We start from the raw sequence: 72,089 nt of genomic DNA, 5'->3' as shown, positions 1-72,089 counted from the left end.
CAATGATGTTAGACTCTATTACTCTATTTCATTAGACAGTGAATCTGACAAAAACAATCAGATATAACATAATCCACCCTCTGTTATATTGAATTTATGATTTTGCGATCAGTATTTTGTTTTTAAAATTCACATCAAACACTTTTCAATCTCAGCTCGTCACACACAGACTGTTTAGAAACCGACGGATGTTTATGATCTGTTTCAGGGCACCCTTAATGACTGTTTTAAGGTCTGTTTCAGGGCACCCTTAGTGACTGTTTTAAGGTCCATCTTTTCTCTGTTATTAAACTCAGCTGATGTTAAGTTTCGGTTAAGTCCGAGCCGCTGCAGCGTCCAATCGGTGAGTGATATCCGATAAGGGGGCGTGTCTGTCAGAGAAAAGACTTCCGCAAAGTCTGCTCTCGTGTTTCCTCGATTATCCCTCCTCGGATCAGTCTCCTCGCTCCTCGCTCCTCTCTCCTGCAGCAGCGTTTAGAGCTTTGGGACGCAAGTTAAAATGGCGCGTCAGTAAGTACTTCCGGTTCGACCGAGGAGCGAGGAGCGAGGAGACTGCAGTTTGGAGCTTTGAGATGCACCCAAGGTGTCGTGAGCCAGACGAAACATCAGTGAAAGGAGGTGCCATCTTGATAAGAGTGATGATGTTTTGCCTGCCCATCTATCACTGTCTATCTTCATGTTTGGGTTGTGGGGGCACTTGGGGCTATGTGGTAGGCTAGCTTAATTATGAACAGAACATAGATATCAAGATAAGGATATAAGGATGAGTTTCTTCACTGAGTGCCTGTCTTTTTTCCTTAAAGCACAAGTACCCTGTGTTTATTTCAAATAACAGACTGCTGCTGTGAATAAAATAACACTGCTACAGAGATAGTTTTGATCCAACCTGACGTCAGCACTGCTTCAAAGAATATCATTCTTCTGAAGAAAAGTTTGAAGAAAATGTTGCCCATTCTAAATATTTTTGCCTTTGTGTTCAAAATAAAATAAATTGGGGTGCCAGTTGGCTTAGCATTTCAGTCGTATGCGAATGTACAGAGGCTAAAGTCCTCAAAGCGAGTGGTCTGGGTTCAATTCCAACTTAGGACCCTTTGCTGCATGCCATTCCCCACTCTCTTTTCACAGTTTCCTCCTCTGTCCACTGTCCTATATCTGAAAGAAGGGGTAAAAAAGCCCAAATAGACTTAAAAATATATGAAATGAAAGGGGAAAAAAGGCCAGTCAACATTAAACAGACCACAAAATGGACTCACAAATGTCACTGACCCCTGACAGTTACAGGGCAGACAAACTTAACTGTTGTTGGGATTATTGCAGCCCAGTTCTTCTGGTTTCATCTCATCACCAATGGGAACGTTCCATTTCAGTCTACTTAAAAGTTGCTTTGATTTCTTTAGTGAAGAGCATCTCTATAAGCAGAATAGTGTTCAGAGAGTGGGTTGTTATCAGGCAGGAACACCAATAAGATGATGCATAGGGGTCTTGTCCTGTCCTGACAGTATCTGTTACAATGTGGAGTGTAATCCAGCAGTAAACAGCCAGATCCCAGAACTGAGGAGAGAAAGGATTAGTGTATGTACCTTTTTAAAGAAACATTGACGGGAAGTTAGTGATCCTTGTCAAGTTGTTTGTTTGTGGTAATTATCAGGAAAGGATTGAGGCTTTAATTCCTAATTAAGTCAGTAAATATGATAAATGATTGTGCTGAACCACATATTAGGAAAGAAATACGGACGTTATGTAAACAAAGGGGATAATTGCAAGAGCAGCCTTTTGATTATGACTTTAAATGAGCTACTCCATCGTTGAAAAAAGCACTAATTACTGGTTGCACTGTACGTCCAGCTGGCTTCCTGCTTTTATAGAGCTATTGCAGAGGAAGTGAGACAGCTAACTACATTTCTTTGTTAGTTTTTTTTTTTAAGTACATGCTTATCTTTGTTCTCTTTTAACTAAACAGAATCAAATTTGATGTTACTGCAAGAGAAAAAAAAAGTAGGACAAAAAAAAAAAGACTGCATTTGTTCATTACTGGCAGTTTTATGTCTCCTTCTTTGTTCTGTTAGCCTCTTATTTGAATAAAGGAATTCAACCGTGGGCTGTACATGCAGGAGTGCCATACGGGGGAGAAAAGTTACGACTATTCTAAGGGCCTATGACTGACACGCCCCCCCAGTTAATGTTTTAAATTTGCGGTAGTGGAAGTGTCAGGGCCCGGTGTGATTTTTCTTCATGGGGCCCAAAGTCTCTGGTGCACTTGTGAATGCAATTAGCTGAAAAATGTAACCCTGACTTCAACTGAAATTGAAAATACAAGCAAAGAAAGGATGAGCACTCAGTGAAGAAACCCACCCCACTAAGCCCTTTACTGATAAGTTTAGTAGCCTACCCCGTGGCTCCTTATGTCCCCCAGAGCCTGAGATAGAAAGCACAGATGGGCAGCGAGAGCCAGCACATCACTGGGGTTATCAAGTGGGCACCTCCCTTCACTGATGTTTCATTTAGTTAGGCCCACGACACCTCAGAGAGGTTAAAGACTTAGCTGGCGTCCCAGAGCAACCCCCATCCATACCAGCTCCCACTGTCCATCATATCCACTAGCAGAACACCCAAATTTAATAACCCAGCCCATACAGTACTGCCCCATTCAACAGACCCAGGCTCCGGACATGCAAGCTCTGGGTAGTGACAACACTGATACTACCTACTCTAGTACCTGGACCCAAGCAGCCCCCACTACCCAACCCACAACAAGAAGAGTCTGTAGCTAGACATTAGTAGACAGGGGAGGCAGAGCCAAGATGAGATGCCAGTCTAGGCTATAGCTCATCCCTGCCAGTCTAAGCTGCCACCACTTCCTTTGTTCAGCAGGGAAAACTTCATGCTATGATGGACGTGTGAACAAGCAACTTTGGAATTAACAGGGGCAGAGCTCTTGAAGTTGTCTAGATATTTTGGGAGCTCTGCCCCCAAAATGTGTGCGTATGTGTGAAAGAGGCTTTATAAACATTAAGAAAGTAATAAAAGAGAAACAGAGCAGACTGAAATAGTATGGAAGACAGTAGAGAATTTGTGATAATAGAATAACACGGTATAAAAAGGAAATTTAGTAAGTCAATAAAAAAGTAAAACTCATTTATGCAGTGTAATAAATCACAGAACACAAATAGGGTATGAAGGAGGGAAGTACAGAGGAGTAGAATTCATGATACCTAAACATGCGTAATATAACTTATCTGTGTGTCCATATCTCAGAGCAGGTGCAGCTCCGGTATATGGGATTGGCCCCTGAATGTGGTCAGGGAAGGATTTCTTATACAGCAACAGCGAGCTGAGATAAAGCAGAGCCCCAACCTCTGTGAAAACCTCTGCACACACACACAGTCCCCATCAGCACTGCTGACAAGTCACACAAAGCTGGTGGATCTGCTGGCATACGGTTTATATTGGTGCACACGCAAGCCCATGCACATGACCAATCATGCACATACTGCATGGTATTGTAATGTAAGAATACACATGTTCATATGGGAACACACACACACACACACACACACACACACACACACACACACACACACACACACACACACACACACACACACACACATACTGGGCTGCACAGGCTAAGCAGCTGATGACCCTCGGCTAGCTCCTCTTATCAGTCTAAGCCGCTCCTGGCTTAAGGATAAGCAAAAAGAAAATCACTGGACCTGACACTTTGGATAGATTTAGCAAAACATTGTAATGTAGAATTTCTGCAGCATAAATGATTAAGTCTGCTATTTCCCAATGTATTGTAGAGCTGCCTCATAAACACATTGTGTTAAAGATTCGTGATATGAGGATGTGGAGTGTGCATGCATGGTTTATGATACACAAATATATTGTAAATTGCACCCGAAGGCCAATAGAGAGTATTTCCCCCCATCACAATAACACCTTTTATTGCAACTTGCTTGAAAGGAAGCAGTCAAGAGCTCCTCTCGCCCCTGAGGTTTAAAATCTTACTTTCGTGTATTAAATTTACCAAAGACAGATCAGTCAGTGGATTGGATCAGAGGAGTAAAAACTGTCCTCGAATTTCTCAGCCACTTAAATCCCACATAAGCACAAGTCGCCAAAGCATCGCAGTCATTTCCCGCCGCCAGCGGTGAACTCCCAAATCCCTTTTCTTCTGCCTTTCGTGGCTTAGGGCTGCAGAGCGAGCTGGAGCGGGAGCGGCAGCAGGCTACATGCCGTACATGGGAGCCTTTGAGGTATTCAAACACACATGTACATGACTGGACTGATGAAACATCCTCTGGGGGGGTCCTCTGGCAGGTAGGGTTGTGTGTGTTCGTGTGTTTCCATACAGGATTATGTGCATGTGTGTGGACGTACATGCACTGTCGGTTTGCATGTGCGATTTTTCTCATGTGTAAATACGACCAGGGGAGGGTGCTTTTCTGCGAGACTCCAGCGCCGTATCCTGCTGCCTGGCTTGGTGCTGATAAGGACGTGATCCTCTCAAGACTTCAACACACTGCGAATTGAAGAGACAATTAGTGCTTTGTTGTTACACAATCAATAAAGTTGCTGCTGCACAGTTGAAAAAAACAAGAACGCAATCGAATTAGTGTGATGATAGGTCGCTTGTTGTCACTGTGGCCATTTATGGGAGTGCCTCTGTAACAGGTGTGCCAAATAATAATTGAGCTGTGTTTGAGTGAATAGTTTGTTCTGCTGCCATTCGGTAATTTATTCGTTTCACTCCGACAGTTGGAAGCTTGATTTATCCACTGCCAGCTTGAATATCCAACATTTATCTCCTGCGTTGGACAGTTCACAGTCTCTTTAATTGCCAAAGCAGGCCACCTCTCTACACTTGTACAAAAGAAGAGTACCAAGGAGTGGTCCAGAAAAACAACACAGCCCATTTGTCATCATGGTGCCTGTGTATCACATCCCAATCCATCTCCCCTTCCTAAAAAACAAATAGTGCTCTCAATTTCTCCAGCTCCTGCGAGAGCCCCTTCCTCCCTCTCTTCCTCCCTCTCTTCCTCCCTCTCTTCCTCCTTCTCTTCCTCCTTCTCTTCCTCCCTCTCTTCCTCCCTCTCTTCCTCCCTCTCCTCTTTCTTCTCCTTCACTTACCTGCTTTCCCTCCCCTCCACCTTCCCTCCATTTGTCTCCCCAGGCCAAGATCAAACTGTGAATTGCAGAAGTCCTTGAGAAACCCTGATTCAGATGAACCGGTGTCAGCTCCGCGGCCCTCCCATGTCCCCCGATGATCCCTGCCCGTCCATCCATCCAGCACTCCCCCTTTTAGACAACTCCCCCTCCGCTCCTTTTCTTCCTCCTCACCTGCTCCTCTGATGCTAAATCAACTCCAACAGTTGTCTAAGCCCGCAGGAGGGAGGAAAGGAGGAGTAAAAAAAGAGAAAGAAAATGTAGTTTAGTTTTGGGCGGAATAAAATGAGATTTGTCAGTTGCACACCAGGGACAGTATTGCTTATTTTATTACAGCTTTCCACACTTTTCCCTGCACCGTTTGTTTTTCTTTTCTTTCTTTCTTCCTTTTTTTCTTTACAAGATACGTTTTTTTTGTTAAGACAATGACAGAGCATTTATTGCAGCATTACTATTATCACTCAGAGATGACTTTTATCACACGGATATCTCACCACGCAGAGAGAGTGAGAGAGAGTAAACTTGAATCCATAGACATTTCTATAAATCGCTACCCAACAGTGTTGTAGCTAACATTAAAAGATAAAACAGTAATGTAAAGCTGCTGTGAAGAGTAGCTGGTTATGAAACAAAGTGTAATTAATGCTGACATCTCTATATGACCTGCAAAAGCTAGCAATACCAGCAGCATGAATACTAACTATTTCTATATGTTATTTTTAATGCCTGCTGTCAGGTTAATTTGTGATCCGTGTGCACTGTGCACTCCATAGCTGTAGTTATATTATAGTTATAGATTTAGCCGATAACCTATTGTGCATATGATGCATCTCTACTTTAATTACGTCATGTATGCACCCATAGAAGCACAAAAATTACAGAATAATATCCAAATGAACTTTACATCAACCTCAGAAAGGCAAGTAACCTGATGTTCTTTTGTTCTTTGTTTGCATTGTTGATATCACGTGAACTTATGGAGTTCTTTCATGACTTCATGATCTCACAAGTGCAGCTGCTTTGTGCTTCAAAAATGGTTGGCGAACATGTCACCCGAGGAGTCCACAGGATGCATGTGTGCCGCGTTACGGCTGCGCAGAGGGTTTTCTCTGTCCGAGAGCTCGCGCCCTGGTCTACAGGACGCGTGTTGGGAGTGGAACGCAGCTCAGAGCAGTCAGGATCTGCTGTGTCCAGCATAGAGAGAACCACATACAAACAACAGGTCACACAGCCTTTCTGTGGTTGAATTTCTGCTCATTTGGATAGTATTCCATTACTTTTATGCTTCTATCATCACTGAGTATGCTGAAGAACTGTTAAGTTTCGTTTTTGTAAGTTCTAAACCTGCAAAAACGAAACTTAACAGTTTAACAGTGAGTTTAATAATAATTATTAGGCTCTATTTTGTTGTCCTGTTACCTTCTGACACAGTTATAATCTTAAAGTCCTGCTGTAGTCGACCTGGATCACATATTTGTGGCTGTTTGTAGCTTACATCCACAATTTATGAGTATTTCTGATCTATATGATCTCTAAACGGTCGGAAGTCCGTATATGGTGTTTTATTTTGAGATTGGAGGATGTTGCATACAATCCTCATGTCTGACTTCCTGTCCAGGTCGTTCTTTTCTGTGCATATTGACGCGTGCTGGGCGCAGGCTCTGTTGAAAATAGACTTGAAGCGTATCCCTGAGACCCGCCGCGGCGCGCCCTGTGGACCCTAGAGCATTGACTAGAATGGGAACGTATTGGCTGCGCAGTGCGCGGTGCAGCCGTAACATAGCGCCACGCATCCTGTGGACCTGGGGCTTCAGGCCGAGCAAAATTGTGCCGCAGATGGAGTGCAGTGCACACGCTTGTAGTAGAATCAAGAGTAATGGCTGATAAAAGAAAGCAGGAAAACATTACTTGTCAACAGGGGGCACCAAAAGCAACATAAACAGAAAATTCCTCACAGGACCTTTAAGGTTCTTTTAGTACCAGGATTTTTTGTTTTATGATGTATTTATTTTTCATGTACAAGGACCATGCATATTAATCAACATTTCTGCATATACCAGAGTTAGGTAAAAGGCTAGTTTCTATCTGCAGTCCCTTGCCATATTTTAAAATAGTCTCCCTAAAAAGCACAAGATTTAATAAAAAGTGGGAAAACACAATAATTAGAGTACAAATAACTCCTTGTGATTAAATTAACTGAAAACGACATAAAGAGATAACAACAAGCTCAGAGAAAGCGGCTAAGTGGCCATAGACATAAAATAAATGAAGCATGCAAGACAAGTAGAAAGCAGCAAAAATGAAATGTTAAGAAATACATGAAGCATGCAGTACATACATGAAACCAAAAAACAAAGCATTCAATGCAAACAGGAAGTAGAATCAGGCTAATATTAATAAAGGCATCCATATACAGAATATACAGAAGCATGTAATATATATATAGGAACATATGAGCAGCATTTAAACAGGCCTCAGTGAAAACATGCAAAAAGCATGCAGGCAGTAGTACATATGTACACAACAGGACAACATTTCCAGGAACTTTTAGTTCCAGGAACTTCTCTTTAAGGAACTAAATGGTTCCTGTGGCCCATTGTTATCTACGTTTTCACTGCATTCATAGGAAAAGTTCCTTCAGTTGAAAAGCACCTTTAATGAGACGTGTAACTGCAGTTTGGTAAACGTGTAAAAGTGCACTGGTGTGCTGAATGAATGCATGACGTGTACAACAGGAGCTAGAAATCCAGAAGTTTCCAGCACAGATCTATGGTTTGTGACGAGCCTGTTAATTGATAAAGACATTACTTGTTTGTGAACTAATTTCTTTTACAACAGTTCATTTAGCAAGAGGAGAAAAAACACAAACACAAACTCTGATGTCTTCTTCAAGACACAACATTCAGCCTCCATGTTAAATAACCCCTGAGCCAGCAGAGGTCTGGTAATGTTGGAGCTAATAGACGGATTAAAGTAAAGAGAGAAAGCAAGGTGGCAGTTCAGTAAAGTAAGTAAAGAGGAAAGAGAAAATGAAAAATCCGACGCAATACTCTTTTCATTCCCGCCTTGACCCGCCGGCTTTTCATTAATGCCCTTCATCTGCAGTCCTTTGACAAACAAGCCTTCTGTTATTGTAGAAAAGTGTAGTGAAATGTGTCATCTGTCTTTCGTGGTGGGCTGATGTCAACCCCACTCTCATATGAGCTGCCGTTTGCGTGACAAACAGCCGAGGAGGGGGGCGTGCCGGCCACAGCAGATGAGGGGCAGAGGGAGGGATGCGGGCCATTTTAATATTAGGATGATGGAGACGCTGCTCCGGTTTTCTTTTACTTTGAAGGGCCCGGAGCCAGATTACATCTTTAGAGGAATAAATTAAGTTCAATGTCCCCCCCTCCCTTTTCCACAGGAGACAGGAAGTTTACAGAAGTGAACAGAAAGAGAACAAAACACACGCAGGTGCCGGCGCGCTCAGAAATGATTGATGAGATGCGAGATCAGGGTTTCCTTCAGCTGAATTACTCAGGCCTGTCCTGAAATTACAGTAGAGCAGCTCCTTGCTGTATTGTGTATTCGCCTTGAGCCTGGTCTATTTCACGAAAGACCTAGCCGACGATGTGTGTGTGAAATGTGTGTGCGTGTTTCTAATCTCTATTTATCCTGGGAAGGTTTGCTCAGCACTTATAGGCTCTCTTTTTTTTTTTTTGCAGTCACATTCTGCCTCCCATTTACACAGCTAGTTAAAAACATTGACTTGTAGGCATTTTCAAGAACAATTAGGGTTATAAACTGTCAGCTCAACACTTTTAATGAAACAAATCGGGAATTATCAACTGATAGATGCCTCAGGACAGTTTGATAGCATTTGTTCTGAGTAAGGAGAGAATTTACTTTTCATTTTTTTGCCGCGGGGATATCTTCTCATGCCATCTCAAGCGACGGCTTTTCAAATTCAGATTCATTCAAAATATGACATTATGCAATCACTGCAGTCTCTCTGAGATAGGCCTGGAGGGAGCATGTTTTATTGGCTGGATCTTGATGACAAAGCCAGTCTGATCTTAAAGTGTGTGTTGGAAAAAGTCATTAGGATTAAAGGCCCAATCAGATGTTAATCAGTGCGTCATGGGGGACAGAGAGGGGGTCTTGTTTGCTTGTTACAGTTGATGCTACACAAATAACACAGAAAGGAGAAGGAGGAGGGAAGCATCCACACACACATGCAGGTACTGTAAGCGCACACACACACAAACAGCAAAAGAGGGCAGGTGTACTAGATGCCCCGCCATGGCTGACTGACTGGCTGACTGGCAAGGTCACACAGATTTTGGATGAGTATGCGGGGCATCACTGAACCCAGCACTGACAGAGGGGAGAGGGGGATGCACGTTCACACTTTGTAACCACACACACACGCAAAGACTGTGGGGATCTCTCTTTTTCCTCCTCTATCTATCGCACACACAGTCACTTGTAGTCACAAACAAGCAAACACACACGCAGAAATGCACAAGGGCAGGCTGAGAAGCCGCCATGATTAAATTGGTTTATTTAAGAGGGGGGAAGCGGGGTTGGCAGTCGCAGAGCAAAGGCAGATAGGGGGTAAATACATTTAAATGCATTAGTATGGTTAAGCAAACATATGGAATGGGATGGGGGTGCAAGTTAGAGAGAACGAAATTAATGCAAGTTTTGAAGCATGGAAAAATACCATGAAAAGGCTTTGATAAGAAGGGAGCATATTTGAATTTCACATGCTGCATGTATAGGAATGTATATAAGTCAATGCTGTATGTTCTTGCACATCACATTCACATGAGTGCACAAGCAGACAAACACGCACACACATCCATCCGCAGAATGCAACAGTGACAGACAAGCTGGTGGTGAAGACTGGAGCGGCTCCCGACTGCCTCTTTGACAGGCAGCTAAACCGCATTAGCAGAAACAATGGAGCACTCAATCTCTTCCGCGTTCCCCGGAGAGTCCCGAAGAAGGGTAGCGGGCGAGAGGATGGAGATTTAGTCTAATATACGTTGGGAGACTGGGGCTTTGGCGTGACCCTCTCCCAGCGTACCTGTCTGTCAGCTGGTAATTGAGGAATAGCAAGGTACAGGCCGGTTTCCTGAGTCAGTGGATAAGTAATGATCTTCTTGGGTCATTGACCCCCGTCCATTATAGTTAATCTAATCTGAAAAATAAATAATGAAATTCACCTATGAGGCGATCCTGGAGTGGATCAGCACTCATGCCAAAGTGTCAGCACTCATACAAAGAAGTGTCGATTGCTGCCTCCTTAAAAGGCAGCAAATGCCAGTTGATTCCCATGGAGCAGACACAGCTGTTTTAAGTGCCTGAGTGACTGAGGAATCGTCTGTCAGACTTTCTGTCTGTCTTTAAAGCAGCGATGATTGATTTCTTTTTACACTGAGGGACCATGGAGCAAACTCTGAGCAAAACATTGCCTTATAATGATCTCAGAGATTTGTTGTGTTGAGCTTGTAAGCACTAGCTGTCTTTTGATGTATCATAAAAAGAAGCAGAGCTCGGCTAATGCGTGTTTGACTGATACAAGTCATATATTGGGCAGTAACGGCGCTATGAATACAGGGGTTAGTGGTTTAACATCGTTTCTCAATAGCTTGGTCTTAGCAGGGCTGTTTTCTGAATCAAATGGCTTTTCAGTAGCTTAGCTGTTTTTCTAAATAGAGTCCAAAGAAGCTAAGTTTCCCCACAACAGAGGAGACATCAGTAATGCCAGCCGAAGAAGAGGAGCGATGGGGTTTAATGCATCAAGAATCCTATAGCCTGTTGACTAACAGCAGCTGCCTGTCGAGCTAACGCTATGTGGCTTATTCCTAGGTGGTGCATGCCTACTACGTCATATGTTTTGTTTCTCTGAATGGCCCATAATGAATATAATATACTTAACGCTTGGCTCTTTGTATATCTTACTTTTCAATTCTCAGCGCTTTTGTGTTTAGATTATTCTAAACTATTCTGCTTGTCTGTACTCATTTTTTGTTATTTTATTTGTATTTAGTATTTATATATCCTTACTTTATTGGGATAATGAAGTATTTCTGATTTACCTCTGTAGGAACCCTGGCAGGAACTCTAGCTGAACAAGATGGCACAAGAACGCTCATGCAGGTAAGAACATGCGCCAGCCCTTGTTCTAAACTGAATAAATATGAGCCATATGACTGAAATTTAACAAAAGCCATAAAAGTCTTGATTAGTAAAAACGGCAGGGTCCTCTCAATCATCCGAGTACTAATGCAGTCAATGATTGAGTCCGAGTAAAAGCCTGACTCATCACTTCATCAGCTTAATTACAAGTCAAGTCACAAGCCTTGAAAATCAGGACTCCAGTCAGACTTGTTGACAGACCCTGAAGATAAAATGTAATGGAGCTGGGTTTGATCTTCAGCCTGTTAGTCATCCTCTCCCCTCTGTTATTCATTGAGGTCTACTCAGTTTAAATGCAGGTATCAATCAACTACATCCAGCAGTCCTTCAGCCTTCAGTACCAGCACATCCGCAGTCTGCTTCTTTCCTCTGCTCTCCTTACAATGTCTCTGAACCTTCTTGCTCACATCACATAGCCCACAAATTACTGTGTTTATGAATTTTGTATGAAAAAGAAATTGTGCTGAAATTGCGTCACCAAAAGCCGCCAAATAATTTTGGAAGAATTGCCACAGCAGTCATCATTTTCTTCATTTTTTCAGTCTTTAATGCTAAATTGAAGAAATTTTTACAATTGTGACGCATTTATTTGATCTACGCTGGTGTCATAACAGTAATTTAGCTGGTTGAAATAAGGTCTCGGATGTGATTTCACCCAATTTTCAACCAATTTTCATTTAAATCCTGGTTAGTGCTCTCTCTGTGACAAGTTGGTACTTTTCCTAGGAAGGGAAAGAGGTGCACAGTAGAGGAGTTTATAGTACAGAACTTGGATCTTGAATTAAAGGAGAGTGAGACAAGTTAAGCCACTGCAGAGGTCTGGTATTTACTATCCTTGTAGCTCTGTTTTGGTCCCCACCCCCAACAGAGTGAAATATCTGTCTTTGAAACAACATCCTCTACTGTGTTTACCATTTAGTAACTAACTGTGTGTGTCCGTTGTCTGGAGAAGAACTTGTGGCATGCAGTTTATCAGAGCTTTTGTGCTGATAGCAGTTTCTTGCTGTGATTTAAAATGAGATTGATGAGAGCAGCGAAGCACACAGTTAAGTTATGAGCCATAAAACCAATGACCTGAAAGATGCTCAAATGCTTCGTAAAGCCAAGGGGAACTGCAGAGTTGAATGATAATTCCTTGTTGGTTCATCACTTTGAATGTTCCCTTTCACATTACATTAGTCACTTGACCCATTCTTAATAAAAGAATATCAATTAGTGAAGCTTTAAGGAGCTCAAATATTAGAGGAGAAAGTCTTACGTTTTATTTGCTTCATGAGTTAAATCGTCTGGCATTAACTGGGGAACTGGATCCCACCTGAAGCATAAAATAATAGAGCCTAAAGAAAGGAGCAGATAACCTGGCTTTGCCCTCCAAAACTGACCAATTTAAGTGTTTTATCAGGGTTTTATTTTTACCCCTAGAGACACATTAGGTTTATGATGTTAGAAAAAAGTAATTATGTTGATGCAGTGCACTCACTGCCCACAAAAGCTGTGAGACTGAACAAGTTTCAAAAGTTTTGCTTTCACAATGAGGTTGTTAGTGCACCCATTTTTTGATAAATCCAACCTTGATCCTAGACCTGGACCTGGACCAATTTCAAAGAGACTTCTACATTCTAAAGTTTTGAATAAGAGGCTGTAAAGTTGATACCTAAAAACTAAAATTGAAGCATTTCAAACCAGTTCCATTCTTATCATTGTATCAAACTTGCATTTGTGACAATTAAACTAACCCCCTGTTCACTGCCTATGCTGGACATTTTTAGTTTTGCTTGTTTTCAGCTTAGCATTTCACACAGATAAACGTTCTATTGTATTTCATTGGCTTGGAAAGATGGGAAGTATCCTTGATGATGTTCTAGACAAGTATAAATCCTATATATCAAACACTATTTTTTGTAAGTGATCATTGGTAACTCCTCTTCTGTGGCTTGTCAAACCTGAGGTGTTCCCCAAGGCTCTACTCTCTTGTTGTTTGATACGAGAGGCTCTGAAGTGACTCATTGCCAAGTCGTTTAAATGTAAATTCTTATTGATTAGTCCTAATGTAAGAATGTCAAATTGGTTTGCCAAGATCTCTTTGTCTGTTATGACAGTCACTGTGTCAGATTAGGTGATCCCAGAGCCATCAATTCATGCCGTGACTTGATCTACAGACCTTCCAGACTACACAGTGGTATCTATCCAATCATCCCGACTGACATTATGACGTTGGAAGAAAGAGGGTCTCGGCTAGACAATACCCAGAAATGCTAACTGCAGTTACTCACCTGGTTGCTGAAGTGCTTCCACTTTTTTTTTTTTACCAACATTTCTCTGTAATGGTAGTCTTCCAACGCCACATCATACAAGCAGGGATGTTCTTGCCAGAGCTTAACTAACTTTTTCTGAACGTTACCGATTGGTTCTGAAAACCTGCAGTGTTTTTATTTCCCAATAACATCACACACACCTGTAATTCACTTGATTTCTCTTTCTTTATGCACAATCTTCCCGGGACTTCAGCCCACGGAAACAGACAACATTTGGGCCACAGGAACCATTTAGTTCCTGGAAGAGTAGTTCTGGGGCCAAGAGTCCCAGGAATTTCTGATCAAAATGCACCTTTAGATACACTAGAGAGGTCTACTATGAGATGCCATTTGTCATCTTTGATGGTTTAAATCTGGGTAGTAGAGCAGTAGAGCATCATGGCAGTAGGCATTAACTGGAGCTTCAACCCCAGCTAGTGGCAGGTGGCTGCTCTACAGCTTAGTCACAACATATGCCAACAATGATAAAAACAATTCTTGTATCAACCTGCAAGGGAGACAGTTTTTCCTCATTTAGTCGACTAATGGAAGAAAAAGAAGATAAGCATGCACATTTGATGCTGTGAATTACCTTATAAAATCACAACTTCATTAGTTTTGGATAGATCTTGGACATTATTATAAAATAATTTACGCCTCATTATAAAATAATGAAGAGCATTTACCATTTACTTTCTTGTTGGTCATAAATGAAGTGCTAAATGTTTGAAATCTTTTCATTCACAAAAGTTTATTCTAACTCAACCAAGAATTGTTATAATTCAGTTTATAAATGTCAAAGATGCAGAAAGAAGCCTTGGTGTAATATTTTATAGTGACCTCAATTCAAAATTATGTTACATAAGTCTTATTCATCATGTTTTATCAATGGAGCCTCTCAAAAGTCAGATATTTTATTTTCCGCCTTATCTTAAGAAGATAATTTATACTTTAAATTAAATGTTTTTTTCAGTTATCACACATCTTCAGATTGTACAAAAAGCAGCTCATACTAAAGGACAAAATCCTTACAGAGTTTTTTTTTTCTAACCTCTCTTCACTGAATAAAAAAAAGTAATTTTGAGATTCCACTGAATACCTTAAAGGCACTTCATTGTTAAATGGCTGCTCCTCTTTGAACCAGATCTCAGCCTCTGATCTTCACACAGAGCTCTGCTGGCTGGTCTTAAATCCTGCATGGCTCAAAACCTAAGGGTGACCAGGCCTCTGTAGTCAGACTTTCTAAGCTTTATGAAGTCACTGTCTGGAGTTCTGAGGCCTGCCAAATATGTGACATCTCTTTTTTTCTTTATCACTTTCCATTTGACATCTTTTAAGAAAACTTTAAAGCACTCTGTAGTATCTCCAACATTACTACATTATTATAACTGAACTACCACGATAAGAGAAAAGGTTGTAACTGTCCCTTTAAGTAATGTAATGTAATCTAATGGTCCCAACATGGCCCGACTTCAACTCGGTCCAGTACTGCAGAGCCTCTCATCAAGATGATTTACGAGTCATGCAATGTCTCCCTCTCTCTCTCTCTTTTTCTCTCTCTCTCTCTGTTCCACTGCCCAACAAATTCCCATCTCCTATATTAGATAATGCACAGCCCATCATGTAAAGAGCCATAGATTATACTGTGGCTGGTGACAACAGAGGAGAAAGGGGGATGGTCGGAGGATTATAAAGAGCAGGATGATGAGGAGGCTAATTTAAGATGTTTGAAAATGCTGAAGAGAGAGGGAGGAAGAGTGAGAGAAAGAGGGGGGTACAGAGAAGGAGAGAGAGTGAGGCAGTTAGGGCTTAATGGAAATAAGTTGATGTGGTAAGGTGCCAGCTGTCAGGGAGTTCTAAAATATACTTGAGCACATGTATTTTGAGAAACAAAATGCCCTTTTCTTAATCCACTCTCCTCGCCCCTGCTACCTGCATAAATCTCTCCCCAGCACTAATGAACTATTATGACAAATACCAAGAGTATATTTACTGTGTTGACAGAGGCAGTGCACCTCAGTCTCACAGGGCAGGCAGGAATGAGTTATACATCACCTTCTTTCTCCCACTGCCTCTGTCTCCTTCCCTGTTTCCGGTTGTAACTCTCTTTCTCCCCCACTTAGCCATATGGAGGATGACATGTGTATCTCTCATAAAGCCCCACCAAGCTCTACTGTGCTGCACTGTCGTGTGTTCTGGGTGGTGTATAGTTAGCAGAGCTTGTGGTGATGTATTGAGTGTAATGGCCAACAGCGTTTGTTGAGATTAATTGATACTAATGGCTAACGCAGTTAACGCTGAGTGATGGCTGCTACACCGCAGACACACTGGAGAATTAGACACAAATCAAGTTTGCGACTAGGCTCCCGCTGCAGCAACACACTCCGTCTGTTCTGTCATCTCCTCTGCAGCCTCAAACTTTGGCCACAAGTTGGATGCTTGTTGTACTGGGGGGTTTGTTCCAAACAGAGACAACTGTGACAGTTTGACAACCTAAATGCTAAAAATGATTGACACTGATTCAAGTAAAGTTAACTGTTGGGTGTTCACGCTGTGTTATTTGCAGTTTGGGAAGAATAAGAACAAATAAAAACTAAAAAGATACCAAAAAGTTTCTTCTTCCTGAAAATAAAGGTTTCATGCAGAGGCTCTCATGCACAAATCAACCAGAGAGTGTTTCATGCATGCTAAACAGGGCGGTAGGCAAGTTATGTAGCAACATTATCACAGGACATAATGTAAAATATAAATATGCATATCACAGGAGAGATGGGGATGTAAGAGTAATCCATCTTAATGGAGTACGTGCAGCATCCAGACAAGGGATGCATGTTAACATCAGGCACAGAGCCAAGGTTATGAAATTATTTTCACTAGTAAAACAAAGAAGCAACCGCAGTTTAATGGTAGCAATTTGTAAGAGAGGATTTAATTCACACTCAGTCAGACTTTTACTTTAGGTGTAAAAATCCTGATATGGAAATATAGCAACAGTGGCAAAATGTCTACATTTACCCTCTTTAGGCTGTGATTTAATTGTTTATATCTTTATTGTTTATCCTTTCAAGAGTTTACTTCCCTAAACGAAACAGGAAATGTCAAAGACAAAGAGTGTGGTACTCTTTTAGCATGACACCACTTCTACAGATCAGGCGATGAAATGTTTATTTCAGAATTCAATAATGAATACGTCGTTTTTATCTCGCCAGATTGACTGTGAAGCGTTTTGACAGAGGACCTCATCAGTTCGAGTCATGTCACCGTAGCATAAACAGATCTTCCTCTCCTCGGCGTCTGCCTCCTGTTAATCACAGAATGTGACTTGACAACTATTTGAAAAAGCACCCTTAGGCCAGGATGACTCATCCAATATGGCTGCCACTCCATCACCGGGGGCTGGCTAAAAGGGCTCCCTTCTTCCTCCAATCTCTTAATCATTGCCCCTCTTCACCTCTCCACTCATAACTCATATTCTTCGACTGCACCCCCACCTCTGATCTGGACCACTGGTCTTTGCTTTGCAGAAACCGACTGTGTCATCGCTGCTCATTGCTTTCAGTCGTCTGACTGACAGATCTGACAGCATGAGGAAGAGAGGAGTGACTCCGCTGTGCCTCTTCTCCCTCCTGCTTCACTGTGCTTCAAACTTTATGCTGCGTTCAGATGCCCCATCTACCCACACACTCAAACACACACTCAAACACACACACACACAGTCTACATGCACCGGCGTCCCTTTTTCCCTCCCCAGGAGGGCTAAAATCCCATCATCCCTCTATGTCAGTGTCGCTGTTGCAATCCTCTCTCCATTAGCATAATATTCCCATTCCCTTGCTGCCTCACTCTTCATGTATCAGACAAACTGCTCTGGGAATCATCTTGGGATTTGCCCTACTCATGCTCAGTGTACTCTCACAACTTTGTGACTTCCTGTCTACACACACTCGTCTGTCTGTCTGTCTGTCTGTCTGTCTGTCTGTCTGTCTGTCTGTCTGTCTGTCTGTCTGTCTGTCTGTCTATCCATCTATCCATCTATCTATCTATCTATCTATCTATCTATCTATCTATCTATCTATCTATCTATCTATCTATCTATCTATCTATCTATCTATCTATCTATCTATCTATCTATCTATCTATCTATCTATCTATCTATCTGCTCTGTTGGAGGGTATATAAAGGAGGACACATGAAAAGTGAGAGATGTTTCAAAGAGATAGAGAGCGATAGTGGAGGAGATGAAGTGTAACACTGTCTGTTACATGGCTGACTGGCTCAAACCACTTACTCAGTGATCTATAATGTGTTTGTATCTGTAACCACTTTCACCCTGAGTGTGACACGTACTCGGTGGTTTGAACCACGGCCACAATCGTTGATGATGGATATGCAACACCTGGCTAGACTTTCAAAATAAGACAAATGATTATTAATAAGTAAGCAACACTGAAATAACCCTGGCTCTAATTTTCTTTTCATTTTACAGCTCTAATGAAAACAAGATTAGACTAAGGTTAAAAACTTAGAGTTAGTGTTTCCAAAATTAAGTAGATATAATAGTGTTATAAGTAACATAAGAAAGATTAGATTATAGTATTTGTTGCATTACTGATGTGGGTAACATAGCTCACATGTGTTACACATAGACTCTATAATACATTGGCATCTCCCATTTGTTTCTAAAACAGAGTTTTGAGCCAGCTGTTGGCGGCCACATTGGAATGCTGACTCAACCTAAATTTGGTCGACCTAATCAGAGTGGAGGCGGGCTTTGAGCCTCCATGCTAACAGCTTCAGTGTGCCAGCCTGTCAGTCAAGTCAGCTGTGCCTCTAATTATTCAAAACTCGTAATCTTAATATCTACTAAAAAAATGTAAACATGTTTATATTTGCTGTGAAAATCCACTATTTTCAATGGTTGTGTATGTGGCTTCTGATACTTCCAGAGCCAGCTTCAAGTGGACACTTGAGGAATTGCAGTTTTAAGGCAATTTTGCATCACCTTCATTTCTCTTGGCTGGAGGTTGTCTCTTGATGTAACATGAATGAATAGACATCATTAAAAAGCTAGTCTGTGCTTTGAATCTCTCACATAACACATTGGAAAGCTACTAAACCTATAAAACAGTATATAATATAAGTTATACACACTCCTGCACCACTTTAAGACAGTCGCTTTTACTCATTCAGGTTTTAGTCCTCTGGCTCAATAGCTGATTTTAGTTATGACTCGATATAAAGAAGCATCCTGTTCTGTTTGAATAATTGAGCTCAGAGCTGCATGAATCTAACGACAGTGAGTGAGCGGGCCGACAATTTGCAGGCTAAAATATCACAGGTCATCGCTTGCTGAACACTAAATTCTAAATGACATGTGTCTCTTTAACTTGTAGGTTATAAAGCGAAAAGGTAGGTTACTTTGGGTGAGATCACTTTTAGTTGAAGGCTCTTTTACTGAACAGAAATGTTGTTTAAATGTTGAAAAAAGGACACAGATGATTTCTAATTAACTATATTGTACGTTATTACAGTTTTTCTCAGTCGCTTTGGTACATTTCTTAAATCAGGATTGAAATTCTCAAAACTACTTGTTCAATCTTCACATCATTGCGTCACTTGTGCACATCAAAAAAGCAGTTCCTCTTTTCTGTGAACAAGTTGCAAATGCTTTGGTACATCCATGCAAATGATTCTGTACAATTCTCTGCAGTTTCCTACATCAAGTGCTTATGTCATGTTGATCAAAATGTATTATAATGGGTCTCTGTTGAATAGTCTCACCCTCCACAACATATAGGCATTAGTTCATTGCATAAGTCTTCACATGCAAAATGGTTGAACATGTTGTCAGAATATGTCAGTCATATTTCTGTACATTTCCATTAGACTGTTTTTTCTAAATCTGTCCTGAATTGGTAAATTGCTCCCAGGTGAATCTTGACTTTCTCTAACAAAGGGAAATGTGTGAAGCATTAGATCAACCAATGATCAACCAGTTTTCTGAAACAGCTCAAAGGTGCATCTCATGAACCATCAACTGACAAGTGTTTATATATATATATTTATATATATACATATATATACATCCGAAGCACAACACAATGTTACAATGTCTGACATTGGAAGGAAAAGGAATTGGACTGGTTCAACAGCCAGAGAGAGGAAGAAGGGGAAGAGGAGTGAGGCTGAGTGGTGGGGGAGTTGGGAGGCAAAACGGAGGCAGAGACAGAGGACATGTGGGTGTTTCTGATGAGATAAGAGCCACAAATGTGAATCTTGTCCAGTCTTTTGCAATCAATCTCCCACATACTCTAAGGTGTAACCAGAGTACACTGTTATATTGACAACATGACTAAGCAATTTGACTGTCTTATCCGCACACAATGATACAAGGACTTGTCATTCTGATGGCACTGACATGTTCATTGAAACAGATATTTACTTTTGAGAGTTGAACTAAGGATTCTGAGCAAGATACTGGCTTTTGCTGATAATCCATGGTGTTTTGCTATTTGTACAAATTGTTTTGAGAAATGCACTCACTGTTTTGCAAATGCATTAGCACTGTATTATAGTAAGTGATGCATTAATGTGTAAATCACTTTGTTATCCGATGTAGATTCTCAACCTCCTCTCAAAATAATAATCATACTGGTGATAATAATAACACCTTTGTAGAAAACAGCATGTTCCACCTTTAATTTTCTTAAATATTTTGTGGTGTAAAACTCAGGTTAATTAGTATTATTATTGTGATTATAACTCTCATATGTTAGAAAATATTTCTTGTTCAGTGAAATAAGTTGTTAAGAAGCAGGGTTGAACACTTGCAAGGAAGTCTCCATATCTCAGTCTCTCTCTGGAGGCTGAGTGCCCCTAAAAAGTTGATCCTAAAATCGCCCATGGCTTGAAATCCTTTATTGCTTGCCGCTGGCTACACCCACAGTCCTGAAAAGTTGGCTGTTGCTCCCAGAGGCTATGACATCACCAGACTATGGCTGATGGTTTCTGAGGTTGAGCCAAAGTAGACTTTTTGCCTCACCTGACTTTAACGCACCATGACAAGATTAGGATAGATGACGCTATCCATAGCTGACTTTAGAGGGGTACCTAAAGCTTCACATTTAGAGGCATTGGCACACTTACAGTGGGCTTGTGGATTGGTATGCCACACACAGACAATCTCAATTTGGAGCAGAAGCTCTTGCCCCAAAATGTGCTTCTGTGTATGCAGTGGATTTGTGTTTGTGTTTTGGATGTTTTAGCACTCATCACACCCTGCAGGCCTTCTTGAATAAACTGTCGAAACAAGCTTTACCCTCAGTAAAAACCGCAGCCATCTGTAATGACCGCAAAAAGACACACTGGAGTGTCAGCTGGGGCTGGTTCATGGCCTAGAGGGCTGACCAGAGCAATGTCAGGGGCTTGTAAGTGATGTGTGAGAGCTGCTTTCTTAATTGCCTGTACTTCACTAAGTGCCTGCAGTTCTCCATCTGAGTACATCTGACTCCAGTAAAATGTAGCTGCTGCCAAAAAAAGCTGCGAAAATACAACAAAAGAAACATATTGATTTCACACTTGTGGTTCGGTCTCAAACATAAGGAAGCTATGTTGAATAACTCATGAAAAAAATCCATACTCAAAGCAATAATTGATTATCATTAGGGGTTTTCACTTTGAAGCAGCCGCAGGGATTATTGGCGATGTATTAATATGTGCCTTTTCCATAAAACTGCTGCTGTCAACTTTTATTTCCCTGCAACGTTCTGTCCTGCAGAAACATTTAAGTGTTTCCCCTCCTTTTGAGTTTTTTTTCCTGCTCGGTGCAGATGGTTGAATTCAAAAATGCAGCCCACGTTAGATTTTTCAAGGTAAGGTGAGGTAAGGCTGCTGGGATACACCACTGAAGTGAGAAATTGCAATGACCAGAAAAACAGATATGCCAATTTCAATCCTACCTTTTCAATATCTGATTGTCTAAAACAAAACAGACCTGAAACTAACAGATGATGTTTATCATCATGAGACATTCGAAACACTGATCTGAATCCTTTAGATGGAAAAAAATAACCGTCCCTTTTACCAGGCTGTGTAAACATCGTCTTACACATGAGCAGACAAACAGCGGGACACGGGAGCAGCAGGGTGAACATGAGAGGAAGAAGTGGGCCAAACATGCCATTACACAGAGTGACCTTGTGGAACTACCTGAAGCGTCTCGGTGTGTCTCTGTCCTCACTCTCAGACTGATTGCTGTGCTGCTGCAACGTCACAGCGATGATGTGAGTGATGGAGGACTTAACTTCATTGAGCAAGGGCAGGAGGAAGGAAACACTCTGTCCTCTTAAACCTGAATGTCAACTGGAGGCCATTGCTGTGCTATATCGCCCTCTGTTGGTCACACCAGAAGCTGAAATATGTTCAGAAACCATCACAAAAAGCTGGTTTCCTTCTGGCTTCTTCTATTTTACATATGTGCTCAATCATAACTCTACTTGAGTAAATGGTACAGCAGCATTACTTTTATTTTGTTTCATTTGTGCTGAAAAGTTCCTGGACTGTCAGCTGGGGTTCTTAGTTTTCAGCTCAACCAGAGTGACCTTCTTCCACTTTTCTTTGAATGTTTCAAAACCATCCATCCTTAATCTACACCCCTTACCCCATTAGGTGTTGCAGAGGAGGCAGATGCTACCTCAGATGTCATTGGCTGAGAGGATAGGTTGCCAGCCTATCACAGGGCGAACATTTAGACAGACAACTAGACACTAACACTCACATCTGCAGCTTAGAGCAATTGCTTGTGACCATTTAGCCCATCAAGCATAATTTCTTTGGACTGTGGAGGTAGCAGAGTGGGGGAAACTCATGTATGCACAGGGAGAACATGCAAAATCCACACACAGAGGCCTTAGCCAGGATTTGAATAAGGAACCTTCTTGCAACAGCGCTAACCACTGCACCACCATGCAGTCCCTTGTTTCAAAACCCAAAGTTGCAAACTCTCCAGTTTTTCACAAGGAACATTTTTTGTGGTAAGACTAAGAAAGTGAACATACATTTGTGTAGCCTCAATCCTTTTCTTACATTTTTAAATTTGAAATTCTTCCTGTCTTGTTAACTTTTCCAAAATGTTAATATTCAACCCAGTGTGGGGGTCTCTACCCTTTTGTAATATATAGCAAAACAAAAGAATTCTGTTCTTCATTTAAAGTTATATGAGGTTTTAGTGCTAAGTGTAATTATCATGATTAATAGTGTGGACAGCCTCCATGTGAAAGTTTGCATTCTCAATAACACTTCTTTTGCCTTCTTCTACTGTAAGTCACAAAAACATAACCTCTCAGTTTATCAGACACACTCTGACTGTTGTTAAAGTAACGAAGGGAAGTCACTTCCTGCTTTAGACCTACATATAGGAACAGTTTCAGCTTCTACCTCTTGAGTCCTTTGCCTGCCTGCCTCCTCCTCCCGCCACCACAGATAACCATGGGCAGAAAAGGGTTACAACACCCTGAGCTGTCCCACCAGGCTCAAGAATCACCTTCGCCTTAGCCTTCTACCACCTTTAGACTTACCTTCACTATATTTCAATGCAAACACTGCTCTTCTAACTGCAGCATTTTAACCATTGCTGGACAGTAACAAGGTAAATTTACTTGAGTACTGTGCTGTAGTACATTTTTTGAGTATCTGTACTTTACTTGAGTATAATTTGGAGGGGGAACTCATTACTTTTACTCCACTACATTTGAGAGACAATTATCATACTTTTGACTCCACTACATTTCTATCAATGCTCTAGTTACTCACTACTTTTGCTTTGAAGTCAGCTCATGAATTTTCTGTTCTTTTCTGAAATCAGATCTCAAAGACCGTAAACTGTTAGTGTACTTGTGTTTGGTTTGTCTAAATGGTGTAGCCATACCTCAGTTGAGCGGAGAGCAAACACAGATCAAACGTTATTCAGATCAGTGCGTTCATTTAGTTGTGGTAACGATGGCTATGGCCGAGAAAGAAGATGATTCTCCGCCTGAGCACCACGGCCATATTTTAAACCCACGTTTGAGGTTTTTGAAATGATGAATGATTCATATTGTTGTAAATCTCTGATCTGTTTACCACACAAACTTCATCACAGTCTACAGAAAATCCCAATCTAACCTGAGAAAGCATGTCAAGGTCTGGAGCTACAAACTTGTTTTTATTCAATATGAAAATTTTTTGAGCTTGTCTGTGCTTGTAGTCACTGCTTATATTTCATGGTATACTTTTAAGATTTACATTTTTTTTCCTAGATAAACATAAAGTAGCAGAATGTACACCCATGCATTCTTGACTGCACTCATGCTTTGTGAATATACGTTTTGAGATATTTTAAAAAGTACTTTGAATACTTAAGTATTTTTAAAAGCAAGTACTTCAGTACTTTAATCCAAGTAATAATCTAATGGAACAATTTCCACTTGTATTAGATTAGTATTTGACCAGGAGGTGCCTTTCTGTGTGGAGTTTGCATGTTCTCCCCGTGCATGCGTGGGTTCTCTCCAGGTACTCCGGCTTCCTCCCAGAGTCCAAAAACATGCACTCCAGGTTAATTAGTTACACTAAATTGCCCTTAGGTATGAGTGTGTGTGTGAATGGTTGTCTGTCTTTACATGTTTTCCCTGTGATTGGTTGGCGACCTGTCCAGGGTGTAACCTGCATTGCGTCCAAAGTCAGCCGGGATATGCTCCAGCCCCCCGTGACCCAAAACGGGATACGCGGTCAAGATAATGGATGGGTGGTCTACAAACACAATTGCACACCAACAAGGCTAATAAATCAAAATAAGTAAATGAGTGTTACTGTATCAGTGAAATATCAAGATGAATGGAACACCCACATCAACACATTGTATAAGAAGGTTCAAGGTTCAAGGTTCAAGGGCCTGAATTCAAACTCTGATATTTTAACTGTCACAAATATGAGCAGTTTAGTGTCCTGAGGAAGAAGCAGGATCGCTTTAAGAAAACTGCTGTGAAACCAAGCAACGCTGTCTGCTGTTTGACCTCTGGAGCCAGATTTAGTTTTTGACCATTTGATTTTTGCATTTAGTCAGCAAAGACTTGTTGATAATCAGTTACTAAAGATTGTATCTATTAATATTACTTAAGATTATTATTTATTACCAGGGCTGCAGGTTGCAAGGAACCACTGTGTAAGTGAGTTTTAAATGTTGGCTTAATTATTTTATTTTTGAAACACAAAGAGTTGACTTGTATTGGGTGTAAAGAGTTACTAGCACTTTGAGAAGAACACAGACCCATAAGCTGATGTGAGTTAGACCTTGACATTTAGCTGCCATACAACATAAATCCTTCAATACTTCAATGATGCTTATAAACACTTTTTGTTGCAACACATTCACAACAACTACAACAACTGAATGCTGGCAAAAGCCAAATTTTATTTTGCGGTGAGCCACAGCTGTTGATGCTTTGGCTTATTGTCTTTGTTTGTTGTTCTATTTATTTTTCTTGAAAGGTTTACAGAACCAAGAGATGAATCTGTTCATCTTGGTTTTCTCTGTATTGACCTTCTCTCTGGCTCCTGCCTGCTGCTCCTGCGCATGCAGCTCCAGCTGGGTCAGCTCTCTGCCTGGTTCTGTCGTTTCCCTCTTGATGGGGATGTTGAGGCTGTATGGGGTCTCGTCTCCTGGCTTTGTGTCAGGCGCAAAACTCACAGATGGCTTGAGATAGTTCATGATCTCTGAAGATATGAGACTGCAGGCTGACAAAGCAGCCTGAGCGTCCTCCATGAGGTCTTCTCTCTTCAGGCGGGTGTTCGGCAAAGCATCTCTCAGTCTGGCTTTGATTGTCCGATGCAGTTTCCGGATAATTTTGACCTCTTCTTTCGGGTCTTTGAGGCGGTTGAGGTGTTTAAGAAAAATTCGGTTCTTCTCATACTTCTTAGCCTCTTTTTGGAGCAACATGTGGATGTGCTCCACCATCTCATCATCGAAGTCCTGGCTCCTCTGGCTCCTCGGTGTGCAGAAGTTTGGGGGTTTAAAGAGCTTCAACAGGACTTGTTTGATAGTGGATTGCTCCACCACAGCTCTGTTAGTCTGCAGATTTTGTTCTGCAGTTTGGTCATTATCAGCCATAAGCTGGTCAACAGACAGTTCAGTTAGTTGGATGTTTTGGGGTCGTTCATCAGATTTTTGTTCTTCAGAGTCAGAGACTTGCTTGTGGTCCTCACTGCAAGGTTCTTTCAGTGCAAGGTCTTCCACAGGGGAAGTGTTGAAGCTGTCGCAGCTCTGAACCTCAGCTCTCAGCATACTGGATTCCGTGATCTCAAGGATCTCCTCGTCAGATGTTTTTGGGAATGCTCTCTGGAAGATCTTCATGCGTCTTATCCAGGGTCCATACTGCTCCAACATTTCCTCCTTGATGTTCTCAGGAAGAAACTGGGAGAACAGCAGGCCGTCTTCATCAAAGGGTATCTGTGGGGGAATCCACACATCTTCAGACTGGTCCTTGTATATTTGAAGGACAGACTCAATGATTTGGTCCGGGATGAATCTCAGGAGTGCCGGGTCTTTGTTCAGCACTAGCTTCCTTATCCTGTACGTTGTCCCAAACCTCTCCATGATGCTGCAGACGAGAAGAGCGACAGCTCTCCAAGCCTCACAGGAAGGAGGAGGGAGGTCTTCGTCCACAGAGACACCGGGGTCTTTCTTCAGGGTCTCCAGAGTTGTTGCACCCAAGTGGAGACAGTGTGTCAGCAGTTGTTGTTGGTCTAGATAAGCGCTAGTGTAGCTTTCCAGAGGGTGCAGCTTCAGTAGCAGCTGGACCAGCAGATCCTCAACCAGGTCAGTGCTGACAGTGACCACAGCAGCGTTGAAGCTGTCGCCGGTTTGAGCCTTGGTTCTCTGCATACTGGAGTTCATGATCTCAACAAAGTGGATACAAGTGAAAGTTTGCAAGAAACAAAAGTTAAAACACAATCGAAAACAACGAGCAGACACGATCAAACAGTGACTTGCTTGTAGAGAGGGTTTGTGTGAAATGAGACATTTGAAATTTTCTCCTGAAACAGTGTTGGTACTGTGACATCACAAAGTTACATTATTCTGGAATGGTACTCCCAAAGAAAAGCTTGTTTCCTTAGTGATGAAAACATTACCTGTATACCACACAATAGGTCTCTGTCCAGGATTTGAACCCTAAACTATATCACTGAAAGCACACAGGTTCTGCCACCTCACCACAGGCCTGCCTGGCAGTGCATATCTAACTGAGATTAAGGTGTTTTCATTTAAACCTTTTTTAAAAGCACATGTTAGACAGTGTGAAAAAAAAAAAACGTTTCTCACATTGAAAGCCTCGGTCCAGGATGTGAACCAAGAATTATCTTGTTGAAGATTGTCGGTCATAACCACCACACAATTGACATGCCTGTAATGATCAGAGTTCTTTTGCCAAACTAATCAGAAAGACTACCAATCATCAATCAATCAATCTTTATTTGTATAGCGCCAAATCACAACAACCGTTATCTCAAGACGTGTTTACAAACATTGGAGGTCTAGACCACTCTATGTCAATATATATCTAATCTATCAGAATATATATCTAAAAAAGAAATGTTCATCAAAGACGACAGATTGGCCATAATCCTCCTGTCAGCCACCACCTCCACAGGGTCCAGGACTGAACTGGCCTTCTTCACCAGTGTGTTCAGTCTTGCTCTCTTGTATCCTGTCCACCCACAGCAGACGAAATCCTTCCAATGTGGCATTCGTGTCCGGTGTTAGCTCTGTTAGCATTATGCTACTCTGCCAGTATTCCCTCTGGTGCTGGGTTAGCTCGTCCACCTTATCGTATATAGATCTTACATTCCCCATAACAGTAGGTGGAAGGACAGGTCGATGTCGTCTTTTCTTAGCTTGCACCTCAGTACCAGCATGTCATCCTCGCCGCCTCATCCTCAGCTCGCAGGGAACATCGGGCCTAGTATCGTTTAGTATCTACCATCCTGTAACTGTTCCTAAAGTCATTAGATTACATGTTATCAGAGTACTCCCACAAAAGCATTCAGATTACATCTAATCAGAGTACTTTTCCCATTTTATGATGAAAACTTAAATAACTTGTAGGAAAGGTGGGGTAGTATCCTCTCTCTACCCTATATATATATTTTCTGATGAAAAAAAAAATGAAAAAAGGGAAAATAGAGGATGTCCTAATATGTAGGCTACACATAAGTATTATTAGGCAACATAACATGTGTATCCTTTGTCATACCTGCCAACATTGGACTGTGAAAATTAGGGAGATTTTCCTGAGTATGGTAAAATCAGCCTATACCCAACAACTCAGGAGTAAGAAGTATAATACGTCCAGTAGATGGCAGCAGATTTTCTTGTTTCAGTGTCTCAGCCTCCACTGTGTGGTCAGACAGTTGTGCACTGGCTGTATAGTATCACTGGATGTATTGAAGGGGCAGTGCACACCAACTGTTTTTTTTTTCTGAGAGTAAGTCAAAATGAGTAGTGTTGTTTTTCCCTCCCTTTTTTAGTTTTTGTCCAGACCCATGCACCTGATTGGTTGTCAGATGTAGAGTACTTTTTTTCCTCCCTCGCTGAACTTTCCCTATAAAACCTTTGATGATGTGAAAGCTTCATTCTGTGGAAGTGCGCAGCACAGTTCGATTGATGGGATTATTGAATTGGAGGGAAGAAGAGAACTACGACTCTGGATTAACTTTTTCGAGGGAATATCAGAAGTTAATATCGCTTGTTTTACCTATTTTTTCACTTTAACTCACTTTTTAAAGTTTCTTGCGGTGTCCAAACTCAGGACTTGTGGTCTTTGCGCATCATTCGTGCCATGGCAAACTCGTGTCTTCAATTGAGCGGCTTTCTCATTAGCTGCCTCGGGTGGCTGGGCATCTTGATCGCAACATCCACCAACGACTGGGTGATGATGTGTAAATATGGTCTGAACACCTGCAAGAAGATGGATGAGCTCGGGGCAAAGGGTCCCTGGGCAGAGTGCGTCATCTCCACGGGACTTTATCATTGCTACACGTTGACACAGATCCTGGAGCTGCCAGGTTGGTTCTGCTTTATCCCTGGTTTGACTTAATCAGAAACATTTAAGTTTATTCTGGTTCTTTACATGATATTATGCATTTTATTTATAACTTGTTGTCGGCACAGCACAGCTTCAATTTGTATTCAAACCCACATTTTCCTAAAAATTACCCACACTCTTAACTCCTTTTATGGAAATTTCCTCTGCATGATCTTTGTTCCCTCTTTTTTGGCAGCTTTAAAATATGTTCAATTTGTGTTTCTATAGCCTACATCCAGACGACTCGTGCCCTGATGATCACAGGCTCAATACTGGGGCTCCCTGCAGCATTAATGTGCCTCATGTCCATGCCCTGCATCAACCTCGGCAGTGAACCCCAGAGTGCCAAGAACAAACGCACCATCCTTGGAGGAGTGCTTATAATCATAGTTGGTAAGCTGCTACTCTTTACTTCATTCACACAACGCAAATTAGATGCATTACAAGACAGAATGTGATTTGTATTTTCAGAAGTACTTAGGTCATATCATCTTGCCCTCACATGCAAACAACTAGAACCCTCCCAATCATCCTAACCATGACCTTTTTTAACCCCCCTTCCTTAAAATGCTTACAGGCTGCAGAGGGCGGAGGATGTTATTATGACTTCCTCCCTCTGGTGCACACATTTCCACGTGCACACACTTATATGTTCATCTTCCACTGAACCCATCCCCCATAGATCCAATCACATTCCTCTCCTCCACCTACTCTCCTCCACACCCTGCCGTTATCCTGAACCACATGGAAACACACTCCCTGTTTTGCCCAGTTTACTGTGCTTATAAATATTTGACAGGCGCTGCAGCATTTTCCGACGCCTGTGTCCCTCACATGAAATCTCTGCACCTGTGTCCACCGCTCGGCATTTTCCATTGGCCGTGTTTTTTTTTTTAAATTTTATTTCCAACACGTGCAATATATTCCGGACTCTCAAAAAAAGTTAAAGCCTTAACTTTGTTTTTACATTCTCTGTTATGACACTGGGAACACTCCAGGGAGGGTTTGTTTGTGTGTTTCCATGCTTGTTCTAAAGCAGAATAAATTTCCACACACCATATTGCCTATCAGTGCCTCCATTCTGGCAGCAAAATCAGCCCACAGCTATTAGTTTGAGTTGAACTTGAATCATTTAGCTAAATGTGTCCTCTGAAGCAACTCGGGGAAACTCAGACCACACATTCATTGGATTTAAATATAATTACTGACTCCCATGCAGTGAATTCATATTTTTTCTGTTGTAAAAATATTCCATGTATTTAGTCTGCATTAACGTTTGGTGTATATTGGCAGATGTCCAAAATATATATGATGTGTCCCTGACCATGCTGCTCTTCTGTAGTTCAAAGCAGAGCTTACGTAACACCATTAAGTCTTGCTGCTAACTAATATTATTATTCACATTCCTCCTTCCAGTCACCCCCTGTGTTTTTATGAGGAATATAAGAGAGCACAACTGAAAAGCTCTGTTTTTGAAAACTGTATGCTTTTTTTTTTTTTTTGCTCTTCCCAAGACAGAAAAGGTCCAGCTCTTGCAGCAAGACTTTAGACAGAGGAGAAGTAAAGCACAACAGATTTATTCCATGCATCTATTAACCAACTTTCAGATTTATTTTAAAATTATTTTTTCAAAGATATGGCTGCTATAAGGACTTTAAGAAAGTATATCTATCCAGTTGTGAATTTATCTGTGTGAAGTGTCAAGGCATCCTCTAACAGATAAAAGGACACATCATTTTTAAGTAAAAATATAGATACATCTTTAGAGATGCTATAACATGTATGCTTCAAAGCTGGTCAATAAGCACCATTTTGCATCCTCATTTCTTTATGTCAGTAGTACCCACAAATAACACTGTCATCATGTGAGACAACACAGAGATGTTCAGCAGTGTCATCAATCTTTTCAATGGAAAAACTATTTGCTATTTTAGATAAAGCTAACAAAATAAAGGTTTTTGAATTGGCATGTGAATAAATAGTTTACTTTGATTGTCCCGTTTTGCATTCTTAGTTTGATTATGTACTATGTCATGAAGACCAGCCTTCCAATTTGCATTACCCATCAAGTTTACTTTGAGTATCTCAGTTTGTATATAACTTGTATGTATAATTTGCTGTCATTTGCACCCCAAGTTTCATTTTAAAATCAGCCCCTCCAATAGTAATGTGGCCTTACATTTACTAGTCATTCAGAGCCAGCTTGTTATCCATCCCCATTATGGTTTACCCCAAGTCTCTTTTTTTAACCTCATTGTCCAATTTGATTTTATTTGCACCATTTTGCATCCCCAGTTTCATATTGTAATTAACACCAGATTCACAATTCGTTTATTTTCATTCAACCTTCATACTATCCAGGTAGACTGTAGAATCAGATAGGGCTGTTTCAATATGTGTAATTTGTCCTCTAGAGACAGCCATATATTTTTGCATTGTCTCTCTGATTTTATATAACTCAATCATAGAGTTTGCTTTTAGTTGCACAATTTTGCATCCCCAGTTTTATCTCAGAACAAGTAACACAGATTGCACTGTCCTTTTGTCATCCAGAGCCAGTATTACAATGCTTCCCAATTTAGTTTGCTAGGAGTTAATCTGATTTTATGTAACTTAAATCTAGATGTATGAGTTTGCTTACCTTAGCACCATTTTGCACCCCCAGTTTGTATTTAGTGTATTTTTCCTGTGTAACCTAAAAACTCATTAATAAAGAAAAAGTTTGTGTAAATAAAAACAGCAACACAGCACCATTTTGTATCCCAAATATAATCAATACATTTTTTCTCTCTGTGTTTCCTCTCAGGGCTGTGTGGTAGTGTGTCTACAGTCTGGTTCCCCATTGGCGCTCACCAGGAACAGGGTCTGATGTCATTTGGCTTCTCCCTTTATACTGGATGGATGGGAACAATCTTCTCCCTGCTTGGTGGGTCCATTCTTACCTGTTGCTCCTCAGACGACTCCTCATCACGCTCCTACCAGGACAACAATCGGTTCTATTATTCCAAACAGGGTGGTGGCAACGCACCAACAGCTGCCGCCACCAATCACGCCAAGAGCGCCCACGTCTGAAATGGGAGCGCTTGTGAACACTGATTGGATGTGTGGGGGACTGTGGTTTGTATATAGAACCACATTACATTAGCACAGACACTCCTGCATTCAAGCACACATACAGTAGGAGGAGGGAAACACAACTACACACACTCATTCATGTTTGTTTAGGTAAATAGACATATTCTTGAATGAGCACACAAACATGCATAAAAGAGACACTCACACATCCAAACACACAAAGGCTGTTTTTGTTGGAGCTCTTTTTTTCTTGGATGGATTATTTTTGTATCGGAGAGCTCGTCCTCCAGCTTTCTCAAGTTGGGCGTGGTGTGGACTCTCCCCACTGTTACATCCTTTTACAGCGTTGTGATGAACTGCCTACGCAGCAGCCTCAGGTCTTAATCACCCATGGCCTTGTGGACTGAGATATTGATCTCTCATATTACTTCTATTTTTCTATTTAGATGCTCCCAGAGATGAAATCTTTGATGATAAATCTTTTTTTGTTCTAATCATATGATATTGTGATCTGTAGTTTGGATAAGAGCAGGGCTTGAAAGAATTATGTTTTGAATTGAATGTGTTACAACGTTGTATATGTACATTACTTTTTCTTTGACAATATTGTACAAATCTATGGTGAACTTGCCTCTAGAGAGATAGACTTGATTAAAAAATCTTTTTTATAGCCACTGAAGAATTAATGTTGCATGATGGGAATATGCATTTCAGAAATAGCTGTAGACGGCAGTGTTACAGTCTCTATCTTTGTCTTATGAACACTGGTAGTAATATTCTCTAATCCAAACACATTCATACTTGACTAACTTGCTTCTTTTTTAATTTTCAGTAACAACTATGTAACAATAAAGCAACTTATCCTCCAACTGTACATAATTAAATATGCATTTACAACAAACATATTAGTCTAATTACCTCATACAAGGTAGCTTTACAAATGGTGTGTAGCTAAAGGTTTTTTCACTATATGCACAAAAGTCAGTATAATGTAGATGAGCATATTTTGAACAACTGTGATGACTTGAATGTTCAATATTCAAAAATGCACCGGTGGACCCTCATATTTCCAACTCAGATTTGTGCAGAAGCAGTATTAGCTTGTTATTTATTGTTTCACTGATGTGCCTTTGTTTGATTTTCTACAATAAAGACAAAATAACTGATCACAGCCTTTGTCTCAAGTCTGTCACACTGAGTCTATGTTCTCATCCTGAACATTTTATTTCCTCTACTTGGGTGTAAAGTTTAAATTTGCAACAAAGGAAGCAAAACTCGGATGTTAATGTTAACACATGGAGGACATTTTCCGCTAACGTTGTGCTTGGCTTGGGGAAGCTGTTTGCCAGATTTCAAGTCTGAAAGATGTAGAGAATCGGACAAATGTTTTTCGTTTCACTGCTTTGAGACTGATAGGCACCTTGCATCAAACTGACATTGAAATCTTGAATGGATCTTCAGGCAGTATTTCAAGGCCAAACCGTGTATTTGATACCAGTTAGCTGCTGTACAACAGAAGCTAATGTTGGCATTCAACCGCTTTAAAGCCAACAGGACTGATTGATATGCTACTGTACAAAATGTATTGATTCATTAGGAAATATTTACTTAAATTTTGTACAGCTTTATTTGGGTTTGGTTTTTTAATCCCACTGTAATTTTCCTGTTGTATAATGTTATACTAAACTGTAAAGTTAGCTAGGACCAGAGGTGGGTAGAGTAAACAGAAACAGTATTCAAGTAAAAGTACTGTTACTTTACACTGATGTTACTCAAGTAGAAGTAAGAGTACTCGTAGAAATAAGTACTTGAATAAGAGTAAATTAGTACCTTAAAAAAACTACTCAAGTAGTGAGTAACTTGTGAGTAGTGTCATATATAAATTGTATTGTATTGGAAACACTAATAACAATGTGAAGTGCACACTGCCTTTAATAAAGTGACATTACCAGGAAAAGGCCAAAATGAATTCTGTTAGGCAAGGTTTACTTTCAAACATTAAAGTAAGAGGAGCTGCACTGTGCTCAAACTAATGTACTCACTTTCATTTTTAAAAACAAGCTGAAACTTAAAACTGTCTGAGATGTGATCAGAACACGAGACATTTAATGATCTATTCATCTATAATACTCCATCATTACAATAAAACAGATATCTATGCCTTCCAAACTTTCTTTTTTAACCTTTAATTTATTTTCAGTACATCTTACTTAAAAACATTACTTTAGTTTTCTAATACATAGAACACTTAAGTGTTTAAAAGGCCATGAACTCAGTCCTGAAGAATCTCTCTGAGGTAACTGTTGAGCTTCAGAAGGAGCTGTTTTTATCAGCATGCTACCTTACTGCTCTTATAAGTTAGTTTAGATTACTGTCCAACATGCTTTTAAGATTTAATATTAACCAGTATGATCCTTAGCTTACCTCACTGATAACTAACTATAACATGTTTTTAAGATTTAATATTAACCAGTATGATCCTTAGCTTACCTAACTGATAACTCACCATGACATGTTTTTAAGATTTAATATTAACCAGTATGATCCTAAGCTTACCTCACTGATAACTAACTATAACATGTTTTTAAGATTTAATATTAACCAGTATGATCCTTAGCTTACCCCACTGATAACTAACTATAACATGTTTTTAAGATTTAATGTTAACCAGTATGATCCTTAGCTCACCTCACTGATAACTAAATATAACATGTTTTTAAGATGTAATATTAACCAATATGATCCTTAGCTTACCTCACTGATAACTCACCATCACATGCTTTTTAAGATTTAATTGTTCTATGTTGAAGCTCAAGTTTTGCACCTTTTAGAACAAAGTAAGCAGCACATAATGTGACTGCTGCTCCTCGTCATTTAGAAGTTATAAGAGAGTCTGGATGTTGGGCACAGAGTTAACATTTTCCTCCAAAGGGGGCGCAGGTATAACGCAGCCTCTCTCCCCAGCTGTAGGTGGAGGAGGGGGTTGAGCTAATCCTCCATTCAGTATTGAGGTTATTTATTGCTCTCGATCAGAAAGAGCTGCGTGAGAGATCAGCTGAGTGTAAAAAAATATAAAATGGCTAGGACATGTTTGTATGCTAACATTAGCCATGGTCTGACAGCTGCTAATAAGATATCAGACATGATTTTAAACTTTGAAATGTGGCTGTTATCTTTAAGAATTTGGACTGTCCATATTCTCTTCATTTGCTTATCTTTCAAGAAGCACTGAAATGGAAATAATTTGTCATTTTCACTATGTTACAACCTGAAATTTGAAGTCCAGCAGGACGACACTTACAGACTTTAAGCCCCCAGCCTAGAGCGTGCAACAGTAGAAAATGGCCCCCATGTCAATATGGTGAGGAGAAGGATCAGTTCTTGTCTGTGTTTGCAGTAAATTAATCACGTGCGAATCAAAGCTGTGAAAACATGAATTGTTTTCAATGTATCATCGATTCCGTGCCCTTGAGTTAAGTCAGCACAGATTCGCTTCTCGCTCAGACACTTAAAGCCACACTGCGCCATCACTCCCCTGCTGACCACACACACAGACACCTAAAATGTAACATAGCAGTATGATTGTGTCCAGTGTGTGTCTGACCATGTGCTCCTTTGTCCACACCAAGGTCACTAAGTCATTATCAGCGCTATAACATGATACTAGAGAAATATTATATGTTATCTCATTCCTCAGCTTATCTTCAGACACAGACACAAACACTGTCTGTCTTCGTTATACACTCATCTCAGTTCTTGTATTTCTTCTCGTAATTTTGTCACTTCACAGTATACGTTTGTGTTTCCTGGCACGCCTGTGTAAGCTGGTGTGTGTGATAATGTCAGAGTGTGTACTCCCTGAAGTGTGATGCTGTTCCAGGCACAGATCCATCCAGTCCACAGGAGGCCAGTAGGAGGGTGGTGGGCAAGCAAGCTGTCCTGTACTGCTAATAGAGGCTGAATGTGTTATGCTTCTGTGATAAAATGTAGCTTTCCTAAGTTGCTACCTGTTAAGAACACTTCATAGGTTAAAAAGAGGGAGGATTAAAACTCTTGAAGAAAAATTATCTCTTGAATTTTTTTCAGTTAGATCTGATATTCTATCACTTTTATTGTTTTTTGTGTTGTGTGCAGTTTGCCGTTTCTGCTTTTGGTTTGTGGTCGGAGAATAGAAAATATGGCCATCATACTCAAAGATTCTCTGAGTTTTTAAAAGCATTGTGTGTTGTCAATTAGAGATCCACTCTTGGTGCAGGAGTAGGTATTCCTGCCTCTGTGATCATTGTTGCATTAGAAGGGTGTGTTTGATTCTGGTCAAGAAACAGGCTTGAACTTTAACAGCACTTTAACAATGATACATGTGTCAAAGTGATGTCGTCCTTTTCAGTGGGTGTACAGGCCATGGTGTGCCCAGTTAATAACAAAATGAAACATGATGAGTCCAGTACACAACTATTTCTTTTTTTTTTGTAGCTTTTCTTCTTCTATGTTTGAACCTGCTATGCTTGTCCCTCCTCATTTAGTCAGTCTTTTCTTTGAGTTTGAACTCTACATTTGTCAGTATTAAAAAGCTGTCATCTTCTTTCGACTTCAGTTGTAACTGTCTGTTTTTGATGTTACAACCATAGACTGTATATGGACGTAGTATCCGTGACGTCACCCATCTGTTTCTGAAGCGCTGTTTTGAGGCCAACTGTCAACCGCAGCCATATTGCTGCTGTCGAGCCATTGTGATGTAAAGAGGCGGACTTTGAGCCTCCTAGCCAAAAGATACAGTGTTCCCGCCTGTCAATCAAGTCAGCTGTGCCTCTCATTGGAAAACTCGTAATCTTAATATATTAGAAATTGCCGCGTTAGAAAAAAATTCACCCCCCCGTACAGTGTGTTCCGATCAAGAAATGAGCTATCCAGACTACACTCGTCTTTTGAACCAGGCTGTAAACGTGTTTATTTCTGCTGTAAAGATCGGCTTTTTTGAATTGGTGTGTATGTGGTTTCCTGTACTTACGGAGCCAGCCTCAAGCGGATCCTCGATTAACTTCAGTTTTAAGCACTTCCGCATTTGACTCCTTTTAGACCGGAGGTTGCCGCATGGTTACAACCAAGCCATTTGCCTTGCTAACTGGCGCACTTCTTGTGCACATGTAAGCAAGACCTAACAAAATGACTGTCTCATAAAAACATTGTTTTTATGGCACTAAGTGATCATAAAAGTCGGTCTATACTTATGCAAATCTGGTGGTACTAGCTAGTTTGCTACATGAAGGGCAATTTAACAACCAGTGAATTTGGCAAGCTAGCGGCTGATGAGCTAGCCATTGTGAAATGTGTTAGCTGTAGTTTGTATACATTGCCAAATCAGCTAAAGCCAAAGCTAGCTAGCTGTATCATCTTCAAATGGGGTTATTTTGGAGCGGATGACTCAGCAAATCTGACAGGCTAACAATAGCTTACCCTCTTTTTTGACAGGCTAGCATTGTTAGTGTGGTATGCTAGCCTATTGGTCAAATGTGTGTATTAGTGTGTTACAGCTAAAATGGCTATGACACCATTTAGCTTTTATGAGGTCCTTCCATATTTGTTAATACATGGAATACATCACACGTCCACACTTAGCTGCACATTGTGGTACAATTATGCATATAGCCGTGTATTAGCGTAATTGTAGCACAATAATGCATAAAGCCTGCTTCCTCTGTGAACAAGACTAAGCCTGTTATATAGCAATTATTATAACAGTCAGAGAAGGAAATAAAAAAACAAGCCTCATTTTAGTATTTGCAATAAATAACTTTCATTGTTGCATGGAAGCAATATCAACAACTCAGCAAAAAACAGTGCACCCAGGAGCAAAATAACCACACATATGGAAGAAACCATTAAAAAAAATACATAAAAAACGACTACAATATACAGCTTTGTGCCAAAATATACAGAAGAGAAAAGGAATACCTAGTTGTTGCAAGAGAAGCCGATCTCAACAAGTCCAACACGCATTGACTGGACACTTGGCCACAGCGAACACAGAGCACAGGAAGAACATGGCACACCTTCTCCAAGACAAAATAAACATACAGTAGCTGACTTTAAAAGCAATAGTGGCAATATTTAATTATGCGTTACCCTTTATAGAATTGTATTAAAATAGTTTTCGTATTTTTCTGTACTAGTCCCACCCCTAAACCTTCTACAGTCCTACTGATGCCTAGAGCAACCATTTCATAATCCTTCAAAGCAAAGCATTAAAGTTTACAAATGAACTTCATTATTCTAGTCAGACTACGGTTGGTAAAAATATATCTTTTAGCTGTTTCTCCCAGGCCTCCTTGTAATTGAAAAACAAAAGTAACTGAAAGTAAAGGCTGATAACTCCACCCAGCTCTGTTGTGCACACCTGTCCCAGGAGGACCTGCGAATAGGAGACAGCTGTAGAAAAATACTTTTCTTATTGATCACTACTCTGCTAATGTTGTACTTTGTCACTGTGTCTTGCCCAGGTTGGACAATAACTCTACTGTAGTCAGTGAAGTCTAAACTAATACTTTGAATTATTTTAAGAACACTGAGCAACTACGATCTAAGAAACTATCATTGCACTTTTACCTAAAGCCGCCGTGAGTAACAAAAATCAGTCCTCCTGTGGTAAACCAACCTTTTGTAGCTTGTACCCAGACCCCGAAGAAAAACCTTTAGCTCTGTTGTTTTTTTCTAAGTGTTCACTCTGAAGATACTTCAGTCACCCTTAAGTGAAAGTAAACAAACTTTGTGGACTTTGGCTTGCAGAGGTTGTGGTAAAGAAGAGGAAAATAAAGGAAGCAGATTTACTGTAAGCGTTGAGGGAGGATGTGAGAAGAGTCTTTCCCGCATACCCATGTGTTAGCTACATGTTCTACTCCCTTTTCAAGCGAAGGCCTAGTTCCCGTACCTGGGTGTGGAGATAAACTTAGAAATGTAGTAATGTGTGTATAAGAATGTGGCAAATAATCTTCTTTTGGCCCATTCAATTGATTTAATTCAACATGAAGAATAAGAAAGGTTTGGTTTGAATAAAAATAATAGCATTGCACTGAGTGTGACATGGTGTTTTCATAGCTGATAAGGTTGTAATACACCGGTTAAACCCTCACAGTCCCCAGGTACAGTAACTAAGCCTGTGTTCAGTTTGGTTTAGTGTTCTTTTTATGTCTCGTTGCGATCTGTCACCACATGCATGTACAACATTTACAGTCTGGGCCTCGTGCATGACGGCATGCTACACATTCACCAGACAGTCACATTGAGGCGCAGGCGTAGACCACAAGCACACGTACGTACATACACACACATACTGTACATGCATACACACACTCGTATGCATACGAACAGAGCAGAAAGTTTAGAAAGTTGACTAACATACAGTGTCAGAGGCATGGACACACCTGAATCTGTGTCATGTTTGGCTGAGCAGCTGCAATGTTTTGTTTTTGGCTGAGTTAGGAGGTAACCGGAGGGGAAGTTATTTTGTAATTAGTATTAAAACCGTATTTTGTGTAGATATTGTAAGTTATAGAGTTCAAATCTTTCTAAATAAGCTATTTTTTTTAAAAAACTGACCACCTCACAGAACCCTGATATTGGACAATTCTGTAAAAAGCCCTGGTAACATCAATGCTAACAATTGCTGAAGTAACTATCCAGGGGCACCAAATGGGTGAGAAAAATTAGGACAAATGTAAGGGCCATTAAAGAGGCTGAAAGGGTCACTAAAGCATATTACAGTATTATAAGATTATAGTATTATAACAGTTTTCCTAGGGAATTGGTACAGCCTGATATAATATTTTTCAATGGGCCCTAAATCCCTGGCAATGGCCATGTACCTATCCCTACAACATCCATCTATTGCACCATCCACCAGTGTTAACTTGTGGAGAGTGATATGCCTTAATGCTGGACATATTTCTACATTTTTTTCCTGATAATCTCTTTTTCAAATCAGCTTAACTGACTGATAAATTGTTAAGGTTGAGTGAATTAGTGAAAATGTCATACTTATACTCACCTACAACAGAGGATGTGAACAACCCCAAGGAGAAACTACACCAATAGACTTGATAACAGCGCCAATGACTCTAGTACAACATTGGATGTGAAAGACTCCAGGATAAACAAGGCCTACAGGCCTGGTAACAACAACCCCAAATGTCCCACCTATGGCAGGAGTGTGAACGACTCCAGGTTGACCTATGCCAACAACCCTGGTAACAACAACCCCAAAGGTTCTCCTACGACAGGGGATATAAAAGACTATAGGATGAGTTAGGCCAACAACGCTGATAATGACGACTCCAATTACTCTACTATAATGGGGCTATAACAACTGAAGGATAAACAAGGCCAATAGTCTAGGTAACAACAACCCCAATGACTCACCTATGACAGGGGCGTGAACGAGTCCAGGTTGATCTAGGCCAAGAACCCTTGTGACAACAACCCCAAAGACTCTCCTACGACAGGTGATATGACTGACCTTAGGCTGACCTACGCCAACAACCCTGGTAATGATGACCCCACCGACTCTACTACAAGGGGGCTATGACTCCAGGATAAACAAGGTCAACAAGCCTGGGGACAACAACCCCAACATCTCTTCTATGAAGGGATGTGAATGACTCAGGGATTAACTAGGCAAACAGCCCTGGTAACAACAACCCCAATGACTCACCTACGTCAGGGGTGTGAACAACCCTAGGAAAACCTAGCCCAACAACCCTGGTGACAACGACCCCACCGACTCTCCTACGAGAAGGGATGTGAATGACTATAAGGTTAACTAGGCTGACAGCCCTTGTTATGGTAACCCCAATGGCTCCTCTACAACAAGGGGTGTAACGACTCCAGGAGGAACTACTTCATCACAATTTTGATGGGTAAATACTTATTTCACAATGCTGAGATTACAGGTTGTCACATTTTAGAGTGTTGCATGTAAAATTGGTATCATGGGGTATAAAATATACACAACATGCTCACTGCTATAGGTTGGGTGAGCTACAGTGTTCAACATCCCCAGACCTCAAAAATCTAATGTGCCCTGACACTAAAAGGCAAAGTACCCCCTGCACTGGCAAGCTACAGAATCGTCCAATAAGCATGAATCCCTCATGACACTGGGCTATTTTCTTTTTGGGGAATTGTTCTCAGTTTCCTTTCACAAACTAAACTACAGAGCCCAACAACATCTAGGGTTTTGGGGGGGGAGTAAAATCTTGGAGGAGCAGAGGTAGGGTGGGGGTTTAGCGTGGCATCCTTAGATTTAGTGCATTTGACAAATAAGGCTTCCCTTGTAGGGACAGATGCAGCAACAGGGGGCAAGAGAAAAAGGTACAGAGGACAATCAGGACACACAGCAGCAGCGATTGTAGACGTGCCCCCACCCATAACATAATAACACAACAGTATGCTATTTGGTGTATGCCAGAATCTCTTACTGTGCCTTGAGTGCAAACATTCTTAGTATGGAATCAAACCCCTAAACTTGGCAGCATCAGGTGTCATGTCCTGCAAAATGGCCTCCTCAGGACCATGATTGTAACTGATTGATATTCACAATATCTCTTCAGGGCGCAGCAGCGTAGGTAACATGCAACGAGTGCGACTCTATCACTAGCTACATATATAAAAAGCTTAAGGAGGGAGGTTTGTTAGACTAGTTTGAGCTGGGCTTTGGGCAGGACTACAGGGAGAGGACTAAACGCTCAGATGACAAATCAGAAGAGCAATAGCAGACACCCTGAGGTGATACAGGAGCTAATGGATTGTCAGGCCATGAACAGATTGCTGTTGAAATCCTGACTGAAAACCAATCCAAGCTCTATCACTCTGGACTCTGAGTGGCAGCTCCCCGCTGACATGGTTTGATGAATGTCAAGAGCAGGTTGATGTGGCAGATGGATTGAGGAAGAGTTGAGCCGGAAGAGTTAAAGAGTGGTGGAGGTTGAAAGAGTTGTTTAGAGTAAAATGAAGAGACAGGAAGAGAGAAAGAGAGATGGAAGAGGAAGATGTGAATTTCAGTTCACTCACTGTAGCAGAATACCAATTTATCCACCACCAAATCATTCTTAGGTAAGGACTGTATGGAAGTAATCATTTAGGTGGGGTGTTTTACTCCCCCCCAAAAAGTCCTACACATTTTTAGTGTTTCATTTGTGAATTGTAAATTTGAATTTGTGTGTTCTCGCTGACGAAGGTGGCTCCGAAGGTCAACACTGCAAACATTTCATGACAGCAAAAAATATTTCACAAACGGCAAAAAGAATTTAACCCAAAGCAAATTAATTTCACCGAATGCCAAAAACCTTTTACAAAGTCCGAAACATTTCATGGAACACTAACGTACTTTTACATTTTCTGAATTTTTGCATACATTGTGAAATGTTTCAGTGTTCCATCAAGTGTTTTTTTCCAATCAAATATTTTTGTTCATTGAAAAGTTTCTGTGTCATGTTAATATTTTGCTTTGTGTGAATTGTTCTTACATTTTTATGAAATATTCTGCTTTGCATGAAAAGTAGTTATGGTCCTTGAAATATTTTTGACATGTGAAATGTTTTTTTTTTTCATTTTATTACACATTTTTCAGGTTTTGTGATTGATTACATTTGTTTTTGGCGCTTAGTAAAAAGATTTTGTGTCATGACCTTCAAGGCCACCGTACATATTTAACAAATACTCTAGTTTTTCTCTAGATTTATCATGTTTTACGATCATTTGCAAATTTGAAAATAACACAACCAATACCGGCCCTCTAAAAAAGTCAAACTACCCTTACTTCAAATGAAAGAATAAATATTCTACCCATTTTCTGATCCTCCTCCTCTAAAATTGTCTAACAGTCCCTACGCTTTTTTTCTTTGTTGTGAGCAGATATGATCTATGAAGAAAATGAATTCCTGCAATTGGATGAACTGGAAATGAATTCCCTCTCAGTGCTTGTAAACTGCAAGAACTGCATTACCAGAGTGCCAAGTACACAGAAAAGACCCTACAGAAAATCTGACATTCATCACATAAACCATGCTGGTTGTCAATCTGGATTCAACCTGCTCTCCCTCTCTCTGTTACACCTCTTACTCCCCCTCTTCTAAGGAAACACCAGTGAGCTGAAAAGCATTTGTTATATTGCACCAAGAGCTGCTTTGTTGGCGTGGATTGATTTTGAGCTTCATGCTGGGAAAAGGAGTGGGAAGAACAAAATGAAACAAATACCTACACATACACATAAAAACCAAGCAGGAGAAAACACTTTATATCTACACACAGAGACATGAGAAAGGTAAAAAGGTGGAGTTTGATTGCACATACACCCTCGCACATACACAGGCAAAAAATGAAAGTAGAAAACAGACATAATAAGAAACTCACACACATTAGATGAAGGCACTATTGCAAGCAAAGTCCAAGTACTATTTGTGACAGAAAACATCAACACCCTCCTCCAATCCAGTCCTGAATCCCTTGGGCTAGATGTTAGGAGTCAGGGACAGACAGAATTTTAGAGGCAGACAGAGATCTGATCTTTTTAAATGATGTTTTGGGGTTTTAGAGCATGTGTAACTGATTTCCTGTTAAAAATAAATCATGCACAGAAAGTCAGACATGTTCATAGGAAATCACTCATCAAACCTTCCTGTCAGTCTGGGTTGAAACAGGAACAAAAGTGCTGAATCATCTGTCCCTTGCTCATCACCTTCTCCTCTCCTGTATCACGTAACCATTTTGACATTAACAGTTAACTGGTTTCTCAATACACAATGTTTCATAGTTCACAGTGTAGTGTGACACATTTTATCTCTTGCAATGTCTGCACTTTTCTATCTAGCTTTTCTTTGTGTGGGATGTGGACTCCAGTAAGTGAAAAACAAGTGATGAGTGACAAAAACTCATGGCCTTGAAGTCCACGTCGGCTGTAGGAACCAAACAGCAGGGTGAAGTGAGGTCAATGAGAAACCCATTTCACTGCCAAGAAACTATCTAGCCCAAGGGTTAGAGACAATTACAAATACACACACTCACATGCAGGCATGCACACACGCACACACACAGTCATTTATGCACTCACACAGCTGGTCCCCTCCCTTCCCCCAGGCAGCAGACAAGGCAGTACATTCAGGTTAACACAGAGTCAGTCCCTTCAGAAATCCATCGGATCCTCCTCTGCGAGGCCGTGTTTGGCAATGGTCCTGCCTCCACTTTTAGCTGGCGACCCGTCGCTTTCGGGTTTTGCCACAGGGGGTGGCGAGAGCCCCGATCCTGCCTCCGGCGCACCCCAGCTGTCAGTGGTAGGCGGGTAGAAATCGTCATCAAAGCCACAGAAGCCTTCGTCCACACCTTGATCGTAGCGCTGGTAGGTGGAGGCATGCACCTCGTTCTCTCTGGCCGTGATCTCCAGCGTACTGTTCCACATGCCGTAGCCAAAGTAAATAAGCACACCTGGAGGAAAACACACACAAATATCAAAATAAACCTAAAGATAGTGTGTTAGAGATTACAGCATCATTTCAGGAAATTGAAAAGCACTGAGAAGGAGCAGACCCTTTTTCCACCTGAAACAAATCCTCCCACTATGAGTGAGTCAGAAGGATACAGCAATTTTACTCCCACGTTAAAAAATTCACTAGTGTTTGTGTACAAACAAAAACAGGTCTGACACACACTGTTCTGCATTCACTTTGTCGTTACATAAAATCTGAAACTATGGAGAAATGAGAGCACTTACACTGACAAGCCGTTATATAAACATATAAAAATACATACTAAAGTGTATATAGATGTGTCCTGATCATCACATTTGAATTCAACAACTCTGTTCAGTTTGCTGATTTTTCAGGAATAGTGACATAAAACTGTGATTTACCCCATCAAAAAGCAATTGATCCAGTTAGCGACGTGTCGGCCTATTGCTTTGGATGTTACAATGTCATTTAGCAGACGCTTTTATCCAAAGCGACGTACATACGATGAGTTTATCTTGCATACAATGACCTCTCAGTATTACATTCAACGCGCAAAATACATCAGAATCTGGAGATGTTTTGCACAAATATTTTAAAGTCTGACCAATACATGATGAAATCTGTTCTAGATATTGTCAGACTAAAACACTGTAAAATGTCATTTCTGTTACACATCCAATCTCTGGAAAGGACCACTGTGATACTATCAGAATATGGAGTCAAGATCCATCCATCCATCCATTATCTTGACCGCTTATCCCGTTAGGGGTCACGGGGGGCTGGAGCCTATCCCAGCTGGCTTCGGGCGGAAGGCAGGGAACACCCTGGACAGGTCGCCAACCTATCACAGGGCTAACACAGAGAGACAGACAACCATTCACACACACACTCACACCTACAGGCAATTTAGAGTGATCAATCAACCTGAGCATGTTTTTGGATTGTGGGAGGAAGCCGGAGAACCCGGAGAGAACCCACGCATGCACGGGGAGAACAGAGGGGCACCCGCCCGGCCGGGGGATTCGAACCAGAAACCTTCTATCTGTGAGGCAACAGCGCTACCCACTGCACCACCGTGCAGCCCCCAAGATATGTTTCTGAAATGACTGATGCAGTGTTTTGAATGCCATACAGGATGCATTTCTGCTGTAAGCTCAGTATTTTTATGCTTCATTGACAAAGAGTGATGATTTGCCACAGACTTGGTAATGATCCATCCAAACACCGAGTCCAATGTAGTTTGAGATATGGTGTGGGGGGCCTATTTGAATATTTTATTTACTCTTTTATCTGAACACACTTGGCTATATTATATGAGGGAAATTCTGCTCAGTATTTTTCCTGATATAAAGCAAATCAATAAATCTTGATATACACTCCAGATATGATCCAGATTCTTGCAAGAGTAAAAAAAAAAAACCTGATTCTTGGGGTTTTGGTGCAGCGATTATAGTTTAGTTTACATTTGTAATGATCCAATCTTACGTTGGAATAGCTGAACATCAAAGTTAAAGGAAAATCAAATCCTGTCCAGATTCCTGTCCAACAGAAATTGGTTAAAATGGCTCCCATATGGAAATTCCAGACCCTCAGCCAGCACAGCCATATTGGGCTCAATGTGAATACCCAGCTGTGGCCTGTCCATGAAGGCCCAACATGGGTTTCCCCAGATGGGTTGATGAAAGGAACTTAATTTTCTTCACAGGACCCATATGGGTAGAATTTAACCAAATTGGGACCCACCTGGCACCCATGGCTGCTTGTTAAATGTTACACTAGCCCATTTATATCTGTGTGAGCCCTGACACCAAACATAAGCCAATGGCGAAAGCCCAGTTGAACCCAACCTTACCAGGTAAAGCCACTGTAAGCCCAACTGAGATCTGTTGGCTGCACTTGCGAAAGAATTGACACTTCTGATATCAGGCTACAGATAGATTTAACTGAGGCAGGAAATTAAATCGAAATGAGACTTTCTTTGTCTTACATAAATATCCAAAGCAAGCAACTGTGTGCTGACTCAATAATAAATTACACTGTCAAGAGTTATGAAATGAATTCCTCTATTGTTTATGATCAACTGAAGTGAGTCAGTGTTTGAGATCAAAACCAGGGCGGCTCCCATCTGTCCAGGCTTAGATAAATGATAGAAACCCGGTCTGAAAATTTGTCAGTGAAAGAGATAAAACTGAAACGCATCACACATTGAGGTGGTCACTTACCCACAAAGCACCAGATTGAAAAACGTATCCAGGTGATGGCGGACAGTTTGAGCATGAGGTAGATGTTGACCAGCATGGCTGAAGCAGGTACAAAAGGGACACAGGGTGCCATGTAGGGCAGCCGTTTAGGGTTCTCTGGCTGCTGGAGGATGATGATGACGAGCAGGGCAATGAAGATGATGAAGAAGATTAATATCAGCAAAGCCCACCAGCTTCCCTCGCCAATACTGCCCATTCCTGGAAGAAGAATCACCAAGAAAGAGACAATTAATCTACAATAACAGTGTACTTTGACTCAATGCCATTTGTTTACTTGTTCTTACCAAAAATGATGAAGGAGCAGAAAGCAAAGATGGAGATGAAGAGAAGCAGCACACACACAGTAACAGTTTTCCCCGTGGCTGGAGTTGGCCTGTCCATCTTTCCTGGGAGCCCCAATCGAATCCTTAAGGTGTAGTAGCGTGGTCCAATGAGCTTTTTCAAACGCCGGGACACACCGCCCTCCGTCTCTTCTGCTTCAATGCCAGTGGTCATATCCACTGTGCCGTAGTTAGGGTGGCTGGCCGTGTATGCGGTTTTATCTGGTTTACCTATCAGCATCTCGTTGTCACCCAGTGATGGAAGGTTTTTGGCTCCACAGGTGTTTGTGGCTGGTCCACCGTACTCGTCCAGTTCACTGGTTGGGGAACAGGCGTCCTTCTCGCACTCAGCCAGAACACCTTCTTTTTTCTTGTTCTGCTCCTCAGAGAGGAAGTTCACAAAGCCGTGAATGTCGCCCTCAGGTTGGTAACGCAGCAGTAGTACACAGAGGCTTACCTGCATATAAGGGAGGGAAACTATCAGTTATCACATAAATACATTTTACAGCTTATATTCACTTCTTTCCTGAAGAAGAATAGGTTCAAACCTTTTGTTCTGAAGCAATCAACATACATATCTTAAATTTACACAGTTGAGTTTATTTTACTTGGTCAGGGTTAGAAATGTTTCAACCCTCCTTTTATGTTATTGGTCAAATTGACCCTTATTAAAGTCTATTTTAGGCAATATATGCATTCCAAACCAGCTAAATGCAGCATAAAAATCTGGGTAGCATGTGAGAGAAGAGGTGTTGTGTTAATTTATCAACATCACTTCATAAAAATAAAACAATTCAAAATTGAAAATAAAATAAACAAAATCTCTGTCATGTAAAACTATTGTTATTATTTATTTTTTGGGCTTTCCAATGTACATAAAAAAAAGTTTTAACATGAATTTAAATGAAAAACGAGTGAGTTATCCTCATGAAACCATGATCTGTGAGAATTAAAGAACACCAATGGGCTAAATCTTGATTTAAGTGGTTAGTAATGGAATAAAAAATTTGATTAAAACAAATGTGTATTGGGATTTTTTGGGGTTCTGACACTTTTGGATAATTGAATATGCCCCGGGTCAAATTTACCCAGGAACATTACTGCTGTTCCAGAGAAACGAACATAACAGGAGGGTTAAATAGTGAAAGGCAGCTGTGGTGTGGAAGTGTCTTCTCAAGCTATATTTCAGGCATTTGGGGCTTTATTGCAACAGAGCTTTCTGCTGTGGTGTGACATAACTGATTACTATCAGTAAGTAAGTGAAGCCAGCTTAAAATACCGATTGAAAGTAAAACTTGCAGGACTACTTCTACTACGACAGGAAGTTTATTTGTCAATCCTTTCACTGATGCCTACCACATCTCTGCTGCCATGTTTGAATTTATTTGATGGAAAAACACAGTTGATTCTCAGAGCTAGCATAACCAACACAAATCAAACTAACTGTCACAGTTCAGTGCTGTCGCTGGTTATAAGCTAGCAGCCTTACCTCAGATAACGTAAGTTTGCTTACCACAAGATAGCTTAGTTTTAAGCTTTTGACAGAAATTAATAAAGCTTGGGGAGTTCGGGAGTTTTGCCAAACACACTGATACGTGTTATTACTTGGGGGGAAATGTTTGAATTATTTGTTACTACCTCAGGACTGAACCACCACTGCACCATTAACTGCACTTTCCATCCTGTACATTCATTCATTCATTCCGCACAAACTTTAAAATGTAAATCTCTTTTACATTTAATCCCTATCCCTATAATCCCTATTGCACTACTGTACATATATAGTCTAGTCATTCATGTAGATACATATTATATCATATTTATTCATCAGTCATATTTGTATATTCTGTATTATTCATGTTATTTAACTTACTGCTAAGCACTTCTGGTTAGATGCTATCTATAGTTCATTGCTTGTTTGTGCCTGTTACATGCTCAATGACAATAAATTCTAATCTAATCTAATCTAATCTAATCTACTTTTGTAGTTTTCACGGACCAATAGCAAAGTTTGGTAGCTTATAAATGTATGTGATTTATGTTGGGAGATATTTATTCATCAGTCATATTTGTATATTCTATATTATTCATGTTATTTAATTTACTGCTAAGCACTTCTGGTTAGATGCTATCTATATTTCATTGCTTGTTTGTACCTGTTACATGCTCAATGACAATAAATTCTAATCTAATCTAATCTAATCTAATCTACTTTTGTAGTTTTCACGGACCAATAGCAAAGTTTGGTAGCTTATAAATGTTTGTGATTTATGTTGGGAGATTTGGCTGCTAGCATTAGCACAAAGTGGTCCCTAGTAAAATACCATAATAGTAATACTGACCTGTCGTGAAGTGGTAAAACTAGTAGTAAAGTGAAATAGCTTTGATGTAGTTAGCTACTCTTGTAGATTTCCTGTAGCTCAGCTGAGTTTAGAAACTTGCAAAACGCTAATGTACATCTACTGCAGTAACTGAGCATATGAGGAATCTCAATAGTTCTGAACAATTATTAACGATTAACTACTGTTCCATCTATCTTAATGGTTTTGTTAATCTGCACTGGAAGGCTAACAAGGCTTGCTGCAGCAGCTCCCTTCATCATTTCACCACCACTTTCTGGTGTGGCTGACTTTACTAGGACGTTTCTGTGTATATATGTACTATCACATAATTCTGTATGATTCGTGTGTCAGAAGGATTAGCTTTCCCTCCAAATCCCTCTGGCTGAACGCAGTAATTGAAAGCTCCTCTGACTCTTTCAAAGAACAGATTGTTTTTCACAAATCTTACATTAACAAAACTACTGCAAATAAATTAAATTCCTTGACAAACTGTACGTTAAGACCTCGCAAAGAAATCAGAAGGCTTAGCTCAAAAACACTCATACACAATTGGTGTCTGTCAAAAAAAGATTGCATTGTTTGTCCGCTGGCTGCCCTGCATGTCAACACTGATAAAGTGCTGGAAATAAATTGCTGTAATACAGGGTGATGAATTAGTGAGTCAGCTCCGCTTTGCAAGTATCCATATGGCCTATATGGATGTGTGCAGCATCATTATCCACCACTCACCAGGGTATAGGCCAACAGGGTTCCTATGGACATCATCTCTATGAGGTCTCTGAGGCTGACCAGGAGAGAAAGCAGGGCAGCCAGAAAGCCTGACACCACACAGGCAACAGCGGGGGTCTCTGTGTAGGTTGAAACATTGGCAAGAAACCTGGAAAAGAAGATAGTAGGTTAGGATTAAGTCAAGCACATTATTTAAATAAAAAGACATAAAGTATGTATGGGTATGGACCTACTTAAACAGCAGGCCATCCCCTGCCATGGCATAGATGACCCTGGGCATAGGGAACAGTGACCCCAGGAGGGACACAGTGAGTCCAGCTATGGAGCCCACTGCCACAATATACTTTGCAAACATACAGCCATGCATGGCAAACATCTCCATGAGTGGGGCATCAGCATCAATCTCATTATATGGCACCATCAGGGTCAGGATGACAGACACCTGGATGGAAAAGGGTTGGATAGAGACAGATGAAGAGTTACAAGTTGCAATACTAAAAATAGTATCAAGAATTAGCTAGCACTAGCTATTTAGCTTCTAAGTGTCATAATCACAATGCTGTTGTAAGGAGATACACAAAGAAATGTGCAGTTGCACACATTTAGGGATGGGTAACAAGAAGTAAACCCATGGTTTTCAGTTTGAGGTAATATGTTCCACTGAGGGAAATTTGAATAGCCATAGCTACATGAGAAGTTAAACATTAAGAGACCAGGATTTTACTTTTTTGTAACCTGAGAAGCTACAATGAAGAAATGTTGGATCTTTAACATATTTTCATGACATGTCTTTATTTTCTGCACCAAATAACGAAGAGTAATATCACTAAGCTTATTGATAAATATCAGTATCGATAATAAGCGGTATGTGTATTCATACTGGTATTGATAGAATCCCAATGATACCCATCCCTATATGCAACTACCTTCCCATTTCATAGATAATAATCCAAACTTTTTATTGCATGTGAAGAATTCTAAGTTTTTTTTGAGCAAAAAATCCCCTAGAAGGCAGGTGAAGATAATCTTACATAAATACAGCTTGTAGCAAAGCGACTTAATGACCTTTTTTGAGTGTTTCCTCGGTCCGCAGTGACATTTGAGCTGCCGCGCTTGAGCCAACATGGACCAAAAGCCCTCACAAAAATAAGCTCCAGATCAGCTACGAAACAGACTTCACGGTAAAGCTGTTTTTTCCCAACCTCATCAGAATAACTTGACAGACGCTTAAATTATTTATAAAGTCTTCAGCTACATTAACACAGCCCAGTTTCGCAGATAGTGCCTTTAGCACTCTGCATATCACATCACATGCAGAATGTTCATTAGCCATGCTTCACTATTACTGCATGTTTATGGGTGCGTACTCGTGTTAATTTGTGCACAGTTTTGATCCTCTGACGTGGGAAATCATGCAGAGCCATCTGTCACAGTGACTGTGCTGCAGGAGGGAGGGATTCAGATGAACAGATTGAAGAGTCGCAGGAATGATAAAAAGACTAACCCTCATGGAGAGAACATAAAGGGATCAGTTTCCCTCATGACCTTTGACCCTTCAACCAATCCAGACACAGGGGGGTTTACAGTGTGTGAATCAGTCAATGAAGACAGCTGACATAGAAGAAATCCTGCAGCTAACCTTCAGTGATCTGGTTCCAAAATGCTTCCTACCTTAGCTCAGTGCTAGCTAGTTGTGAGTTAGAACAGCCATGTGATTCCCCAGTTTGAACAAAGGGGTTTCCCAATAATTTTTTCAACATGATTCTCTGCCTCACTGCTATGTTGAGCGTTTATTCCTGTGACTTCAAAGAGCAATGAGGCGATATGAAAGGGGAAAACAATGCTGAACTCTCATATGTTAAATCAACTCCTTCTGAGAACAGATACAACTTGTAGTGTACTGAATTAATAAACAGATTCAGCAGGCAAAGGATCCAGATGGGACAAAAAAAGTTATCCTAAGATGCTCCCAGAGTGAGACGGATCAAAGAAAGTTGGAGATGAAAAGAGGCTTCGAGAGTAGAATTTGTAGCACAAGAGGCGCGTGATGTTGAGAAATAGATGCGACACAGAGACACAGAGAACGATGAGTTATTTCGAGACAAGTAACTGAGATTTGAAGTTGATGCAATCTTTGCCCCCAGGCGATGCCCAAAAATTCTCCTGTCTGATTGGCCGCTGTAGCACCGTACCCATAGCAACAACCATCCAGAACAAACGTGTTGAAGTAAGTTGTCTGGTAGGCTGTGTGAGCTGAATACGTAAAGATCAGAGATAAGATACAGAACACACCGCAGTTTGAGTGCAGAGGGAAGCATCTGGATGTTTGATCTTTCTGTCAGAAAGTTTGTGGAAACACTTTCAGGTGTTTCTAACAGATTTCAGGTAAAGCAAGCTAAGCTAAAAGTTGAGACATTATAACCCTCATTACAGGAAACTAAAGGATGTATTGTTGCTGTTTGGTGTCCGGTGTGACTGTGGTGTTGGAGGACTCACAGAGACGTAGGCAGTGAGACAGGTGATGAGTGAGGCAGTGATGGCATAAGGGATGGAGGTGTTGGGACTCTTGGCCTCTTCTCCTGTTGTAGCAATGATGTCAAATCCAATGAAGGCATAGAAACAGGTGGCTGCTCCCTGCATCACCTGGGATACAACAAAAGAAAGAGCAATGATCAAAATGTAAGAGAAATACGCCATAACACCTGCCTCTGAAACCTTTGTGGCCGTGCATTTTCATGTGTGTACATACCCCTCCCCAGCCAAAGGGCAGGAATCTCCCCTCCTCCCAGTTCTCTCCGTTGACAAAGAACAGCCCGGCGATCATCATGAACACCCACACGATGAGGTTGATGACGTTCAGCACGTTGTTGAAGCCCACTGAGTTCTTCACTCCCAGAGCCACAATCACCGTCACCAGCAGGGCTATCAGCAGAGCCAGCAGGTCTGGGTACGACTGTTCTCCTTTGCCTGTAAGAAAAAACACACATGCATACTGATATCATGGTCGTCAAATTGCACCGTAGACATCCAGAAAAATACTTTTGGTGTTGTTTTATGATGGGATGCTAACAAAAACTAAGCTAACTCAGGGAAATACAATAATGTCCTTCTCTGTCTGATCAGTTTCAGAAGATACAAATCAGGGGAGAGCAGCCAGCAAATATTTGTCATTTTTGCCTAATTAATTTATCTGAGTTTGCAGATTTGCAATCTTACTGATAACTATCTATAGTAATCATAGTTTGAGAAACGCCTGCAGGTCAGTCAAAATAATATGTTTGAAATGTTTCCTGCAGCAGAACATTGTTTGTGTTGGGCATCTATGCTCTGACCTCATCACTCCTTGCAGTTGGAATTTACTTGCATAAATTGAGATAATATCTTAAACTTGGAGTCAGAGTCTGCAGGTGGATGCTTGGGTGTTAGCCAGGCTGCAAGTTTGGTGCAGGGCAGCAGTGGAAGCAGCAGAGCAGAGGCAGCGAGCTGTAATCTGAAAGATTAAATAATAGACCACCAGGGTTGGAGGATATGTTTGACAGATGATTCTGAGAATGACACATGTCAAGTGTGAAAGCAGTGTAGCTCGAGTTGCCTGACTGAACTAACACGCAGGTGTTGCTCCATTTGTTGTTGATACTCTTTTTGTTGCAGGGCGCAGTCGTGTGCAGCTGCAAAATCTGTTGTTCTTCACGCCATCAATGAGGTCATTGATGTGATTTGATTTGATTTGATTTGATTTGATTTGATGTCTTTATTTCGATCATGTAAAAGTGAAGTAAGTAAGTAAGTAAAATAGAAAAACACATACAAGTAGAAAAGAAGAAATTGTTATACAAAAGAAACAAAATCAATCAGTTCCATTAACAAGCAGTAAACATTTTACTTTACTTGTGTGAAAAGGAGTAGGAAGAAGTTAAAACTGATCTAATACTACCCCTTTATTCATTATTATCTGGCATTATACGAGTGGACTCCCACACGTCAAATCTTCATATATTATCTTCATATTTACACCTACAATCAAAAGTAAACTCCTCATGATTCTCATTACTGGTCTTCCTCCTTGTACCTCCATGAGAATCATTTCTTTGTACTTCTTCTTGAACTGGATTACGTTCTGACATTGCTGTAGCTCCATGTTGAGTCTGTTCCACAGTTTTACACCACAGATTGAAATACAGATACTTTTCCTTGTATTCCAAACACTCACCATCTTCAATCTTAACTTCCCCCTTAAGTTATAACCCCCTCTCTTTCAAAGAACAATCTTTCAATACTTCCTGGCAGAATATTTTTCCTTGCCTTATACACAATTTGTGCAGTTTTAAAATCTACAAGGTCAAATAATTTCAATATTTTGGATTTGAGGAATAATGAATTTGTGTGTTCACAGAAATCAACATTGTGAACTATTCTGATGGCTCTTTTCTGTAGTACTGACAATGGTTGTAGTGAGCTTATATAAGTGTTTCCCCAAACCTCAGAACAGTAACTGAGATATGGTAAGATAATTCAACACAAATAATGTTCTGAAACAATAACAATAGAGAATTTAATTTATAGAGCGCCTTTTAAGAGTCACTTTGCTTTACAGATTGAGGTGAAAATAAAAATGCAGGAGCTTAAATGAAATATTCTCATACAGAAACATCACACTAGTCATTTTATCTATTGTTATTTCAGTTAAATATATAACTTCCTCACTGCTGTGTCCATGTGTAGCCTCCTCCTTGTTACCTCCCTGAGCCAGGAGGTAACACCAAAAGTTCAGTGTTAGGTGTTGGAGATGGAGATCTGACACATGCCCGAGGATTGCAGCCTCATGGGCAGACAGCAGGGAGAGGAGGTCTGTAAAGTTCTGGGGGGTCAGACCATTGAGAGATTTGTAGGTGAGGAGGAGGATTTTGTATTCAGTGCAGAACTTGATTGGGAGCTTGTGGAGCTGCTTGAGGGCGAGGTGATGTATCGTCAAGGCTTGGTGCAGGTTTGAACCCTGGCAGCAGAGCTCAGGCTTTTCTCAGCTTTTGCTTGTATCACAGACTAGCTGTGTAATATGTCCTAAATGCTGTGAAATCTGCACCAATGAAAGACGAGCGCAGAAGGATTTTACATGTGAGGATAATTTTTCTGATATGTTGTCAGACTCTGGTATTCAGCTGTATTTTGTGGAGCCAGGATTTACAAAAGAAATGCAGCAGAGCGAGGACGTGCCTACTGCTCATCTGCAATGGACTCTAGTACATGAAAGCACTGCAGGCAAAGCTCTACACAAAGAACAACTCAGCTTTCTGCATGCAATGTATAGCACGGCATGCAATGAGGAATGTTTTGCTTGAACTAAACTACATTTTCAGTCAATGTGGTTGGACATGCATGTAAAACCTGGTGAATTTAGGGTGCTGGTTTAGCTTAGCAGTTGGATTTTTTGGGCATTTTCGCATTTATTGACAGGACAGTTGAATAGAGACAGAAACTGGGGGAGCAGAAAGTGGTCGAGTCCGGGAGTCGAACCACAACCTCTGCAACAAGGACTATAGCCTCTGTATATGGGGTGCACTTAGACTGCTAGGCCACTGGCACCCGGCTAAATAATTCTGAACTAAACAGAAAAAAGTCTGCACATTTGGCAACGCTGAAGAAGGCTTATTGCTGAAACGCGTTCCTGGGACAGATCTGTGCTTTTGCCCAAATTAAATAGTTAACACGACATAAAGTGTGCTGACCATTTCCTGTTTAGTGTTGCTGTGCATTGGTGCACCTTTAAAAAATGTTAAATATGAGCGTGCTCCTTTTACCCACTCTAAATAATTCTTAATGCACGACTTCAAGTGAGATTCTTGATATTGCTGACTGGGCAATTTTTAAACCAGGAAAAACGATGAAAAACAATTTAAGATTTTAAAAACAAAAGGAAGGTATACCTTTGGTTGATTCTTTTTCTGGAGTTTAGAATTAAAGTTTGAGTCCAACTAAGCACACCATTAATCAAAATTATTATTTAATGGTATCAGCCTGCCTGTGGAACATTTTTAAATCACCGTAATGGAGTGACTCAGCACTGTGAATAAGACAGACTATGCTGCGGCACATAATTAAACACTCTTTAATTAATATATGACTGATTACAATGTTTTGGCTTGAGCGCTAGATATCTCTGCCCATACATCCTATTGTCACAAAAGGTTTTCTAGGAACTTGGTTATTTTGCCTTCGCAATGCCATTACCATTAATCCCCACTCCTAAACTCAGCCTGCAAAGATGCACATATGTGATCACACACAAAGATTACATTGACTTTATATGAGGCTAAATCCACATTTTCCCGGTGCTGTACACAAACAGCTGTTTCCCACTAGCAGGAAAAGGAAACATTGACTCTCCCTTATGTCGGGGGACATCTGGCCATGTGGGTTATCATGTGACCGCTGCCACCCTGTCCTACAGGAAGAGACTGTCAGGGTGGTGTCATCTAGACACACACAGCTTGGCACACAAAGCAGATATAGTTTTACAGCAGATTATTAGGAATTCCCCTTGTTTCACCGTCTCTGTCCTGGAAAAGTGTGCGACATGATTTCATTAGAAACTGAAGATGCTAGGGTGGCTGGTAACTTCCAAGATACAGACATCCCTTGAATGCCCCCTGGAAAATATCTGATGTGGGTTGGATGATTTCCCAGTTGGTGTTACTTTACTATTTTATCAGTATTTCAAATATTTGCTGTCATTCAAGCACAGCCACCCACTGGGTTGGTGCCATTATGTCAGCTTCAGGATACAGATGACATTTTGCTTCTGTCTAGAGGACAATTCATGACACTGAGGGCAAGAATTACAAACACTGCTGTAGGACTGCTACATAAAAGCAAAGACAGGGTTCATAAAATCTGCTTCTCTGGATAGACAGATTTGTCATTCAGTCTCAGAGAACTTAAGGTCAAGCCTCTATGACTCTAAATATCTTATGCAAATCTGAAACATTAGAGCAGATCCCTCTAACCCTCTTGTGGAGGTTGGGATGACATGAGAGATCATCCCTCTCCGGAGGGACTTGGCCGAATGTGGATACACATCAATCCTGTCTTGACAGTTGACTTTGATATGGATGATACCTTTGAGCTGTAATTCTTTACACTTAAGAATAACTTAGCCAATCTGAGTCTAAAGAAATAGTCTGATACACACTATTATATTACCATGATATAACACTTGCAAGGCAGATGAAGTGTTTCTGGAGATGTCTCTATTTCACACTCAAAGAATTTCCATAAGAATGTGAAATAAATTAAATCAATACAGTAAATTCCAGATTAAAAACATACATAAATATATATATTTGTTTAAATTATTATTTTAAGTGACCTTGCGCAGCCAACCTGCAGTACTGCTGATGCCCACCAGAGGGTCACACCCATAACATACATAGCTGTATACTATTAAAAAACATGTTCTCCATTTTTTTTTAAAATACATAATATTGTGAGCAAAAACACTTTTGTGGATGTTTAGTTGCTATGTTTTAGCTAATAAGCTTATTAGCTATTTCAATTCAAATTAGGAGACAGATAGAGATATTTCTGCTTCATTCTCTTAACCCTCTTGTTATGTTTGTTTCTCTGGAACAGCAATAATGTTCCTGGTTCAATTTGACCCGATGCATATTCAATTATCCAAAAGTGTCAGAACGCAAAAATATGCCAATACACATATGTTTTAATCTAATTGTTTTACTCCACTACTAACCATTTAAATCAAGATTTGGTCCATTGGTGTTTTTTTAATTCTCACAGATCATGGTTCAATAATGTACATTAGAAAGCCCTAAATACAAGAGTTTTACATGACATAGATTTTTGTTTATTTTATTTTTAATTTTTTAATTTTTATGAAGTGATGTTGATAAATGAACATGACACCTCTTCTCTCACATGCTGCCCAGATTTTTATGCTGCATTTAGCTGGTTTGGAAGGCATATATTACCTATAATAGACTTTAAAAAGGGTCAATTTGACCCGCAACATAACAGGAGGGTTAAAGAACCTGTGAGGAACTTTTCTTTGTGTTGATCTTGTCCTGTACACACTTGGGTAGTGTTTTATGATTTAACATCCCACACTACTTATTTTTCACTTTCAAATGTGTCACTCATTGTAAACATTTACTGTGGAAAAAGTTAAAAAGAGGATGCTCCTTCAGCGTGCTAAGTCATCTGATTTCTCACCTACCCCATCACAGCTTTACAGGCGTTAAAAACTACCATAAGGAAGCGGTCAATCTTGGCAGCAGGAAGAGATTTTTCATCTGAAATCATGACTTAAAAATGTACAGGACAAGATAAGAAAATAGAGATGTTCCACTTTGTCCAATGGGGGCACTAAAATTGACCCATACAGAAAGTTTCTGAGAGGAGCTTTAAAGCTTTAATCATTGAAAAAAATGAAATAACTAAGGGAACATGTCCTCTCTCACTCACCCAGTCCATTGAGCGTCCCAATGTGTGCAATCATAAAGTTGCTGATGCTGTGATTGGCCAGCGAGTCCGCCATGCTGCTGAGAGCCGATGCCCCCGCCGCCGTGCCGATCAGATACTCCAGGATTAAGTTCCAGCCGATGAAAAATGCCACGCATTCGCCCACCGTCACGTAGCTGTAAGTGTAGGCTGAACCTGTGGTCTTAGGCACCCGCACGCCAAACTCTGCATAGCACACTCCTATAGCACAGAGACACACATTCACACACACACACATAGAAGTGATATTACTACATTGTCCTCCAACAGAAAGGCTGAGTTGCAGGATTTGATAGCAGCTTTGAGGTAGTGCTACGATATCTCCTGAGTGCCTTTTATATTATGGCTCTCCTCGTATAATGTCTTTGCCCTTGTTATAATTGTACGGTTATTAAAAGGTTCTTCATATAAATCATGTCAGTATAATGGCGATAAGAACGTCTGTAACCTTTATACTGTGGCCTATAGAATGTTGTAGTTAGCTCAGTGTGTGTGCTTGAAAGAGAAAGAGACACTAAGGGAGAGATTAAAAGCAGAAAAAGAGTCTCACCTGACAGAATGGAGGCCACAGCGGCGATTATAAAGGACACAATGACCCCCGGACCGGCCATCTCCTTGGCAACCAACCCAGACACTACATACATCCCAGTCCCCACACAGCTTCCCACACCCAGAGACACCAGGTCCACAGTGGATAAAACCCGGGCCAGCCTGGTCCCATGGGAGCTGGTGCCTGACACGGCCGAATCCAACATGGACTCCACTGGTTTGGTTCTCAGGACGCGGGAGGTAAACGTTTTCCACCCCGCAGCCCATTGTACCCTCCGAGGGTCCATCTTCCCCAGACCACTCATAATGTGAGCTCAAAGGTCAAAGGTCAGAGTCAAAAGGGGAATTCCACAAGGAAGTGTTCTCTATGAATGCTCTCCTGTCCTGTACTTTTTTCTTGAGAGAGAAAAGTAGAAGAGTTATTTCTTATCCAAGATTCAGAAGAAGGTTTGATGTTCTTGTGTTGTTTTAGCCTTGGGACTCGCTTCTCCTGGTTTAGCAGAATGCCCCTTTAGTTTGTCCCCACATGGCGAGAGAGACGTTCATCTGGAAAACAGAGATGGAATGATTAATTTCAGCAGCGTTTCACAGAACACTGCCCTTCATTATTTTCCTGACACAATGCTTATTTTTGAGTATACGTGCCAAGACACTTGAGCCCAACAATGGAGATCAATTGCACATTTGTCCGCAAATGAAGCATACCTAAATGAGGTGACAGCTAATTAACAATTATCAGCCTGTTGCTATAGCAGCAACGTTCATTTCAGACACCAGTGGTTTCTCTTTTTTTGTTCTTTTTTCTTTAGCATGACTTCATTGAGATGACAGGGCAATGAACAGAGTCTGAAACAGGGAAGAGAGAGTGAGGGATGATGTGTGGCGAATGAACAGGGTGGAAATTGAACACAGGGCAGTCACTTCAAGGACCACAGCCCTGAAGTGGTTGTGTGAGAGGTGTGCAATTTAGCCACTTAGCTAAACCAGCACCCATGATAAGGTGGATCCGAATTACCAGTATATTTAGCTCCTGGAATAAGGCATCAAGCTTTTATCAAACTGTGTTCATCTACTTTGGGAAAATACCCAACAATTTGTTCTCCCAATACAGATTTATTTTGAACTTGTAGGATTTTAAGTGTGTCATAGCCACGTGGAACACCCTACCTGAGGATCTGAGGGCTTCACAGAGCGTAAACATTTTTAAAAGCAAACTCAAGACCGACCTTTTTAGTCTTGCTTTTAACTGAGTTTAATTCATTCTTATAACAGTTTTATTTAATTATTTATTATCTAGTTTCAATGTTAGTCACTTTTATTCAATTGTATTTATTTATGTAGTTATTTATTTCATTTTTATATTCAAGTGTTTTATTATCTTAGAAATTTATTTTATTTTGGTGATTTTTATTTCCTGTGTTGAGTTGTAACATCTTATTTCACCTCCAGTGTTACTTCATTAGGATATCGTGAGAGCATTTCCTCAGTTCATTCATCAACTTCTTTTTTATTTATTTATTTTATTTTTATTGTTTTAATTATTATTGTTGCAGATATTGTGTTCTTAACCTTAAGATTGTGGGGATGGGTTTGGGGTCAGGGCTGGGGTTTGGGATTAGGGTGGGGGGGTCTTTTTTTTAATATATATTTTTCTTAATTTATTCTTTTTTAAGTTGTTTTTATGTACAGCACTTTTTGTTACAATGTCATTGTATGAAAAGCGCTTTATAAATAAAGTCTGATTGATTGATTGATTGATTGATGATTGATTGATTGATTGATTGATTGATTGATTGATTGATTGATTGATTGATTGATTGATTGATTGATGTCCAGACTTTGTGACTTGTGCCATGATGGCATGAAGTATGTGGGCACTCAAATACACAGAATGTAGTTTCTCTTTCATTCTCAACAAACCATGCCTGTTTTATCTACTAACATTCAAATATAATACAGATGTAAAAATCCTGTGTGAATTATGTCTTTTAAAAATATCACAACAGAGTAGGAAAATAATTTTTTTTTCAGCATGACTCTTTAATGACTCAAAAGTTGTTTATCTCAAGTCTTTATTTTTGTTTGTTTGTTTTTATGTTTTGGGGGGATTTTCGCCTTTATTGGGTAGGAAAGCTGAAGACAGACCGGACATGTGGAGAGTAGAAACCAGGGGAAGACATGCACATTTTAAAGCTTCTGTAAGGATTTTTTAGCTAGCTATGAAACAGTCTGAAATTAATACTGTTTGCACAGTTTTACCTAAAAGATCATACAATTTCATCAGAACAAAGACTGGTTATTTCTATATTGTAACTTTAAACACATGTTACCGCTGCTTGCTGCAGGGTAGGTGCCAGTTAAAATGAGATACAGCATGCTGTTTATATATTATCCACAGCAGAGATGACTAGTGATTTGTCTTTTAAATGTTAAAAGACATCAGGAGGATTTTTATCTTCAGAAAAAACTACTTCAGTATGTTCAGTACAAGTTCACCAAATAAGAGGGACCACTTTGTCCACAGGGGGCACCAAAATGTAGATAAAATGAAAGTTCCTCACAGGAGCTTTAACAAATTGCAAGTCATAATAGGATAAGTGTATTCAATAATAACAAACTAACAGGGGCCATTTTTCTTTTAAGCACATTCTTGTGTTTTGATAGCTTTTTGCTAATCACACCTTCTGAATGCACGACTTCGACTCGTGAGTTTTTCTAACTCTCTGTATAATAATAAAGTAGCTAAAATGTTACAGGCATTTTACTCTGTGCTGAGTAAATATGTCCCAAAAGCAAAATAATGTTGAATTGAGAATTCAAAATACATTGTGAGAAGGAAACATGAGCACACTTTTGACACACAGCAATCAGTGAAACAATTAGCAGTGGAAAGTTTTAAGTGCAGAATAATTATTACAATTATGTATTAACAATAACTGAAAAAGTTCAAGCATCAGACGCTTTATTCCACTGCTTTCAATAATAACTATGATGTCATATGAGTAACAGCGTGTTAACAGAGGCAGGTGAAAGGAAAGCTATTATAGTCATTCATTGTAGTCGATTACACCTCCCTCACTCTCTCTTTCCTCTCTCTCTCCCTTAACAGCAGTGAACTAACACTCACCATTCATCCACTTTTAACAACAAGCTGAAGTTAATGAACAAACACACACTCACACACAGCACTCCCACAATGCCTCTCAGCTATAATATAAACCACTCACACAGATGATGGCTGCAATTACCCGCCTGTTTAACCAGAGGGTGCAGGCTGCTATTGTGGCTGCACTTAGAGTAAGAGCATGTGGAGAGGAAGAAAAAGCTCAAAAGGTGATTCAATTTGCGTATGAAGGTGAATGTGCGGTGAGGTAAAGGCTTAAAACCCACCACAAGGCCGACTCACAGTCATCACTGTTATACTTTAATGAAATAGAATTTAAAACAAGAGGGGAAGATGAGGAGGTTATGACATGAAAAAGTTTTTTTTAAAAACCCACTTATTTAAGAAAACAATAGAGGAAGTGGTGTTCAAGGACAGAAGTCTGATAAAGTCACTATCATATGAATTCATTTAAAACACCACACAACATGAATTAACTTTTGAGACAATGATTTTATGCATGTCTATCTCCCGAACATATCATGTTCATTGACTGATTTAGCTGACAATTAAAAGTCTGTTTTTTTTTATATTTGGAACAAATTATTATGCTCCTGTCTCAGCCAAGACCATTGACTGTATATAAATATGATCAACATGCCTCCTTCTCCTTCCACTGTAAATAATTGAAACCAAAAAACCAGAGTATTGGGCACTAGCATATTGCAATGGCATAACTAATTCAAACAAAATTTCTCTGAGAAATAAACACTTGCATGTAAATCATGATGAGAACTAACTGTCATGGCTAAAAGCAGGTTTCAGAAAAATGTATTCGACGTATATTTTAAGTTCCTAATTTGACTCATGTCTCATCTAAAACAATGGAGGTTAGCTTTATGACCTATACTGCAGCAATTCACCAAGGGGAGCTATAAATGTTCTGTCTTCACTTTTAGGGAGAAGTTGTGCCATCCATCTTCCTACACAGTCTGTGGCCCTAACCAAAGACAATTTGTATCTGACCGTTAATGTTCCCTATAAAAGAAAGTTAAATAAAAGATGTGAAAATGAAAATGCATAATTTCTAGGATTTTTTTTCGTTTTCTCCTTTCTCTTTTTTGCACTCTCTCCTCCAACCCGCCCTACCCCTTTTTCATTAACAATAGAAATATACATACTTAATCATCTCCTTTTTTTTTTGACCCAATATTATGTTACATCTTTGTAAATGAATATTTACCCTGAGCATGAAATCAATAAATGAGACGTCTATTGAGGGTAGGAAAATCATGTCTCTTATTTAATTGGCATATTCAAAAAAATGTATAACCAAACATCCTTAATAATGGTATGGTTATTTTAATGTAAATGGAAACTTGAGATTTAAAGTAAATGTCTTTCTTTACAGGCCTTTGTTTTCTTTTAATCGTTATGTACATGATATTTAGCTGGCTGATAAAATTAGATTGTATGTGCTTTTTTCAAAGTTTGTCTTATTCCATCTACTTACCCAGTACTACAGATAAAAAATAGCTTGTGTGGCTACATCTGACACATTTACATGAGGATCCATGTACACCTATTGTATTGGTGAGCATCTCCCATTCTTAAATACTATACATCATCATCATCACACCATCCCCCCCTGAGCTAAGTCACCATCTTTAAGTGTGAATGAGTCGAAACGTATCCTGTTTGATTTCAGCAGCCCTGCACCCAAATAGAAGAGTAGAGTTTGATGACCTCTAACTCTAACCCTGACCTTCACCCAGCCAAAATGTGTGTTATTGGCTCTGTGTTAGCTTTTCCTGCAAGTCTGCAAGTAGTTGCTGTGAAAACAGTCAAATGTAGATACTCTTCTTTGGTCCAACAAGGGCCTTCATCATGATCAGTAGTTAGCTTTACTGCTGCTAATGCTTCATTTTGCAAACAGAAAATGTGTGATTGATCAGGCACCTTCAATCAGGTAAATACTTCTGATTCAACATTGATTTTAACTCTGATATAAACACACAGAGATATTATCCTATTGATCAACAGTTATGCAGAAAGAAGGCACCCACAGGAGCATTTAATTATGTGTGTGCGTGCGTGCGTGCGTGCGGGCGTGCGGAGGGAGGGTTGATAGGAGGAACCGGACAAGATGAAGAGATTAGTAGGAAAGGACGAAGGGGGATGAGCAGACTGAAATACAGCAAATCTGTTTTTCATTAGGGCACCGAGCTTTGATCCACAAGTCAGTCTCCGTCAATAAATGTGCGAGTGTGTGTGGAATAGCAAGAAGGCCCATAGCAGCTCTAATCAGAGGGTCTGATACCTGTGCACATATCCATTACACTTGTAAAAAACAAGGAACTTCAAAAAGTAGCAGCTTGGGACAGAATAAGCTCTGTTTGAGACTGCTGGGTGTATTGGACAGGTATGAAGAGCACCAAACAAACACACACTAACAGCCTTTCATCTTGCAGGATCACAAATTAAATCATACAAGCAGTTTTTTCTCCAAACAGTGTTATATATTAATATTCTGCGGCTAGTTTCAGCATTCAGTGACCACCTGTCTTGTTTAGAGAGCGAGCTATTTGAACAGCAAAAGATCAACAAAGCTGCAAAACAACCCCGAGGCAGCAGGTGTTCAATCTGCTCTGAGCTGGAAAAACTGATTTCACTTTACAGTATCAGTATCAGAGCATTTAACCTTTAAAGACAAAACTGTCAAAGTAACTGTTACAGCTGGAGTTTTTTGTCTGGGACAGCTATTTTACTTTTGCATAACTTTTTAGAATTCAAGAAAAAGTACTCTCAAAAAAGAAAAAATGTGTTCTGATGTAAATTCAATGTAGAAAAGAATAAAGGATATGTTTTTCAGTTTTTTTCTAAGGTGCAGGTACTCAATAAGCAAGCTACAGACATCTCAAGATGACTCAGTATGTGCAGCATTTAGCTGCAGCAAGCTCTACTAATGAATCTTCGTTTCCTCCACCCAGGATGATCAGTATCAGTCCTGCTTGTTTGCGTCATCAGTTAACAGCATTTATATTGAATTTAATGGAAATTTACGTCAAGGCAAAGTTCAGGAGCAGGACCAGACACACCTGCATATGAAGTTATCTTTGTTTAATGACGTGAGCTGTACAGTCCTGCAGTGTTCACTCTTGAACTGGCTGGAGTTGACAACATGTAAATTATACCTCTGGAAAGTACGCTTTGCTATCTTGCCAACAGTTAGATTAGCAGATCTATATCACTCTGGAGCTGAAGCCAGGAGGCAATTAGCTTAGCATTGCAGCCTAGGTTGGCTATGTCCACAGATCGTGATTGTGTTGTTGCCATGAGGTGTCCAGCTTTGTGTCAAGATTTGATTTAATCATTGAGCTCAGAGGATGTCAGACAAAAAAAGTTTGTTCTGGTGGAAAATAATTTATGGTTTAAGCCCTCACAACTAATCTAGATGACTTTTAAGGCTGTGCTACCAACACTGGGTGAATATTTAGCATGGGTGTGCACCAAGGGTTCAGCTCGCCTGGCTGGAGGTGAAGCTTTCAGTAAAGTGTCTGCCCCCTGGTGGCTGGCTGCAGTATCGGTAAAAGAAATCTGTCTCCCCCATTCATTTGAATGGGGAAGCAATCAAACTTTAAAAAATAAATACATGTTGTATGAATGTTTCTCACATCCGTATGCTGTGGTGATATGTAGTTAGTATTTGACTGTTTTGTGTTCAAGGCCTCTTTTTTCTGGAAAAAATATTTTTCGTTAGTTATTAGAGTTTAAAAAATGGGTGTGACGCTACGCTATAGGGCGGAGCTTATTACAGTGGCTTCACAGGCTCTGGCTGCACAATGGCTGCGCCCAGGAAAGGGTTTTTTTGGCTTCAGAAGCGTACAACGGGAAGAGGCGGAGCAACGCTGTCCATTTTTATTTACAGTCTATGGTGTGCACCAATTAGTCAAGCTGCCTTAGGCATTACTATGATTGTGAGTGAATCAGCTGTGGTATATCTGACGGCCTCTTGTGAGTCTTGCTAACACTATTGCTATAACAACTATTTGAAGTCCTGTCATAATATAACACTAAAATAGAAACTTGTCAACGTGAATCTTATGTACATGTTTATTTGAAATATAACATGATAACATGTTAAATAGCCTTTAAATAGCCTAAAAAGCGGAAATTTGAATTCCAACTTCAGACTGTATAAAATATGAACGTAGTATCCATGACGTCACCCATCTGTTTCTGAAGCGCTGTTTTGAGGCCAATCGGCGGCTACAGCCATATTGCTGCTATCGAACGATTGTGACGTAGAGAGGCGGGCTTTGTGAGCCTCCTAGACAACAGCTACAGTGTTCCTGCCTGTCAATCAAGTCAGCTGTGCCTCTTATTGGAAGACTCATAATCTTAATATCTTCGAAAATTGCAGCGTTAGAAAAAATTCACCCCCCACAGTGTGTGCTGATCAGGAAATGAGCCATCCAAACTACACTTGTCTTTTGTATCAGGCTGTAAACATGTTTATTTCTGCTGTAAAGATTGTCTTTTTTGAATTGGTGTGTATGTGGTTTCCGGTACTTCCGGAGCCAGCCTGAAGTGGATCCTTGATGAACTGCAGTATTTAGCACTTCCGCATTGGACTCATATTTTTAGACCGGAGGTTGTTGTTTGGGCTAAACATGGGATCACTGAGTCAACAATATCAATGGGTTTAGTGAAGCTAATGTTAGCAGAGCAAGTACCATCAGCCTTCCATCCTTATTGCAGGTTAACATCCACATGCTTGTGCTGGTTACACATTGTTCCAGCCAAGTGGTATGTGCATGTTTAACAAGGCACAGCCTACATAAAGTTTTATGCTTATTTTCTGGATCAAAATCCTGCCAAACCATATTGCACTATGTGACGCCATCTGTCATCTATGCTTGTCCACACTCTGTAAAGCAATATGGCAGGAGCCATTAACCAGAGATACCACCCCAGCAAGTGGCAGTCAGCTGCACAACAGCTTAGACACAACATTTGCGCTTACAATTATTAACATATTAATAATTGTTTTAACTGACTAGTAGGTCTGGTGCCGACTTCTAAGGATCCCAAATCTTATGTGTACGGTGGCCCTGAAATGCAAATCACAACGGCAATTCAGAAAACACAACGGCAAATCAGAATACACTACGGCAGATCAGGGTCAAAGGATAGACCAGTCCAATCAGCGACGAGTCATGTCCCCCGAGGGTACCTACTTCTTCCGGTTTGGTTAATGTCGTAGTGTTTTCTGATTTGCCGTCGTGTTTTCTTATTTGCCGTTGTGATTTGCACTTCAGGACCACCGTATATGTGGAGATATTGTTTCACATCAACCACATCCTTCACTGTAAACACGCCCCAGGCTGGATTAATGTCTGTCTTAATGGAAGGGATGTGCACCTACCACAGCAACAAGCTTGCAGAGATTTCTTGCTCACAGACAGCATAAAATAACATTAAGGGAAAAAAACTCACAGTAATAAAAGAAAAGCAATGCTGGGTTGGAGAAAGATTTGAAAAATTACCAACATCTCCCAGTGTGTGAGCAGTACACTGCTGCTGTGTTTACAGCAAACAGTCGGTGTCACACAGACAACCATGCAGCGTAATAGAACTCTGAACAAGATCTGTTTTCAATATTACAGCACTAAACAAACACCCATTATCTGCTCTGCTGGAGTGCTACCCTTTAAAGATCGATAGCTGAATCCCTGTCATCACCATCATCTCCAGCACCTCTAGCATCTTAGCATTAGCGTGTTTTCCCTCAAGATGAGAGAGCTGTCAGAACATCTATCCTTGTGTCTAATCAGCCATGACTAAGCCGATCTCGATGTCCGCCCCAGCCTGCGTCTGAATTACTGGATGAATAACCTGATTGAGCTCTCATTTCCTTTACAGTCAGAGCTGCATTGGCTTAATAAGGCTAAGAGCCCTTCTGATTCACTCCAAACTAACCTGGCAACCGGCCTTCATTGCATGGCCCAAGGCCCAATAAAAAGCTCAACCTGGCAAGCAGCCCTGGCCCTGTCCTGATGGCCCACAGACAAAACAGGAAAGGAGCTAACTCATCACCATTGATAGAATACCTGAGTCAGGGAAATCTGTCTTACTTTGTGATTTTCTTTCTTTTTTTTTTTCTTTCAGTCTCAGCTTTCCATCTATCGCTTACTTTATCTCAAACTTTGGCATGCTACCCTGTCAGAAAAAGATGTAAGATGCATCCGAATAAGTGTGACTGACCTTTAGTTCACCACATTGGTCTGCAGTAAAATATTTCAGCAGCTTTGTGATGGATTAGCATAAAACTCTTCACAATAAGCTTTGGCTCCAGGGTGATGAATCCCAAGACTCCTATGGTCCTCTCTAATAATTCAGCATTCATGTTAGTACTTTTACTGGAAGGGGAAAATGTCTCAAAAACTGGTGGATTCCTGCAATTCAGCAAATGGCACTATTGGGACAAAGTGTAATTATAGAGGTCAAGCAGCAACCACTGGTTTGAGAAGTGAAGTCAATGGGTAGGGCACAAAACTGCAGTTCCTCCACTTGGGGCCGATTTCAAGTCCTCATTAGGTTCCATGTTAAAAAGCCCATATTCACAGCAGAATTAAACATGTTTACAGATAGGAACAAAAAACAGTTTTTGGTCTGAGTAGTCTTTGGCTCTATTCATACACCATGTATAGGGGGTGATTTATTAAATAACATATGGGCATGATATATAACATATGGGCATGATGTAGCTGTTTGCCAGGAGGCTTAAGGCCCACCTCAGACCCCCCTTTGTCTGTTTCTAGGTTGACCAAAAGTTATGCTGAGTCAGCATTTCTGGTTAGGCGAACACAATCGTTCAACATCAAAATACCTCTTCAGTAACCAATTGGTAATGTCCATGTTTTGTACAGTCTATGGGTTAACCCTTAGCCTTTCATTTAGCAACATCATTAGGACAGAATCATAACTTGTCTTTTAATCACCAAAATGGACATTCATATAAACTTTTTTTGTGCTTAGCTGTGCGGATTAGTTCATGTTAGCTTGCACACACTAGCATGATAACTTTGATAATAGGTAAGTAAAATATGTCATTATCAAAATATGAATAAAAAATGACTGACATCTTTCCAAGAATATTACCTAACAACGACATTAGCATATTGATGTTAGCTTAAAGCCTCCCAGATGTACTAGCATGGTAATGGTAAATTGACTTGTACTTATATAGCGCTTTTCTCATCTGTCTGACTACTCAAAGTGCTTTTAAACACTACTCGTTGCATTCACCCATTCATACTCATTCACTCACTGATGGTAGAGGCTGCTACAGTGAGGGACCATCAGTGTTAGCTAATCTCATTAATACACATTCACACACCGCTGAACAACAGCGGGAGCAATTAGGGGTTCAGTGTCTTGCTCAAGGACACTTCAGTATGTGACTGCCAGAGCTGGGGCCGAACCGCCAACCTTTTGATTGATAGACGACCGACTCTAACCACTGAGCCACAGCCGCCTCCAGCATGGCTGTAGAGTTTGAGGCTTTTGACAAAATAGAACCATACTCTTAGCTAGCTGAATCTATAAATGTCATAATTTTGTTTATGACTGGTCTTATCTGCCTTTTAGTTTGGCCAGTCTATCAAAAAAGTAAGAAAGAAGGTCGAAGAAGAATTATTACCATCATAGTTAGCTAGTTGATTCATAGCTAGCTATATAGACAGGAGCTAGGTAGCTAAATAGTTAGACAGACAGACAGACTAGCTAGATTGATGTATAGCTACTATAAGACAGACAGACAGACAGAAACTGGGTATTAATATGAATGCTCAGTTCATAATTCATGTTCGCGCAGCTACTCTTGAGTGATTCTCTTTGTTAAGATTTATGAGGCTGCCTCTAAGGAACGATACACAGCAGTGCTGAGAGCAGCCTGCAGCTTTCAGTCTGATAGCTCCAACACAATAATGCTCTGCTATCTATCAGTTAACGTAATAGTAAATCGATGCTTATTTAATCACATATACCTCCATTTGAGTTGCTTTTGTCATCTGTTATGGTCTGATCCATTTTCAAACAAACCTGATGTTTAAGACACGACAGTATTCTTGTGTTACTTAAAATACACAGCAGCAGCTTTGCATACATTCTGATGTAATTCTTCAGAAAACTCTCTATTACAATACTAATCCAGTTGATGAGTCCTGCGGATGTCAGCGGTAATTGGCTGGTTATAAAGGGAATATGTGGAGTCCTAAATTCTGTTCTTCTTTGCTCGACTGGCTTTGGCGACTGTCTGACTGATTCGACGCCTTGGCTGACTGGCCACAGTATCCATCTCCGACAGCCTTAATGAATCTAATTCCTCATTTGACACAAAAGAGAAATTGCCGCCTGCCAGGTTGATTTGGTTGTCTGACTCATCAGTTACACTTGAACTCTTACTGACAGTCTGAACTGATCACAGACTGTTTTTTTTTTTTTATAAGAACTGTGATTTTTCAGAGTCACTGAGCAGCGACTGATCAGCCCTGTCATTTACCAAGAGATTCTGTTTGATTACATGTCAAACCATCTGTATGACCGTACAGACCAGCAGAGTGTGAAATGCATTCTTTTACAGGTGTCTGAAGTCAGCTTTGAAAATGTATTCGATAATGGAAATGTAAAAGTGGTTATAAAGGGTATGTGTTATTAAGATTATAGTTCTGCAGAGGCCATTCGAGGCAAAAGCTGCTACTATCAGAGGAAGCCAGTAAGATGCAAGAAATGACGTTTATTCATATTTCTGTGTGTATGAATGTTATTTTATTTTACTCGTGTGCACACATACTTATGTATATTGTTTTCATCAGTGCTGTAAGGCTATTTGAGGGTGTGAAAGCTTTTTGGATCAAAGCAACATTAAGATCTAGAAAGGTTTAAAAGTTTGGAACAAGAAAAGCTTGAGACCCTGATATACCGTGAGACGTCTCATTAGTGGGAGTATATTTTCCTTGCCTCCTGGACTTGTGAAAGTACAAACTTATTAAAATGGAGCCCAAGACCAAACTGCGATTTTTTGTGCAGAATAAGTGCCTTTGGAACGGGAAGTATGTTAAACAGACACTACAGAGTACAAACCAATAGTAGGCGATACTGATGAACATTTTTTAAGATGAAGGAAAAACAGAGGGAAATGAGTCCAAAGTCTCCACTTGGTGTAAACAGAAAAATGACTGATCTCATCAAGCATGCTGTCATTCCAAGCCATTTAGTGTAATTTGCCGATTGACACTATTGGAACTGGCTAAGACAAATATAAACAGGGATGTCCCTCTGCTTCACTGGGTTGGCTTTCTGACCAGTTTGCTCATTTTCTGGCTGACTGGCTCATATTTGCCTTGTGAAAGATACTGATCCCCCGCTTGAACATGTATTCTTGATTCGTAGTACTGATAGGAGCAAACAGCAACGTTTTAAGGTGAATCAGTACTTTATCTGTCAAAACCTCCCCAAGTAAAAACTGATGCTACTGGTGCCAGGCCGCAGACAAATAGCTCTGCATGACTGATCTGTCCGCCAGCCTGGTTCGCTCCCAATTTGGCCTGTCTCATCCTCATCTATCTCGCCCTGATGCAGCACAGTGGGAGCCCGGAGCTTAGAGCACATTGGTTGCAGACTGTGAGATAAATAAAAACAACAGTGTCACTGCCTCTAGCTCTGTGGCTAACCAGCCATATCAACGACAGCTCTGTCTACGTGGCCTGAAGGCCTCTGAAAACAACAAGGTGATTCTAGACACCAAAAACTGAACTGTATTTTAAGACTGTCACTAAACTGTAAATACACCTACACTTATTATAAGTCATACTTATATCATCACAGCTAAAGTTGTACCTGCTTGTTTATGTTAGTACTGGCATAAGTCTTG

General features: G+C 40.4%; 2 protein-coding genes across 2 annotated transcripts; one reads left to right on the top strand and one right to left on the bottom strand.

Annotated features, from left to right (window-relative positions):
• Nucleotides 1-28,302: 28,302 nt before the first annotated feature.
• Nucleotides 28,303-33,010, top strand: cldn11a (claudin 11a). The gene is made up of 3 exons (XM_034675458.1): nucleotides 28,303-28,748; nucleotides 28,997-29,161; nucleotides 31,575-33,010. The coding sequence occupies exons 1-3, from the start codon at nucleotides 28,523-28,525 to the stop codon at nucleotides 31,838-31,840; spliced, it is 657 nt and encodes a 218-aa protein (XP_034531349.1). The 5' UTR covers nucleotides 28,303-28,522; the 3' UTR covers nucleotides 31,841-33,010.
• Nucleotides 33,011-37,621: 4,611 nt separating this feature from the next.
• Nucleotides 37,622-59,354, bottom strand: slc7a14a (solute carrier family 7 member 14a). The gene is made up of 9 exons (XM_034674377.1): nucleotides 59,051-59,354; nucleotides 58,465-58,701; nucleotides 52,739-52,956; nucleotides 52,486-52,632; nucleotides 50,223-50,431; nucleotides 49,990-50,137; nucleotides 46,883-47,375; nucleotides 46,560-46,796; nucleotides 37,622-44,314 (listed from the first exon to the last, which is right to left on the bottom strand). Exons 1-9 carry the CDS (start codon nucleotides 59,352-59,354, stop codon nucleotides 44,016-44,018), a joined length of 2,292 nt encoding a protein of 763 aa, XP_034530268.1. The 3' UTR covers nucleotides 37,622-44,015.
• Between the last annotated feature and the right edge of the window lie 12,735 nt (nucleotides 59,355-72,089).

Source organism: Notolabrus celidotus, chromosome 22, assembly GCF_009762535.1.
Source record: "Notolabrus celidotus isolate fNotCel1 chromosome 22, fNotCel1.pri, whole genome shotgun sequence".
Lineage (NCBI taxonomy): Eukaryota > Metazoa > Chordata > Actinopteri > Labriformes > Labridae > Notolabrus > Notolabrus celidotus.
The sequence above is the reverse complement of the archived record's forward strand: the minus strand, read 5'-3'. Positions and strand labels throughout refer to the sequence as shown.

Coding starts and splice junctions, on each gene's coding strand:
- cldn11a (XM_034675458.1), top strand. CDS start 28,523: ATGGCAAACTCGTGTCTTCAATTGAGCGGCTTTCTCATTAGCTGCCTC. Junction 28,749..28,996: donor ACAGATCCTGGAGCTGCCAG/GTTGGTTCTGCT, acceptor GTGTTTCTATAG/CCTACATCCAGACGACTCGT. Junction 29,162..31,574: donor AGTGCTTATAATCATAGTTG/GTAAGCTGCTAC, acceptor GTTTCCTCTCAG/GGCTGTGTGGTAGTGTGTCT.
- slc7a14a (XM_034674377.1), bottom strand. CDS start 59,354: ATGAGTGGTCTGGGGAAGATGGACCCTCGGAGGGTACAATGGGCTGCG. Junction 46,797..46,882: donor CTGCTCCTTCATCATTTTTG/GTAAGAACAAGT, acceptor TTCTTCTTCCAG/GAATGGGCAGTATTGGCGAG. Junction 44,315..46,559: donor TTCAATCTGGTGCTTTGTGG/GTAAGTGACCAC, acceptor GTTTTCCTCCAG/GTGTGCTTATTTACTTTGGC.